Below are 72,089 nucleotides of genomic sequence, written 5' to 3' on the forward strand. Positions count from 1 at the left end.
GAAACAATAAAAACTGTTTCAAAGAAGCTGACTCCACAAAAAGTGCAAATGAAAGCAAATAAAGGAAGAAAGTTTCCAAGCTCAACATCAAATGTTCAAAAAATGCAAGATCAAAAGAAGAACAGGGACAAAGAAGAAGATCGACTGTCTCCTATGATGATCAAATTCAGCATATGCGGAGAAACAGGACTTAAAATCACATGTTCAGCTGTGATAGATCCTCAAGCAACAAAGAATCTAATGACTTATGGAACATAGATAATGATGGAAAAGCCACTAATCAAACAGCTAGAGGAGATAGTATACACAAGTTCTAAAACGTCAATTCCTAGCTTCGGAGTGGCAGCAGCTGTACTCAAGTTGAGTACGGGAGAGTATAAGGATATTTTCCATATAATTGATTCCCATCACATCAAAGAGAGTTTGGTCTTGACAAAAAGCTGGAGGAACATCTTCTTTCAACCACAAGGATAATCTTCAACAACGACACCAGTAAAGGCCCCAAAAGCACCTAGTCAATGCAAAAAAGGAGCAACCAAGAATAACAGAAAAAGGTAAAGCTAAGGTAAAATTTGAAGTAAATCAACCTTGCAAGGCGACTTTACCCTCAACGATCTTCCATCAAACTTCCTGTGAAGCCTCTACATCAAGAGCCAAACCATTGACAATGCAATGGAAATTGAGACAAAAAGTCTATCAACAACCAAGTTTCCATCACATCAAAGCATTAGGAAGAAGCCACAAAGAATGTCAACCAAGTGTTGGTATCCAAGGAGCACATCAAAGTCAAAGACCCAGTTTGGATACATGAAGCACAAGTTCAACATCAACAAAAGGTGATAGGGTGGGTAGCATCAAATGAGTCAATCACTTCTCAGGGCTACTTCCAAGGAAACACTAATGTTTGGACCAAAAAGCCTAAAGTAACAGCCTGGACCTACCCACCTCAACCAATGAGTTCTATAAGGACAAGACGTGCTATCAAAATACTCAGGCAAGCAAAAGAACACCAACAAAAGGCAAATGAAAAGACCTTCCAAGCGGGCAATGCAAAAAGTTTGGGTACCGAAATTAGACTTCAACGAAGATACCCAACACAAACAGATGCAACAACGGATGATTCCAGTCCAGCTACTCGAAGCACAAGGATTTTATGAAGGTAACACACAAACATGGTTACCAAAAATTGTAGCTCAACCTGGCACAACAAAGATCAATCAAGAAGTACAAGGCTCCACCCAAAGGCACTTAATCAACATGAAGAGCCAACAACCAGTCACCACTGATAGTGCTAAGAACTCTAGATGGATACCTCGTCTTCAGCTACAAAATCAAGGCTTCTACAAAGGAAATCATCAAATATGGATACCAAGCCTAGTGTCACTCAAGCCAAAGAAGTAGCAAAAATTTTAAAGACGGTCACACACGGACCAAAGACAATGTGGGTTCCAAAATCGCTAGTAGAAACTCAATCACAAAGAACCCACACCTCTCAACAACCGCTTCTCATGGAAGATAAAGCAAAAGCTCCATCAGTCTCTACAGCAGCTGAAGAACTTGTTTCACAAAGTAGTGACAACAAACGACAAAATATGCCAACCTACTCGACAAAATGGTGGCATCCAAAGACCAACACAATGGAATAGGCCTAAATTTCCAGAACTTATGGAATTGGGTTTCTGGCCTTGAACAGGTAAGTCCAAGGCGCCATTAACAATACATGGCATAAAAATCAGAGTCGGGTAGCTAAGCCACTAAATGAGCAAGGCATTAGTCCCAAATCTTCAAGTAATATTCTCTGTGGTCTAAGCGTCTTAATTATTCGAGGTACTGCTCAAGTTGGAAGAGTTGAGCATAATTACGTTGTGTCACTCGTGCTCGTATAGGTGAGCATAAGAGTCAAAGTCATTGTAGTATAGTGGTAAGTGAAGGAGGAAGTCCAAAAGACACTCACTCACTCAACACAGTGAGGAATGAGTGGACAATCTTCTACATCAAAAACCTTTGGAAACGTGGAAGCTATTGAGACATTCTTTGATGTCACATGTGCTACATTTGTTCCTTGAAGCACCCATCAACTCCATCTCTTACACAGCATGCTTTTGTTCGACAAATTTCTCATAAGCATATAGAGTGTCCCATAATTGACACTTGCATTAGGCACTCTTCCTTTGTTTCTCCCAAGCACTCACCTTGCATGGCATGTACTTCAAGTGGATTTGCTCAACTTCAATAAGAGCGTATACTAAAGGCACTTTTGTCCCACCGGGGTTTTTTCCTTTGGTCATCCAGGTTTTAACACCCTAATCTAAAAACCCTCATCATTGAATTCTTATATATGTTTCTTCTACATCAACAATAAGGAAATGTCTACCCAAATCAATCGACAACGACTTGGAGCAAAACTTACAGGTCTCCATATGATTATCAAGAGAATGGCCTACAACGACAAGCAATGAAAAATTCAGCAATCCACAACAATCAAAAGTAGCTCACACAGTGCTTCAACTTTGGCGACCTATTGAAGACAACTGAAATTGCAGTGGACATGGAAAGAAAATCCATCATAAATTCCACGCCCCAGAGAGGATCAGTTCTACAAGATCAGACACATCAACATCCATCTTTACGGTGGCTAAGATTGGCAACAAAGAGCTGAATGCAAAACAAGAAAAAACGTTGCCTCAAAAATCAAAGATCAAATCACGTATCAACAACATGAAATATATGAATCACTCAATGAAGGGGGAGCATCATCAACGACAAAGCACTTCCCACGTAGAAGACCAACCTTGAAGACAAAGCTTAGGACAACCCTATGACAAGACTACACAAGGTCGTGTCAAGGGACGCCATGAATTAGGAAGGGGGGAATGTTTTGAGGATAAATCAAACCTGCGTCCACCTGGCCGGACACGTAGCCGGACACTACATTTGTACTCTATTGATTGTCCGAGCTAGTGTAGTGATACTTTATGTAAATCCTGATTATAGAGTAGTGGATCAATCCCCTGAGTTGTAATAATGTAATGATATTTGTAAAGGTTCGTGTGAGCCGGTGAATGGCCATTTAGAATACCCTAGGTATAAAGGTCAGTAACTTTAATGTGAAAGAAGACTTATCTTTGGAGAAGAAGAAAGAGCTCAAAAAACGTACGCTCAAGCTACGAGCTGCTCCAACCTTGTAATCGACTTTTCTAATGATTGGGTAATCTGTTTTCAATTCCAAAACCCGCATTGTGTTCCTCTCTCTTTGCTCTTTAGTTCAAGTGTAAGCATTTTCAAATTTTCTATGGTTCGCGATTACGTGTTTGTGAGCTGTAATTGTAGATTTGAGTCACTTTCCCTGAGTATTGACATTATGTTAGTGCCAGAAAGCTATGCTGCAGACGTCCGTCACGGCAACCCGCTAACAAAGACTATGAGTACACGTCGATAGTAATGGAATTGTAACATTTAATGGCCTAGTAGCTTGTGTGTAGCGAAAAATAGCATGAACATAGTGAGCATTTCATTAGAATAGCTTCCTAACGAGAATAACAAGAGTGCTTGGGTGGAGAGAGCAACAAAAAGTATAACACCTAGTTAGATAGCATGAACAATACTTCAAAAGAGAGAGAATTAAGCAATTGATAACAGTTGAGGACTTGATTTGCATGGAGCCGATCCCCCCTCCAAAAGCTTTGTATTATGGTTTCTCCCATCACGAGAGACATTTGACAATACAATTCTTTGTGTTCCTTCAATACTAGCTAGTGCAATGAAGATGGAAACTTCATGCACTAAGCAAAACACTTATCAAACACAACATCAATTCCCTCACGGTCTCAGACCCAAGACCTCGCACACTCTCAAAGATGGTGAGAGCTAGCGGGGTATGAGAGTAGATTGAGAGGAAGGAGTATTCTTACGAGAAAGATGTACATCTCCTCACATAATCACTCATATTAACATAGCTTAGCTTAGTAATTAGCATGGTAGAGGAGATGAGCATGCATTGAAGCTTAGCTCTTGGTTGGATTTGCATCACAAAGCCAAGAGTTGTAGGTGTAGGCCTCCCTTCTCACAAGCTTGGAGTAGGTGGTAAGCTTTCCATTAAAGCTTGAGAAGGAGAGAGAGTCTTCTTTGCTTCACACATGAGATTGTGTGAGTGTGTGTGTCATAATGCATTGCAAAAATCAGCCCCCTCTCTCTCTTGGTTGACCCCCCTTGCTAATTAGTCATTCTACAGCCCTATTGGACCTCCCTAGCCTCAGCCAATGGAAATTAAGAAGCATAAGTGATAGCCTTTTGACGTGTGTCCCCCTTTCCACTTTTGTGAAAGCTTTAGGTAATTATTTAATTTAACGAAACTCTCATTGGACCCCTTTGCCTCCTGGCCAATACGAATCAGGCAAGCCATTGGGTTACTGAATGCTCATTGGTCCCCTTGGGAGACTGTCCAATAGTCTTCTAGGGAGCTTAATTCCTATTGGTTCTTTTATTAAGTGTTTTTAAATTAATTAAACTCTAGCCTAATTCTTATCCAATAGGATTTGAGTATACCTTGTGGGCATCTGGGCTAGGGACCTGACATGTGTCCCTCTTTCCCCTCCAAGGCCATCCAATAGGATTTGAGTATACCTTGTGGGCATCTGGGCTAGGGACCTGACATGTGTCCCTCTTTCCCCTTGTGTACAAATGAAGCTTGTGAGTGTGTGTGTGAGTTTCTCTCTCATCCCCTACTTGCAAGGATCGCCCCCTCCTTTGTAGGGATTATGAAGACTTTTTGTGACACACACAAAGCATCCAATTCCCCTAATGTTTGACCTTTGGACACAACCTTTGAATTTTGGAACCTTAGCATTTTGGAAGTCTTAATAGGCTGAACCTTAGGGTCTTTTAAGCCCATTGTTGCACATTGGTCTTTTGAAGATGCCCCCCCCTTTGGATCCGTATTTTCCCTCCTTTGGATCCCTACTGTGGCCGGTTTTCTAGCTTAACCAATATTCTAGCTTTTTCTCCCCTGTCACTTCCCCATATTAAAAGATCAATTTAACATGAGAAAATCATTTTGGAGAATTAGATATTGATTATTATGACATTACCTCTCTCTTGAAATCACAATCGTCCTCAACTATGGGGTAGAGAAGATAAAGCATATTCATTAGTCCTTTTTGCTAGCGGGTAGAGGATCCCTATGTTACCCTACGACATCATTCCAGAATGGATGACTAGTCTATTTGGCGCTTGAGAGCCTAAGCTCTTGCAAGCATGTCTGCACATTAGTCCTATCAATCTTCCATAGTAGAGTGACAAAGTCTACTTGGTGTTCGGGAGACGGCGTCTCCACAAACTTGATCTAAGCATGCATACTACTTCATTTTTGTGCATAATAAAGAAAAAGAGAGTCTTATAAGACAAAAACTTTTTTCATTTTTAACATTTGTACATTTGCTTACTCTAGGGAAGCATTGTAAGCATTGACAAGGTTTAGGTTATCCTTTAATTATATGCCTTGCATCCATCTAGCATCTTCAAAAGGATAATTTTTAAACTTAATAAGATATTGTCGGATAGTCTTACCGCCTCTTAGTACCTTGTCTTCATGTCGGAGAATGGAATCGGGCTACAATACCTCTTCTTGATCCTCGATCTCCGGTGGGTCTTCAATAGTTGGTTCTTAAGGTGGCTCTCCTTTGTAAGGCTTTAATAGGCTCACATGGAAAGCATTGTGTATGATAGGCCAGACTTTGGAAGGGACCATAGTACCTTTTTGCTATCTTAGCATAGTACTTTTGGTGTCCCGTAGTATTCTTGCCTGTGGTGTGCCTTATTCGAGCCTTGGGAAATTTGAGTAAGACCCAATCATTTTCTTTAAAGGCTTGGGATCTTCTGTGCTTGTCAGCAGCAGTCTTTTGCCTTTGCTGTGAGATAGAGATAGCATCCTTAATCTTTTGGAAAGATTCTTGTAGGTTTCGGCTATACTCATTTGCAGTGAAGATCTTCCCGTGTACCTTAAGTAGCAAGGGACTTTTTGATCTTCCCTCAATTACCTCAAAAGGTGCTTTTCCGTGGAAGTATGTACAGTGTTATTGTAGGCATACTCCACTAAGGGTAAGTACTTCTCCCATTGGGATCTTTGATCTACTTCCATTATATAGGCTTCTGGTAGATCGAGAAGTGTTAGGTTAGCTATTTCACTTTGGCCATCCGTTTGCGTGTGATAGGCCAAAAGGAAGTTTAGCCTTGTTCCTAAATTCTCAAAGACACCCTTCCAGAAATTACTGGTCATTCTAGGATCTCTATCCGACACTATGGACATTGGCAAGCCATGGTACTTGAAGATTTGTGAAATGAAGAGGGTTGCCATTTGATGGGCTTCTTTTTGACAGGTATAAAATGAGCTTGTTTACTGAACATGTCCACTATCGTCCATATCCCCATATTCCCATGGATAGACTTAGGCAATCCAAAGATAAATTACATGGATATGCTGTCCCATGGTGAATTAGGGATTGGCAAAGGTTGAAGAAATCCAGGTTTCTTCCCTCTGTTAACCCTCACGGCACACGGACACCCATCACCTACGATGGACGTGTATTATGTATTTGGTAGAGTCAGGTACCGGGCTTGTCGGACCAATAGGGAAAGGTAGAGTGATCGCCAATGAGAGGCGCACTTTAACTTGGACATTCAAGGGATTAGTTGGTTAAGCATGGGCGCCCAAGTGTGAATGGGGTGAGCTCCTATAAAAGCCAACTAAACCTAATTTTTACTCATTCTCTCATTTGTGCAATTGAAGAGTGCTCTTGCTCCATCTCCATCTTCTTCTTCTTCTTCACCTCCTTGTGTGTGTGTGTGAGAGAGAGAGAGAGGGAGAGTGTGTGTGCGATCGAGCATTACGAAGGCACGACGGCGGCGAAGCGGTTGAGCGCGGCACGACTGTAGCTTCTTCTTCATCGCGGCGAGGAATCCACCACGAAGGCGAGCGTAGAGCGGTGAGTGACACACCCTTTGTTTTCTTGAGCTTGCTAGTTTAGGCTTGTTGTGTGCTTGGAGCCGTTTGTGGCTCGCATACGGTGTATTGGCAAGTCCCTTGCTTCGACAGTGCGGCAAGGAGCGCACATTTTTGGCGCCGCTGCCGGGGATATGCCCTACACTAAGCTCGGTTAGCACTTTACGCTTCTTTGTGGTGCAATCTCTATCATAGGAAAGGCAGGGAAGGAGTGTGTGGAAGATTTCTGTTTTTTGCGTTTTCTGCAATTGCTGTCAAATTTCAATTTCTGCTATTGTCTGTGTTTTTTCAATTTCTGCAATTTCTGCATTTTCAAGTTCGGCGTTTTCAATTTCTGCAATTTTCTGCAATTTCTGCGTTTTTTTGCATTTTCTGTCAATTTCTGCAGTTTTCTGCATTTCTGTCAATTTGCTGCAATTTCTGCGTTTTTTCTGCATTTTCTGTCAATTTCTGCAATCTCTGCGTTTTTTCTGCATTTTCTGGCAATTTCTGCAACTTCTGCGTTTTTTTCAATTTCTGCGTTTTTCTGCATCAGAAAAAAAAAATTAAATTTTTTTTTTTTTTTTGGAAAAAAAAGTTTTTTGAGAAAAAAAATAAAAAATAAAATAAAAAATATTTGAGAAAAAAAAAAAATAATTTAAAAGGAAAAAAATTCGGAAATTAAAAACGCGAGTGAGTGGGTGGCGATATTTTTCGAAAATAAAAAACGTGACTCTTAAAACGTACGGGTTGGTTTGTATAAAAGATAGATCGGGATCATTTTCCCAAGCCCAAGCCCAAGCCCAAGCCCAGGCCCAGGCCTCAGTCCTCAGTCTTATGATATATACTAGACTCACTCTTATATATATACCCTACTCCCTCAAGAGAGAATGAGAGCATGTGGGACAAGTCCTCCACTCTCCTCCTTTTTCTTCCCACTTGCACCCTTAGACTTTCTAGTTTGGGCCTAGTTCCCTACTGGAAATTGACAGTTTTAGGGATTCCGAGGGCATAGAGTGACCAAACGGAGGGCTGTAAAGCACGGCACGACCCTCTGACCGATACGCTCGTTTTGAGCTATCACACGGCCCATTCCACGACACGCTCTAAAAAATCTAGCAAAAAAACAAACAAAAAACACGCAAAAAACTAGTCACAAGGCCTCCTAGAGCAGCTTTTTGACACCTTAGGGTATCAAAAGCACATGCACTTACGCTCTGGGCGGGTGCTAGAACACGAGTATATTGAGGGTGCCTCTGTTCATACGGACACCCATTACCCATCCACGATAAGCTCTAGACCCTCAGCGGGGACACAAGGTAGCACCACCCAAGACCCTAAAATAGCCGCTAGTGATTCCTCCTCCGACTAAGAAATCATGGAAGCATACCCTACCCAAAACACTGAGAGAGAAGGCCATGCACCTCCCGAAGCTCCACAGCCTAGTACTAGTATGTTTAGCCGTTTCATGGAAACATTAGGTAGAGCTACTCGCTCGGAACCTGATGCAGATGAAGCACGCGAAGGGGGTGGGGAAGTGGACTCTCCTTTCACATCGCACGTGGACCCCACACCCCCAAAGAGTGTCCATGTGGATATCCTACCAACTTCTTACCAAGAAGGCCCTGTTGAGCTGCCTCCTTCAGAAGTTCCCTCTAGAGTACCGTTGGTGGCAAGTAAAACCACGGGGAGCAACATTGCTTCTACCTCACAAGAAACCATTAACACGTCGACTCTAGAAGGATTGTTCATTAATGATCATTGGACATACGACCTCCACACTGAGGTGTTGACGGATCTACACTCTGGCCACGCCTACCATGTAGGATGGATAGAGATTGTACAATCCACCTCTAGTGCCACGAGCATCGAAGATCAACAGAAAATGATCTGTAATGTTATCCATGGCATTATTCAATCAGAAAGGCAAAACCGAGGGGTAAATATACTCTCAACTGGCCCCATGAGATTTCTGGATACGAGCAAGGCTCAACAGCCTACTCTATCACAAATGGAGACTCCTCTAATGAGCCCCATGGACCCATCTTACGTCATTTCACCTGGGGTCTCTATGCAATCTGAGCCTCCGAGCGACAACTTTAGCTTCCCTAACTTGGCTCAACCCTCTATTAAGGAAAACACAGTGCTCACTCCAGGGATAAGCCTGACAGAGAATGTACCGATGACATCTACGGTTAGCGCAGTGCCACTACCTAGTGTCGTAGTACCTAATATGGGGCCTCGACCATATGTGCCTCTAGCCCCTTATGCACACATGGCCCCCACAGCTCCAATTGTACCACTTGCTTATGCTCCTCGAGTGCCGCTCCCTAGCTCTTATCCGAGTGGACCTATGCTCGGTTATGTTCCATATCCTGCATCATCCACACATATGCCGAGACCGGTACCCGTTCCTCTCCCACATATGATTCCAAGAGTACCTCCACCGGCCCTGCCTCCTCACATAGGTGACTTGGCAGCGTTTGCTCAAACCATAGGTCGATCTATCGCGGAAAATATGCGTCACGCATCTGATAGAGAGCCTAGAAGTAAGGCAGTACAAATTGCCAAACTCACGCAAAAATTCAATGGGGACGAAGATGCTAGAAAACACATTGAAGTGTTTGAACAAGTATGTGATTCCTTAGGGGAACGCAACGAACTACATAAGTGCAATGCCTTAAGCTTGACATTAAGTGGGAAGGCTGGAGATTGGTATAGGATCCTAAGGGTGGACGAGAAAACAATCTACCCTACCCTTCGAAGGTTGTTTCTAAAGGAGTACATACGAGAAGGTGTGCTTTGGGGTGTAGCATCTCAGCTACAGAAGGCCGAATGTAAGGAAGGAGAGTCAGTAAGGGACTTCATTAGTCGTCTAAAGCACTTAAACTCTCGTTGCCCTGTAAATGAGCGCTTCAACAATAACCAACTGCTTGATCGATTCATTCGAGGGTTGAGGAATGAAGGAATCTATAATGGACTAGTGATTAGAGGTATCACAACCTGGGAAGATGTCACTGCCAATGCAATCCAACTAGAGGACAACTTGATGATAGCAGGCATGAGGGTGTCTACTGACACGAGATCCACTAGCTCACAAGCCATTGAGTATGAACCCATGACTGCAAAGCCCATTGCCAATGAGCCAAAGGTATTTGAGACATTCTTGACAGACCTCACCAAGGCAATCCAAGAGTCTCTTAAGGATAATCGACCCCCTCAAAATAGTCACATGTATCCAAGAAGAGAGCAACAATGGTGTTCCATTTGCTTAGGTCCACATAGCACTAGTGAGTGCCCTACGTTTAGAGTAAAATTTAATGGAACTTGCAACGCATGTGGTAGGTATGGTCACCAAGCTAAGGATTGTTTAATGATCAAACGTATGATGGCAAATAGACCACCTGTAGCCTGGACGGATGCGCCTCGAGCTCCTGTATTGATGCCTACTCCACCTGTTGAGCAACTACCGCAACACATGGTCCCTAGATCTCAAAATGTTGTACAAGCTACACCGTTACCACCTCCTGTGCTAGGACCGCAGCCCCCGCATCCAAGAGTCGCCCCTATGAACCAAGTGGGTTGCGAGCCATCAAACGCTTATGCAGATGGTTGTGAGGAGGAAATAGACACTAGTATTGCCTACGGACTTGATACATTGGAAGAATGTCCTATATACTACATGGAAGATTGTTGGGGACAAGTCAAGCCGGTTTATCAAGCTGCTGCTCTCGCACCCAGAGGTCAAAATATCAACACCCAGGCTAGGAGGCCACCTCTTCAATGCTACGAGTGTGGTGGACCACATCGAGTAGCGGAGTGCCCTATTAGGCTGCAAAAGAATGTTGCACAGATGCAAATGAATCAAGGGAGCACGTCTGCAATGCCAATACTCACATGTAATCGTTGTGGCATAGATCACTTGATTGCCCAATGCCCCTATAACCCAAATGCGCCTAAAATCACACCCCTGAATTTGGTCGAAATTGCTACTGTGACATCACCAATACCACCCGTCGCACCCGCTTATGCGATTACACGGTCCATGCTTCAAGGGCCAAGCCATATCCTCGAAGAGAGAGATACCGCGTCAATTATCCAAGCAAAGAAAAAGAAGACACGAAGGAAGAAGTCGCAGAATACGGAAAATTCAAAGCCAAGTTCCAAAACAAACATAGGAACAGGAGATGACCCCGTGTATATGAATGACCTCGAGGATGATTCAGATTCAGTCGAGACAATGGAGACTAGAACCAATACCACAAAGGGAAAGACCGACAAAGAAAACCGTAACATGGAACCAAATGAAAACCGAATAAGAGAAAATCATAAAGAGCCTCTGAAAACACCACAAGTGTTTCCAAATCCAATCCACGACCCCCAAGATAAATCGCAGGGGCAAAAAGGGAAGAATCGTAAAAAGAAGATTGGGACGTACCCAAACCCTGTAGACGAGATTGAGCAGGTGAAACATCTAAGAGGTTTAGTGAAGGAGACTCAAAGGAAACTAGAACCAGAACCCATGCAGGTCAAAATTCATGACACAGTGTTTCCCACGCAAGTTCATTCACCTCACATGAACCATAGACCGTTAGCCATATCTAGTATCATCCAAGAAGGGAGTGAGGACAGGACATCAGAAAGTGAGCATACACCCTTCTTGTTGGAAAGGATGTTTAACGAAGGAATACCTGATCCCATTGAGGAATATGAGATTCCATCCTCACCAGTTCCTATTCAAGGACCTACACCCTGCAAAACGCCAATGAATGTTGCCAAACTAGTGGACTTCATGTCTTCTGAGGTCCGAACCACGATCATAGCAAAGCTGTATGGAGATCCTGAGTTATTCCTTGCACTTCGAGCATTCCTTAACGGAGAGCTACGAACGGGATTACCGCAGTTTGCGCAACCAAATAGGCCTGACTCGATTATGATTGATGAGAAAAATCATGTGCAATCACTTGACTTAGATGAACACGAGTCTGTGATCGAGGTACCCATTAACGAATTAGGGCAGTATTTTGAAGGCGACGAGTCTAATGCGACCCTACCCATCACTACCAAGGGATTAACTATAAAGGGAATTCTTGATGGTGGTGCGGGAGTTAGCATCGTTACAAAAGATTGTTGGGAATCCATGGGAAAACCCCGCCTCAGTGTTACTAACATTGTGGTAAAGATGGCAAATGGTACAATAGCCAAACCTATGGGGATGCTCAAGGATCTTAAGATCAAAGTTCTAGGACACAAGGTACGACATACGTTCATTGTAATGGATTTCTCTAAACACCTTATGTCATATGAAATGATTTTAGGACGACCATTCATGAGGGAAGCACAAATGGTTCACGATTGGTCTAAAAATCATGTCTATTTGCAATTCCAAGACTCTGTCCTTAGAGTGGATTTGGTGACTGGTAAGGTACACCCCTTAGGGAGTAAAACCATTATTGATCATCGCTCTGACACCACAGTTCACTCGGCCCCACTACAATATTGTTACACTTGTAAGAAGGATACAGACATTGGCCAAGATTCTCCTTACATGGATGTGTTACCGGGTATGACGGAATCAGACAATGTGGATTGGGTCCACCTAGCATCAACCATAGACACTTGGGGAAATAGGGGGACGACCTGGGTAACACCTGAGGGGGATGAAATGCGTATACCCTTAAATATGCTACAAGCAATGCATATCGCTTCCGACAAGACTCATCCTAAGGTAACGAAGAAAACATACAAGTGGGTCCCTAAAGCTTCTTTAGTGACCATAACTAGTGCTAAAAAGCAGAAGCCTTGTAAGAAACGTACCACTCGCTCCAAGAAAAGTAAGAAAATGTTGCGATGGATTCCTAAACGACTATTGGAAGCCCAAGGATACTATGAAGGAAATGATCAAATCTGGGTGCCCAAACGTAGATTGTGCTCTTACCTATCACCTGACCCAAGTGAGCCCAATCCCGTAGCTCCAAAACGAATCAATGATCGTGGAAAGAAAAAAATCACAGAATGCTACACACCTAGTCCAGAGCTAGTTTGGGTACCAAAGAAAGAACGATTTGTTCCACCGAGCTCAGGAAGGGGGGAGTCCCATGAAGCTTCTAGCTCCTCATGTAATACATCCATAGAGGTAAAAGCTTCTACACAGCCTCCATCTATAGTAGTGGACCTCCATGAAGCTAGAAAAGAATCCACACCTCCGAGTGTTCAAGAATCACCTAATGAACCACTTCAAGCTCGATCCTGGGAGAGTACCTTACCACCCTTGCAACTTGACAAGGCACCTAGGGTAATAACAAACTACTGGCAAAAATCCTCACCTATTACCAACTGGAACAATTGGTTTCAAAGGGTGACAAGCTCATTTCAAACGGTATGATCTACCCAAGGAAGGGGGGAGTGTTTGCTGACAGTCATCATTCATTTGTTTCCCTCTCAACCTTTTTCCCTGACCTCTCAATTCCGATCTTAGGGAATGTACATATAAAGCTTTATACTCACAAAAAAAAAAAAAAAAGAGCAAGAGCAATTAGCAAACGAGTATGCACATTAAAGTCAAAACATTGACTCAGACCTACACATGTCACATTTGGTACAGTGAACCAGAAACCTATGCCATGAAACACCTTTGATCCTCATCACTTGAGTGATGGAGGGTAGGTAAGATTAGTACGATAGGAGTGTTTCTGTTTTAGAGTTGAGAGATTAGCAAAGTTCTCTTTTCCCACTGATGTGCCTCCTGGAGGTATTCCTTTTGTTTCATAGTGTGTACAGGAGCGTGTTGCTATTGATAGGGTTTGGACCTCCATGGAACCTTTCTCTCGTTCACACTTCAGATCAAGCGCGACCATCAACACAAACAGGTGTTTCTTGTCCATTAACATTGCCTTTATCTTTTTGCATCCATGTTTGTCTGCTTTGATTGTGATTGGTAGCATACTATTCAGCGCATTGGCTTAGTATCCAACATTTAATTCAATGCAATCTTTTGTCATAATCACTTGTCTAGGTTTAAAAATCAAGCAGTCTGACTAAGCTAGTTTGACCAAGCTAGGTGTTAGAGATCTTCTCTTAATACCATGGGGAATGCCTTCCTAATAAACAATGGTTACTTAGGTTCTTAATCCGATTTAGGCAGCATTGTATGAAATGTACTAGGGCTTTCTAGTGGGCTTAACCCTATTGACCTTTAGCTTAAGTATTATAAAGGGAGTTTACTAATGTGATGAGCCTAGGGAGGGTAACAGTGTTATATGACCCCCCAAAGTTACAAAATTTAAATGCTGAAAATGAACAAACAAAAAATCAAAGTGCCACAATGTAAAATTTTAAGCTGGAAGAGAAATCTCAGCTTGATTTGGTACTTCACTCACATGTATTGCCTATGGTACTAGAGCCCTAGAGGTTCCCAGTGTGGGCGCTTTTCCTTGAGAAGCAAAAAACCCAAGGCATACAAAATAAGCACCCACTTCATAATTGAATCAATGTGAAAAGACTTTGGGGGGTCAAAGAAAAAGTAATCAGTCAGGCGATGATTTCATGAGAAATTCCTTTTATGGTAGCTTAACTACAAGGTTTTCTAGATATAGCCTCTAGTCAGCCCTTGAACATGAATACTTGGCTCTCGCGATTAAACAACTTAATTGACCACAGAAAGTTAAGAAGCTTACCCATGGTATTAATATTCGATCTCTAGTGCTTTTCGACCGTCAAATTAGCGACCCCAGACTTGTTTAATTTTTTGCCTTTACATCTGTTTATGCATTTGATTACATTGCAATTTAATGTTCATTGCTGACAAATTGTTTGAAATTCTTTTTCCAATCAATTTTTCTACCTAAAACTGCATATGCTTTTTAAGAGAATGCCATTACTGTGCCAATGTTGTTTGATTTTGCAGTGACTGAAGAAGGCTAAGGACATTCATCTCAAATGCTCTTCCACCTCGACGAACCAGCTTCAACTCAATAGCTTCCGAGGACGGAATCTACATCAGGAAGGGGGGCATGTTAACCCTCACGGCACACGGACACCCATCACCTACGATGGACGTGTATTATGTATTTGGTAGAGTCAGGTACCGGGCTTGTCGGACCAATAGGGAAAGGTAGAGTGATCGCCAATGAGAGGCGCACTTTAACTTGGACATTCAAGGGATTAGTTGGTTAAGCATGGGCGCCCAAGTGTGAATGGGGTGAGCTCCTATAAAAGCCAACTAAACCTAATTTTTACTCATTCTCTCATTTGTGCAATTGAAGAGTGCTCTTGCTCCATCTCCATCTTCTTCTTCTTCTTCACCTCCTTGTGTGTGTGTGTGAGAGAGAGAGAGAGGGAGAGTGTGTGTGCGATCGAGCATTACGAAGGCACGACGGCGGCGAAGCGGTTGAGCGCGGCACGACTGTAGCTTCTTCTTCATCGCGGCGAGGAATCCACCACGAAGGCGAGCGTAGAGCGGTGAGTGACACACCCTTTGTTTTCTTGAGCTTGCTAGTTTAGGCTTGTTGTGTGCTTGGAGCCGTTTGTGGCTCGCATACGGTGTATTGGCAAGTCCCTTGCTTCGACAGTGCGGCAAGGAGCGCACACCCTCTATCAAACTTCGTCTTTTGGCATACCACACATTTAGAAACATACTCTTGTATGTTTGTTTTCATGGTAGGCCAATAGAAATATGTTTCAATCCCCTTTAGGGTAGACTGAATCCCTCTATGCCCTGCATAAGGAGGAGCATGAGATTCATACATCAATTTCTCACGTAGTGATCTAGTAACACATAGTTTATTGCCGTAGAGAAGATAACCATTTTGTAAAGTTTGCATTTGAAAATATATATACCAATTTGTGCGTAGGGAGAGAGGTACAAGTAGGAGAAAGCTGTAACATCAAACTTACACCAAAGTATAATTAAAAAATTCAAAATGTGTTAATTTGTGTTGATGATTGGCCATGAAATAAAAGAATATTTTGCCTATCTAGAATTTGATTCGATGTAAGTATTTAATTGCACATTTAATACGTACAGTTTTGGCACCTTGACTTGACAATGGCAATGTTAAAAATAAATTAAACTGGAGCACAATATGGACTAATGTAAAGGACACTAACTAGTGTTTAGTCATGATATGACAAGCATCCATCATGTAAAGGCCATACTATAAACAGTAGATCGGTCCAACAAAAAACAACACAAAATTAATTTGATCGTAGCTGCTATTTCCTAGAAGTATCCATTTACGACATGCATTTTTAGTTAGACATAAAATTAGGTAAGATAATCTAGGTTTTATGTGCATCAAGAGAATACCTAGCAAAACCACATACTTACGCTTCTCATTTAAACTTGTAGTTGGTAGTATGGGAGTTTGAAGCTTGTACAAATTACCCAAACTAAGCTAAACAATGCTTGAAAAGTTAGATAATGCAGACCACACAAGATATAGCCATGTCATTCAAAATTAGGGCAAAGTAAATGTCGAATCAGCTTGAGTAAAAGAAGAAGGGTCCATCAAGTAGAGATTCTGGTTTGCGCATTAATGAGACACTCTTGATGTGTGTGTGTGCGCACGTGTGTGTGTGTGTGTGTGTGTGTGTGTGTGTGTGTGTGTGTGTGTGTGTGTGTGTGTGTGTGTGTGTGTGTGTGTGTAGAGCATTCGAATTGAAAAGTGAGTGTGTTTGTGGGTGCCAAAAAGTCATCAACTTGCAAGGTTGTGGATAATTGAATACAAAGGTAGGGCCCGTAGTTTGATTGAGGGGGGAAAGAGAGCGAGAAAATGAAATGAAATGTTATATTAACCGTGTTCAAAATGCTAAAATTATGTATGAAAGCAAACTGATACAATCCTTGTGTATCTATTCCAATGCCTGCGTATAAATAAAATAAAATGAAGTACAATAAAAGACTGAAAGATTAAAACTAAAAGCCTATAATTGCCACATTAAAATTATCATGATCATCGTCGGTGTACATGGATGCTTGGCATCGGGCGTTGTTCGAGAAAGTATTGCATTGGTTACTGAAGAGTTTTGTCGATGTCCGCTTCTGTAAGTTGTCTCGGGGGGGGGGGGGGGGGGGGGATTGCAGCAGACAAGGGGGGAAGAGCAAGAAATGAAATGAAATAAAATGCTACATTAAACGCCTACAAAGGTCAAAATTACATTTGAGTCAAAACTCATACAATCAATGTGAATTTAATCCAATGTTTGGGTACTAAAATAAAATGAAGTAAAGTGAAAGATTAAAACTAAAAGTTTGAAAGCATCGCAAGAAATGCAGCATTATCATGATGAATGCCCTAGGATGCCCGGCATCGAGCATTTTCTGAGAAAGTATCGCAACGATCACTGCAAATCTTCATCACTTGCCCGCCACTATAAGTAGCCATATTGGGAGGGGGGAGAAGTTCCCAAGAGCCAAGGGGAGTGCCCCACTAATGCTTCTGGAAAAGTGCCTGACTCCCTGAACTCCTCCCTAGCCTCCCTCTCTCTGCAAGTCCCACGAAAGGGCCAAGAGAGGGAGATGAGATTGAGCAGAGCCCGACCAAGGTTGATTAGGAGGCAGTAGTGGCAGGCGGTAAGGTAAGGAAACTGAGTAAGGCAAAGAAGCGCAGGCCATCAAATTTGAGAGACAAGGTATATTAAGCATTACATAATTGCTTGGTAAAGTAACAAATAGCACCTTGGTTTAGTTTTCTTTGCATGCAGCTGATGGTTATGATTGCGCACGACTAGAGCATGAGATGTTACAACCTCATATTTGGGTTGGTAGGCATAAGCACAACCAATGGTTGCTTATTAGTTTGCATGCATGAGAGGTATCCTTATCCCTGCGTGCACGTTGGGCCGCCATCTTGGCCGGCATGCACTGAACTTGCGCACGTGTGGTCCTCATTGTTTTGATTGCATGAGTTCGTTTGTTGGAGTTTGAGAAGCGTTCAGTGGAGGACTTAACCAAAATTGTTGGTGGTATTTTGTTGCCTCATGATTGCTCTCTTGCCTCTTACTTTGAGGAGCTCAAGTTTGAAGCACGACCCTATCTTTTTCCTTTGGAAACCTCTCTTGAAGCTAATACAAAAGATGTTGACAAGCAAACTATGAAGAAAGTGGACATAGTACACATGGCATCTCAACGGCTAGCCTATAGGTCAAGCTCATCATACTTTTATTTCAAGCTTTTCATAATTACAAAGTTTGTAGTGATGTTATTTTGTTTGATTGTTTTAGATTTCTATTATCCTTGGTTGGAAAAGGCCTTCTTCCAGGGATTCCATTCTTAGATAAGCAGTGGGCCCAACTATCTGTTGGGGAAGAATGCATGTACTCCCCTTCCATACATAAGCTCACTACTTGGGAGATGGAGACATGTCCATGGTGGATAGACATGGCTTCTAGGCATGTATTGGAGAGAGAGAGAGAGAGAGAGAGAGAGAGAGAGAGAGAGAGAGAGAGCTTCATGATACTAGAGTTGGTTGCACATCCATCGATGTGCCTCTACCTCCTAGAGTGGACGAGGTGATATCGGGTAAATGGTTACTCAAAACAGTCTTAAACATAATTTGTTGCAGAGTCTTAAACTCTCTTTTTCCTTAAATTATTTGTTTTACATACTGGTAATATTTTGTTTTTCTGCTTTTTCTAAGCTACAAATACTTCTCACAAGAGAAAGGAGGTGATTGTTGAGACTAGGGTGGATGAAAACATGGAGCGAGAGCATGGTAAGCTATTACTTATGATGCAGTCATTTGTTTTGTTCATTTATTGGAGTTAAGTCTCTTTGTTTAGCCTCTTGTATCGCAATACCTCCTCCTGAGATTGTTGCAAAGAAAACCATTTATTTTGTCTACATCATTGATATTCCCTTGTCTTCTTTGTCCTCATTGTTTGACTTACGATGCATGGCCATTTCTAGGGACTACATAGCCATTGTTGCTAATCTTAGGGCCATTTTTCGACATCCGACATGGATTCGTGTTCATGAGCACATGGGATGTGCATGCTTTGATGGGATCTTGTGCGTGCGTGGTGGGAGAACAGTTGCATGGGCTACTGATTTTTTTTTTTTGGATCTTTCCTTTGATGGTTCCCACTTAGCCTCCCCTATTGTGCCCCTTTGGGATATTTGTAGTGAGGATCATGTTCGTGCAAGCATGCAACTTGCATATTCGACTTTGTCAGAGTGTGGGTGGTTGTTGATTATGGTCTCTATGGCAGGTTTGTGCTTCAATCATAATTTTATACAATACTTGTCTATATTTTTGTTGTGTGGTTTCTATTGTGACTTTTGAAACCTCTTGCAGGAGATACCATTGGCTAGGTTGAGAGATTTTGTCGTGCATTAGAGATGTCTATTCATCGTCGCATTGTAGTCGTTCATCATGGAGCTTATGTTTATGGTAATAGCTTTGGTGGTTGGATTGTAGTAATGCTCTTCTACATAATTAACTTGTTTGTTTCTCATTTTGGTGTGTTAGTATCATTGCTATTGTTCTAATTGTCCATGTGGTGGTGTAGTGTCATTGTTCTCTCTTACTTATGGTGCATAGGGTTCCACCTTGCTTTGTGGTTGAGAGTACCCCACTATTCAATCGACTTGGCATGCAACCTTTGAATTCTTACATGATGCACCATCTTTGCCAGTCTTCTCTAACAAGAGCCATGGCGTGGTGGCTTGCAACGAAGTCATTCTTTTATTGCATGTTTTGTGGAGTTTCTTTGTAGGCCTGGAGGTCTTTGTTTGGAGTTGGGATGTAGTACAACGCCTATATTGGCATCATGCTTAGGCACAGGGCATGTGTGTACAGCAATTGACAGTGATGACACTTTGATTTTAGATTATGTGCAACCATTATTTCGCCCTAAAAAGCGGAGGAGAGAGGGGGTCTCCACTTCTCTTGATGTTGATGATGTGGGTGACATGCCTTCGCGTGTCAACCCCTTTGATGACTAGTGAGAGTCCACCTTACACTTCATTCCCCCCCCCTATTTTATGTTTCCATCATACTTTTATGCTATTTTGTCACTTTTTGGTATTATTGTTCAGTATTTGGAATTATGGATAATGATTCAAACAACAATTCGAGATTTCTTGTGTTTCTATGATGTAGGTTCTGTATTGCTTACATGTGGTTTGTGAGACTTACCTTTTCCTTTTTGTATGGAAATGTGTTGCCAGTTTATGCTGAGGGGATTGCAAAAACCATGGTTGCTGATATACGATACGATTTTGACAGCCACAAGAAGTGTTAGAGGCACAACGTCTTCACTGATGACGAGTGTGACTCTTCATAGTCACGAGATAGAACCATAGCATTTCTTGTTGTTGTTAGAGTGTAGAGGCACGAAATGCTATTGTCTATATTCCACTAGATATTCTACTTGTTATCTTACAATTCTAAAGAAACCTCTCTTTTTTGGGTATAAGATATGACAATTGTCTCTTAATATAGTTTATAAACTTTGTAGATGTATGAGCATTGTTGACTAAATTTCAAGCTAAAAATAAAATTATGGTGTTGAATGTATTTGTGGATCATTGCATGGTTTGTAATAGCTTTGCTACTAGCTTGGGTTTCTCATTGCTTGACATCAAGCCTCAACTACACTAAAGAATCTAGAGTCTAATTTTGAAAAATGCTATTGCTACAATTACTTAGGGATTCAAGAAAAGATTCTCATTTTGGACAGTGTTATTGCTATCACTTAGGGCTTTAAGTAGGATCTTCATTCATCATTCTTAACAAAGCTCATTTGGTTTCTTTATTCATTTGCTCGGATTTTCCTTCGCTTGAGAAATCTCGCTCGCCACACGGTAAGACTCATTTCCATGGTGATTAGAAGTGGTGCATATTGATCATTTGCTATTGAGATGGTTATTCGTTTATAGATTTGTTTCAATGATGCCATGATATTTTTTCATGATTTTTTATTACTGATATGGTTATTATTTCATGGAGTTGTTCCATAAGACATGATAAGTTTTCATAATGATTGTAAGTCTTTCATACCGATTGTTTGTTAGTGAGATTGGTTATTATTCCATGGAGTTGTTCCATGATACCATGATGCATTTCCACGATGATTACAGATTGTTTATACTGATTATTTCTTATTGAGATGGTTATTTTTCTACAACATTTTTTCATGGATGATTTAGTATAATTGAGATGGTTTTTTATTAGATAGAGTCAAATAATACGATGGTATTATTCCATGATGATTCATTATGATCAAAAGAATTATTGTTCCATGCAGTCAATTCATTATACCATGTTGTTATTTATGTTCATTTGTAATGATTGAGATGGCCGTTTTACAATTCATGATATCATTTCATGATCTTTTCTAACGTTTATTATTCTAAGGATTTAGTCCGCTCATTACGTTTTAATCATTAATTGAGGCATTGGTTTCTCTTATCTATTTAGTTGTCTTCTTCTTTGTTTTGCTCGATATCATTGTCGTCTTCTTGATTTTTGATCTGGAAAATCATAGAAGAGTACCCCGTGATGTTTTGGTTTGTCCTCATTTTTTGAGCTACTCGTCACTTTTGTCACTAAAATCATAAATGGAAATCTCGTCCACTATTCATTTGCAATCAATCGTATGTGGAGTTCCTGCCGTCTCAGTTTCTATATCCGGTTTCAAGATGGCATTCACCATCTAGAAGAGCATTATGTCAAAGACTTCCTTGTTGCAAAATTTTGTGGGTTTTAGATCGTTCACACACACATCTAGGGTTGCTTGTTGAGCCTATATGTGAAGCTACTCTGAATATAGCCCTGGGTTCCCTCTATATATATACCATCTTGTGTGCGTATTCAACACATTTTGGGGTGTTGGACCTATATATGGCTCACTCTACTCAACTTGGTCTCACCTATATATTTATATCTTTTCTTCAATATGAATAAATTTTTGAGAGCGTACATGGTGTGTCTCTTGTCTCGTCTCTCTCTCTCTCTACATCTCAACAGAATTTTTATGAAGTTTATTTTTGAGGATTGATTCTTGTTAATTGTGGTTGTTTTGTGTTAAGAAGAATATGATTAGTATTTTATGTGGCGTTTATTGTTAATCAATATGGTGAATTGTTGATTACGTTTTCTTGTTGATTTGTCTTTTGACACCCTGAACTTCCTCTCAATTTTTGGGGGTCTTCTGCTCAAGATTTGGAAAAACAAAAAAGTGCCATGAAGCATAGTGCAACCTTTCATCCAAAACTTGTTCGTCTCCTCAAGCTCTTTGATTTGAGTTCTAGCTTTGCAGCAAATGGAGTTCGCAGCAGAAAGTTATGCTATTTTTACTGCAATCGAACTTGATGTAGGTTTTATCCTCGCGCGTCTTCGTGAAGCGTCCGCTATCGTTTTTCTAATTTTGGTGTCAACTTTTGGAGCAAATTTAGCTTTCTGCTATTCATATTGCGGCCATCAATCTTGAGTCTCACCCCACGTCTGACGTCACTCTATTTTGAGGACTCTTTTATTATTAGCGTCTCCTTTTTCCTTTTTTTTGGGTGACGTCCCTCACATCTTTGGACTTTTATTGAGCATCCTTCTTGCGTTTATCATTGGTAGAACACTGTCATCATATTTCTCTCATTCTCAATTGTAGCCTTCACCTTTGTTAGCTGAAGACGGGCGGCCACACTCAACTGAAGACTGACAAAATGATAAAAGAAGGAAATCCTATGTAGTCATTCCTTGATTAAGAAAACCCGTAATTTCACTTGTAAATACTTGGGGCTTGCAGAAGTGTCCATTTTTGTATATTATTTTTGCCATTAGACTAAGTAGGATTTCACTTTGGAACATGAGGTTTTGTATTTGGAAGGTATATATACCAAATTCTAACCTTAATTAAAAAACGATCCCCCCCTTTGTTCATTCTATGAAGTGGTTGTGAGAAGCGTATTTTGTGTACGAGAGAGTGAGAGCTTATCTTGACGCTACGTGCACAATGGTGGTCAGAATTGAGTACGGAGAAGTGCAGCGTGTTGCCCCTGGAGAGAGCTATGCGCCAGTACCCACACTGCATGTGTACGGCCCTGCTTCGCAAGATTGACCCGCGAGCTATTTCTAGGGATTCGGTAAGCAAACGGTGTCTGTTTTTGCATTTTCAGCATATCCACGCGTTTGTATTGAGTAGAGCTACACATTAGGCACCTTAGTTTTCAGAAACGTCGACCTGCAAAAACCTGTCAGACATCCTACGTGATTCTATACTGGGTGTTTATGGGTAGGGTTTTGGGTCACGGACCTTAGGGAGAGTGGCCTATTGGTGTTAATAGGATATCTCTCAAGTTTCGTAGCATTTCAAGAACGTCTAATGGGTATTTGGCTCATGGAAGCGTTGTAGGAAATCTCCTCCTGTGCACAATAGTAGGCTGTAACTTAGACATTGGGTACAGACCTCTGTAGGATGTAGTCAATAGTCGGTTGAGTGTAGGTTGACACCCTATGCTTGCTTCCACGTGCCTGAGGGTCGATCTTCGTCCTTAGCTAACAATTCTTGTTAGGTGAGTTCTCACTGTGTTGACGTCCGTCGCGGCGTATCCGCCAACATTGGCGCCGCTGTCGGGGACGAAAACCCTAGGTAGGTGACCGAGACTAGTTCTTGAGGATAGGGATTCTCTGGCTTGCAAGAGTCTTATTTTACATTTAGATAGGATCAGAGGGTGGTGGACTCTCTAGGTCTTAGGAGGAGTCTAGGGAGCGTATGGCTAGCCTGGATCGTCCGTCTTAGGTAGTGTTAGATAGGAGTTAGGTTGTGGTGTGGAGGGTAGGAGTTGGAGTGGTAGATGCGGTGAGAAGATAGCTTGAGAGTCCGTGCGAGGCCAGGAAGCAACCTAGGCGCCAAAGTCACCATCTCACATGATGAGTAGGAGTAGGGTAAGTAGGACATCATGATTTATGATCTGGAGCACTTCATGCATGTTATATTTTCTGTTAGGCTCATTGAAGAAATATAAAAGTGGGTAAATTGTGTTTAGAAGCTGAATTGAAGTCCAAAAGTTTTTGTGATTATTGCTGAGAGGTCTACCGAGCATAGGAAAGTCCACTGGCAAAAAATAAAATAAAATCTAAGACAGTAGACATCCTACGCCTAGGATGTCTACAGGGCTGGCAGGAATTTTGAGAATTTGAGTTGACCAGAGTGTTTAGAAGGTAAGTTTTACCCTATTTTCACATGGAAAGTGGAAGATTGACCATATCTTGACAGATTGTGGCCAAAAGATAGAAATTGCCAGACATCCTACCCAAATTGTGCCAAGGCATAATTTTGAGACCAAAACCATAGGATGTCTTCATGTGTATGATCTACATGATTTATTGAGTGCATGTGAAAGGTTTCATCTCAATTGGGTGAGAAAATTGGGGTTTAAGCAGACTTTAGCATGACGGAAAAAAGGCCAGAATAGCTAAGTTTGGGGTCTTTTGACATTCAAACACAAATCTAAACACACCAAGGTGATCAGCACATCAAGGAAAAGCTGTGGGCCAAGTTGGGTTAAATTTTGATGCAAAAGACATCCTACATGTAGGATGTCTAATGCATGATTAAAAGGCCAAAATTATATTTAAGACATACCAAGATCTCATATAGCCTTATACAAACCTCCTAGTCAAGTTTGGTCCAATTTGGAGTTGATTTGACTGGTGAATTCATCAGAACGGACATTAGGCTTTTGGAACAGATTTCTGATCAGTTGACTAGCTTATAGGTGTCCAAACCAAAAAGTGAGAACAGCTATGAGCTCAACACATCAAGGGAAAGCTACAGTGCAAATTTTATCTGAAACAGAGCAACGAGACATCCTACGTGTAGGATGTCTAGAGGATCATTTTTAGGACAATATTATACTGTGGACATACAAGGAGGTTCTAGTTCACTTAAGGGTTCCATAACTTCTTTCAGAAGTGAAATTGGACTTTGTTTGACCTACTTATAGAGCAAAGACGGAATTAAGATGTTACCTTTAGACTGACAAACACGTAGGTGGTGTATAGTTCAAGATTAGTGGACCTAATCAAGAACATCATAAGTGTATAGAGTACATTAGTGGTTGGGATTAACCCTCCAGTTATACCAATCATTACTAAGACCACCTCTAGCGATTAAATTCTTTGATTTGATTGCCGAAATTAAATGCTTGTGTACATGTATATTCAACAGCAAAGCAAGAAGTTGTGCAGAAACTGATCCCTTGCCAGGTGAGTGGTTGGATTTGTGATAAATTGCATTGCTAAGTTTGATGAATTTAAGATCAGGAAGACACATTCCAAGAGACCAAAAAGTGGCATGTAATCAAGATAGCTTAGTATCCACTGAGGAGAGTGTAACTTAGGCAAGGCTAGATCCATTAGCCCCAATCATTGAGCAAGGTAGTGATACTGACACTTCATCAGACAAGTCCTTCTTCATGATTTCTAGTCAATAGCCGGGAGGCTTCTTCGGTGAAGGACCAATGCTAGGAGGAAGTACCTCCCAAAACCCTTTGAACAAGGCCAAGTTCACGTACTATAATCTTCTTAGAAGGAACAAACTCTCGGGGAGCCCTAGTTTATTCTGACTATCGGGGACGCAAGTGTATTTGTATAGAGGAACGGCCTTCTCAGAGACTGGAGATAATTCAAGTCTATGATGATGGAGATAGATTTCAAGATGAAAGGGGGAACCACTATCTGATAGTTAGGAACCCTGAGCATTACAACAGGTATGGAGATAATGTGGCAAAAGAAAATGGTCTCAGAAACTCAAGAGCCTCCTCCTAAAATTGATTGACCTGGAGCTCTTTTTATGTATGATAAAAAAACAACCAGAGTCTCTACCTATAATGAGAATGTGGGAATTTACAAGCATGAGAGCCAGGGAGTAGTCTCTTATTTTTGATGCAAAGAACCCTACCCAAATGAATTAAGAAATGACAAGGTTCTTTACTTGTTCTCTTATGAAATTGCTATTGGGAAGGATATCATTTTTGTTGACAGGTACGGGCGAGAATACAAACAAATTCTACCAGAGGAGGTAGATAAGGCAACAGTTCTAGAAACATCAACATATGGCCCCCAAGAAGTACCAAGGTCCACCTATACCCCTATCAACTCTACAAATCCATTTTCAGAAGAGTACGATGCAACATCACATTCTAACCGGAAATAGACTTTCAACTATCAGAACCAGCAGGCAACCCAACCATCATTGCAGGCATGGCTTCAACAAAATGCAACATCCGAACCCGGGGCGGTCACTTTTTAGAATGTGTATGATATCACGTGAGTTAACCGGAGAGGATTATTAAAAGACCAAAATGTATACATACAGAGGGGGGTGGGGGTTTTTTAAATAGGCTCACAGTGTAAAAATAGTATGTATATTGGGGTATTATTAATTACCTCTTGAACGCACGTGATATAGGGGTCTTTTGATAAGTGACTGCCCCGGGCATCCAAACAAGACCTAAACAAAGGTGGTTATCCAGCCGCATGAGGGCTAAGAGATTTACAAGAACCACCACTCCATTTACATTACCAAGGCGAGAGTAAGTCGAAAACTCAAGAGTCGGCAGATCCCGGAAGACAACCCATAGAACGAGAACAAAGAGAACGAGTTCGGAGAGATGAACCACCTCTTGCAAGAACCGTCGGAAACTATGGCTTAGGAGCACCTCTGGGAGAGGAACCCTCCCACTACTGAAGGCCAGAAGAGGCATATTGAGGAGGACGAGGAGAACCAATGATGAGTTTTGTAGACCATCGTAGAATTAGACCTTCTTAGGTGCAAAAATGGGTAAACAAGAAATACTTGGGAAACAGAGATCCTAGGGATCATGTAGCAGCCTTCGTGCGTGTAATTAAAGCTGAAGAAGTTTTGGATTTTCCTACTCAATTTGCAGGGTTTGGACTTACCCTAGAAGAGGATGCAACCACTTGGTTTGATTCTATGGAGCGTAGAGATTTTGAGTCTATGGAGGAGGTTTTGGACGAGTTTATTGAGGAATTCTCACAAAGGGGGATAGCTCATACTACAGTCTCACAAATCCATAAATTCAACCAAAAGGAAGGGGAATCTGTGCGAAAGGTAGCCCTACGACTAAAGAGATATGTGAAGTTATACCCTATGGAAGAACTACCAACCCAGTCCAGACTTATGCTTATATTTATTCAAGGACTGAGAAACGCAGATCTCCAAAAGGACTTACATATGAGAGGAGAACAATGTTAAATGAGTTAACTAAGGAAGCTCTTTACCTTGTAGACATTTGTGAGGTCTACAAGGAGGGTGAATTCAAGGATCTTGATGATGATTCATCCTCACAAAAAAGTGGAAGCAAGTCCACTAAGTCAGCACAGAAAGGAGAAGTAGCTGTAAGCCAGGAGCAGCTGGTGGAAGAAGTGCTAAAAAAAATTAATATGTATTCCAAGCCTCAGGCTAAGCAACTGAAGTGGTGTGAAATTGAACAAAAATGGACAAACCATGTGACGGAGGAATGTTATTATAACAAGGGATATGTGAGAGAGAGACCTTATGCTCCCCAAGATCAAGTAGCATCTCCTCAAATCCCACCGATGCCTAGGTATCAAGCGGGTAACCTACCAGGACCTGTAGGAGTTGAAAGACCACAACCAGTATTGGGGCAACAACCACCCCTACCAGGAGTAAGACCGGTCGGAATAAGGTATGCACCGACGATAAAGGAACTAGAAGAGAAGGATTTGGTACCCATGCATGCATATTACGAAGATCCCAATGGATATGCAGAAAATCCTGTCTATTATCCACCTGAAGAACCTAAGAAGCAAGAACCTAGAGCATGATTGGAAGTACGGGACCGCCAACAGCTTCCCATGCTGGAGGAGAAGGAAGATACAACTTGGATGAACGAACACTGTTGTTCATAGCCAACGGAGGCATGGGCGGGCAGAGGAATTCTTACCAATAGAGAGGAGCTCAAGGAGCACCTCAACAACCTAAGGGACCCGGCTACAAGTGTGGCGGAGATCACTGGCTAAGGGATTGTCCTCACGATGAAATCATTAGAGTCAATGCGTATTGCACCGAATGTGGAATTACTCACTTGATTCCTGAATGTCCTAAGAACCCGAGAAAAGGAGCAAAAACTACTTTAAACATGCTGGAAGCAGTGCCATCCAGTGGGGGGTCAGAAAATGAAACAGTAATACCTATTCAGGTAGTCACACGGGCACAAGTTCAAAGAAGGACAAACGAACCCATAATTGAAGAGCCAAAGGCCGATGCCCCTAGTGAAGAAATGAAAAATCAATGAAGCACTTGGAAAGCTAGAAAGGCTCGTATGAAAGCCAAGAAGGAACAAGAGCAAACGACTCTATCCGAGGAGCTAAAACACACAAAGGATAGATTGGAGCGATTAGAGGATCTAGCTAGTTTAAGTTCACACACTGCTGCAACCATAGGGCCCAAGGAAATAGTGGAACCCAAAAGTGCAGGATCAGGAGGACCAGTACTAGTAGAAAAAGTAAATGAGAAGCTTGACGCACTTTTGAAAGCATACGAAGCTAGACTAAAAAACAACCAAAACCAAGAGCAAAGATGGATGACTTATCCATATGCGGGACTAGAAAAATAGAGGTTGGAAATGTGTTAGAAGATGATTGAAACAGCCCAATCCTTGATAGAAAACCCACCTAGTAAACCTGCAAGTTGGCACGAGGTGCCAGCTCCAACCCCTATCACACCAACTCTAGAGAAACAAGCAGACACAAAGGAGGGACTCACGACTGTCTCACAGTCTAAGAAGGAACCTATCATAGTGTCAAATACAACATATGAGACATTTGATGGTTTCCAACCCAAAACATCGGCGGGGATGGGTAAAGAGTGTGACAGTCTAGATGACCTGTGCAAGCAAATCCGGGAAGCAAATGAAGCTAATGGGGTAAATTACCAACTAAATCGCGTTGAGAAGGAGAAAAATGAGATCTTACCTTCCATTGAAGAATTTGAGGCAAGATCACAAATGAACTTTGATATGCATTCACAAGGGAGGACTAGGGGTCAATTAGCTCGGGGCACAGCCAACCTGACTCGCTAAAAACTCTACCCTCTTACCTAGGGGAGTATGAAGCTAAGTCTGAAGTGAGATCAATACCATCTCAAAGACTTTCTCCCAACAGAGTAATGGATTCACAAGGGTTGATTGAGTTATTGTCCACCACTGTGGCATGCACAATCACGTTAGCCGAACTCCTAAGGTTACGACCAAACACGTGGACCACCGTAGGCAAATGCTTAGAAACATTTGGAGTAAAAGACCCTATATCGAGGATTCAAGAAGGGATCAAAGAATTGGACAAGCCTCAACTGAACACTAGGCCTGTACCTTTAAACAAGGTTGGAGAATATTGTGAGGAAGAAGATGGAAATACCACACTACCAATAGAATTCCAGGGAGAAGTATCCAAGGCTATTCTCGATAGTGGAGCGGGAGTCGCTATCGCCACCAAAGAAATCTGAAAAAATGGGGAAAACCGGCTTTGAGAGCAACCAGAATGAAATTGCAACTGGCACATGGGTTCATGGAAAATCCTCTAGGAATTTTAGAAAAAGTAATTGTCACCTCTTGGGGAATTGAGGATGAGCATACATTTGCAATAGTGATTTGGCAAAAAGAACAATTACGAGATCATCTTGGGAAGACCGTTCATGAGACAATTAAAGATGGTACAAGATTGGGGTTATGACCACATATACCTCAGGCGTGGGGAGACTACAACCAAAATATACCTAAAAGACCATAGTTACAAAGATGTGAACCAGACACCAGTGGAAGAGTTTGATTTGGCTACATTGGCAGGGTCCGAACTCCCAGCATGGTTAGGGCAGAAAAAAGAGCTATGGATTTGTGGAGCTTCACATTGTGGGAGGTTGAAAAGAGAGGAATGAATCTTATAAAGAGCTATTGAAGACAAGGATTATATTTCGGAACCTTTTCCCGAAGATGCATTAGAACCTATGGATGGGAACACATACTAGCAACGTTGGACGTCTGTACCATTACAGATAGTCCAACGACAAAAAATTGTGATAAGGACGGCTATGATGTGCTACCCTATTACATGGTAAACCTTGTACCAGTAGGAGATGACAATGTAGACTCACCAGAACAATAAGAGTTTTATGACTCCTCTGAGCATCTAGAATTAAATCATGATGCAGATAACGAGTGTTCAGACAGGTCAAGCGAGAGCAGGGAAACAACTGCAGATATCAAGTTTTATGATTTTGCAAATCAACACCCTAGACGCCAGGAATGCTATAAAAAAAAAAGAGCAGAAAACAAGATTAGAGAAAACTAGATGCCCAGGATAAAAGACAAAACGCACTATCTAATGCTAGTCAAGGTAGAGGATTGTGTAAAAGATGAAATATCAGGGAGATTCTCAAGAGTTCAAGGGATAAGGACACATGACGACATAAAACAAGCAAGGAAAACTAAAACGAAAACAAATTCAAGAAAAGCTCAACAATCGAAACGTGGAAAGACAAAAGATCTAGAGTGGACCAAAATGGAGTGTAAAAAGAAATACCAAGAACTTAAACGAACGTTACGAGAGGTATGGACTACTGAGGTAGAAAGTGAAGGTAAGGAGGATTCAGAAAAAGAAAACATGGATGTACCGTCCCACTATCGAAAATTCACCATCCAAGACATAAAAATTATAATGACACCACCAATAAGGGAAAGAATAAACCAAGAATCTTACAATGGGCCGGAAAATGCAAAACGAATTGACCTCGCTGCACCAGGCGAAGAGCCTCAACCTGTCTATATAGCGACTAATTTAGGGCCTGAAGAAGAAGAAATGCTAACACAGCTCTTCTCAAGAAGTATAAAGATGTGTTTGCATGGTCTTACAAAGACCTCAAGGGAGCTGATCCATCGATATGCCAACATACAATTTCGTTTAAAGCATATGCCAAACCAAGCAAACATTGTACTTACACATATAATGACACATTTGCTAAACAAATCAAAGAAGAGATTGACAAGCTGAAGGATGCCGAATTCATCTATGAAATCGAGCATACAGATTGGGTGTCACCCATTGTGGTTGTCCCCAAAAAGAATGAAAAGTTGCGCGTGTGTGTGTGAACCTCAAAAGGTAAGCGCAGCAACAATAAGGGATAATTATTCCTTGCCAATCACAAAACATGTGCTTGAGAGGGTGGCGAGAAAAGAGGCCTATTCATTTTTGGATGGGTTTTCGGGGGACAACCAATTGGCAATAGCAATAGAGGATCAACACAAAACTGCATTTGCTACATAATGGAGAATATATACGTATAGTTATGCCTTTTGGCCTAACCAATGCCCCAGCCACCTTCCAAAGGTTAATGACTCATGCATGCAAAGAATACCTAAGAATATTCGTAGAAATATATATGGATGATCTCTGTGTCCACTCTCTTATTCGGGAAGAACACATTGACCATTTACAAAAGGTATTTGAGAAGTGTAGAACATATCGAATCTGTCTCAACCTAGAAAAGTGCATTTTTATGGTAAGACAAGGCCACATAGGAAATATTGTCTCAAGAAATGGCATAACCACTGACCTAGACAAAGTTAGAGTCATAGCAGACTTGCCCAGGCCTACTAATGCCAAACAAGTACAATCTTTCATGGGACACTGCGGATATTATTGAAGATTCATATATATGTATGCGATCATTGCACGACCACTATATCGCTTAATAGTCAGTTTTGACTGGACTGAGGAGTGTCAAACTTCATTTAAAAAGCTTAAGGAAACCCTTGTATCAGCACCTGAACTTAAAGCACCAGATTGGGAAAAGATATTCCATGTTCACATTGATGCCTTTGCATACGCAATTGGGAGTATTCTGGCTCAACCTGGAGACGAAACAATGGATTTCCCAGTTTGTTATGCGAGCCGACAGCTAAATAGTGCAGAAAAGAACTATACCACCACTAAAAGAGAGGGTTTAGGAATGATATATGCTGTAAAGAAATTTCGGCATTATCTCCTTGCAAACAAATTTGTGTTCTTCACAGATCACCAAGCTCTTCTGCATCTAGTAAATAAACCATGCAATACTGGGAGAATTGTACGCTGGTTTATTATATTGCTAGATTTTGACTTCATAGTGGTAGTAAAAAAAGGTAAAACACATCTACGAGGGGATCATCTTTCAAGGTTACAAAACGGGGAAGCTCCTGAAGGAGTCTATGTGACATACCTGATGCTTATCTTTTCAATATTGAAATGATACCCAAATGGTCTCAGAAAATTGTTAGAACTCTTTTCTTTGGAGGTAGATTTGATAAAAAGGAAGAGGGATCCAAACAACAAACATTTTGACAAAAAAAAAACTTTCAATTGATTGTGGGACGACTATACCATCTAGGCTCGGACAAAATTCTACGATTATGCATAAATCCAAAGGAATTCGAGTGTTATCCTAAGGAAGCACACATCCAAGACTGTGCATTTCATTGTTCAACAATGAAAACACACCAAAGATTGAAATACTTAGGAGTATATTGGCCAACTATGTATGCTGACACACATTCTTATGTTAACAAATGTATTATATGTAGTGCCAAACGGCCGGTGGATCACGCGACATTGTTTCAGGTAACCATTTCACCTGCATGGAGTCAATATATCATTGATTTTTTAACAACAAGGACATTTCCTGAAAACATAACAAAAGCACGACAAAGGGCTATAGATTTGGTGGCTTGAGACTTTAATTTAATGGAAATAAACTCTACAAGTGAGGAAAGGACAATCAACTTAGAATCTGTGCAAGTGAAAGTGAATACTTGCTGATTCTAGAACATGCACATGGAGGAATAAGTGGAGGCCATTTTTCAGGCGATAAGATGGCAAAAATTGTCTTAACCGCGGGCATATGGTGGCCTACATTGCACATGGATGCTGAGGAATTTGTAAAGCGTTGTGACACATGTTAGCGCACTAAAGTGCCGATAAAAAGAGATGAGATGCCACTACGGCCAAAGATGGGAGCACAGGCATTTGCAAAATGGGGAATTGATTTTGTGGAGCCTATTTCACCCCCTGCGTATCGCACCCATACCCAATATATCATCGTGGCTACGAACTATCTCACAAAAGGAGCTGAAGCCAAAGTGACACAAAAAGCAGATGCAAGGACCACTGAGCAATTTTTGTATGGGAATGTCTTTGTAAGATACGGATTATGAATAGAAATCGTCAGTGATCAAGGAACACATTTTCTTAATGAAGTCATTGAATACCTGCTAGAGGAATTCATGGTCATACATAAAAAATCTGCTCCATATCATCCACAAGCAAATGGACAAGCTAAGGCCACAAATAAAACCCTATGCACTGTTTTGACTAAAATTGTATTAGAATCAAGGGCAGACTGGGATCAACAATTACAGTCAACACTATGGGCATACAAGGTATCTTATAAAACATCGATTGGAACAACACCGTTTAACATGGTGTTTGGTCTAAACGCTATATTACCCATAGAGTTTTTGATTCCAACTCTACGAGTGGCCAAAACCCTTAGAATGGACAGGCCATGAACTCTCTTCAAGAATAGGTGATCTTGAAAAGCTAAATGAACTTCGACTGAGAGCTGTAGCTTCGATCTATACTCAGAAGAGAAGACAAAAGAAGTTTTTTGACAAGAATGTGCGCATGAAAGATTTTAAAACAGGTGATTATGTACTTGTTTACACTTTGAAGCAACATGCCAAAAAACTTAAAAAGTGAGGGATGGGACCCTTTGTGATTAGTGACTTATCACAAAGAGGAGCCGTCAAACTTGCGACATTAGAAGGTGAAGAAATGCCAAATTGAATTAGTGGGTGTCAGTTAAAAAAGTATCATTTACCACTAACACAGGATATGCTTCAACAAATCCATCATGAAAAACAACAGACAAAGGAGAAAGAGAGGGTAAGAGATCGAAGAAGCACAAGCAGAGGCAAAAGAACGCATTGCAAAAAGAAGGCTTCTACGACAACAACAACAAATTGGATCATCATTGCGAATAAATGCTATTCGATTAACGAATTTTAATGAAGACACAGTGGATCCAATTATTGCAGTCAAAGTGGGTAGCAACCAAGTTGACACGATGGCAAGCAAATCTGATTTCTTGCAAATTATATAAAAGGCTCAAGCCTGAAGAACAACTCCATTCTACTCAACAAGCGCTGGAAAGTAGTACATCATATTCATTAAGCATGTTGGGTTGGACGATATTGCATGTACAAATACATCAATATGTTTATCTCCACAAGTTTTATGTGGTTGAGGATGCGAGCACACTACATCCAATGTTATTGGGACAACCATGGCAGAAAGAGTATAATGTGTAGATAAATTGGAGTTCAAATATGATCAAAATTCAACAAGCACAAGAACACTAGGTGATAGCATTTGCTCAGACAACTCGGAAGAACCAGGTAATGGTGCCACAATCACTTGATAAAGAGCAAAAAAGATGGGTGCCACTTAACCAACAAAAGATACCTATGAAGGATAACTAGGAAACCACCCACCGTATTCAATCAAAAAATGAGACACCATAAGCAACAATGAATAGATCAAGGTTAGCAATACGCAAACAACAGGTATGGGTACGGAAGGATGGAAGTGAACGATGTTACCATATACATGTGGTAGTGATGTGTGTGAACACACTAGGACCGCCGGGGCACTTTTTCCCTCTTTAGGAGGTTTTTTCCCCCGTGCATTGTATATACGGCCATCACTCTAGGGCTATCTATCTTTCCATTGCACACTAAGTAACACACTCTCTATTGTGTGCCTTGAGCTTCCTTCGTCTTCTCCAACTTGTGTGTGTTTCTCTGCAACCCTAATTCCAACAATTGGTATCAGAGTAGGTCACGTCCTCCCGAGCTTAGTCGCCAGTTGCTCCAGCACACGCCTGCTCTTGCACACGTCTGCTCAGAATTTTGATTTAGACTCATTTCGGCCTCCATTTCCACTATAGGCAGTACTGCACAGGCTATTTTGTCATTTTGTGCAAAATTTTTGTCAGTGCAGTTTTCTGCATAACAGGTGCCTTATAGTCTTCTACGGTTTGTGCTATATAGCACAGGTTGTTCCTGCTCCATTTCTCCTATTTTCGGGTAGTTTTCACATCAGGTGCAACATTTACCATGGCTGACAACAACAACACAAATGCGTTCAAGATGTTTGCTGCTGAGGGTAGGTTGGATGGGGACAACTACCCTATGTGGGCTTATATGATGCAACATGTTCTTGTGTCAAAGGGTGTCTGGAACATTGTGCAGGGCATTGATGTACGTCCTGGTTCTGAGGATGTAGGCAATGTTGAGGATGATGCAGGTCTTGCTGCAAGGATTGCATCTATTAGAGTTGTTTTGCCTACGGTAGAAAAAGCTCGTTGGGATGTTAAGGATGTGCAGGCTCATGCATTGATTGCGTTGTCTGTGAAGCGCACCATTGTTCCTCACATCTGTTCAGCAAAATCTGCAAAACAGGCTTGGGATATTCTAGCAGGTCTTTATGCAAGCCGCAATGAGGCTAAAATTGCTTTGCTGCTTAAAGAGCTGGAGTCGAAGATTATGCATGAGGAAGATGATATGGACACTTTCCTGGCTAGTGTCAAGGATATCAATGAGCAACTTATTTCTACAAGTGAAGTTATTTCAGACAGTTCCCTTGTGCAGACTATTCTTGATGCCTTACCAGATTCTTACCAGACTTTTGCTAGTACTTGGAGACTTATGACCCAAGGAAATCCAGAAGTTGTCAAGTTTGATGCATTATGTACATTGCTGTTGCAAGAGTCACTTTCCAGAAAAAACAGGACTAGACAGCGTGCAGTTGAACAAGCTTTTATTGCTTCTCAAAGAAAGGGTGGTAACAACAATGCAGCCACTTCTTATGGTTCTGCTGCGAGTGGAAAAAATTCTGTTCCTAATGATTCTACTGGCAGCAGTTTGTCTGGAAATTCTGGTGATAAGGGAAAAAAGAAGATGTGTTTCCATTATTGTAAAGCCAATGATCACTTGATCAAGTCGTGTCCTAAGTTGAAGGCCAAAGAGGCTAAGAAGAAAGAGGGTAGTTCCACTGCAAATGCTGGTTCCACTACAAATGCAGCTATTGTTGAGTCTTATGTGAAACGAGACTGTGTTGCTGATGTTGATGCAGAATGGGATTTTAGCGCAGAGTGCACTTACAATCATGCTGTCCATGATGCATGCTTGTCAGTTGCTGCAGATTCACATGTGTGATATTTTGACAGTGGTGCTACAAAGCACATTACCTCACATCGTGAATTGTTTACCTCTCTCGAGTCTGTCCCTCATGGTAATTCAGTCACTTATGCCAACAACGCCTCTTATCCAGTTCATGGAGTTGGAAAGATTGTGCTCACTGTTGCTAATGGCAGTTCCTTCACACTTGTTGATGCACTTTATGTACCTGGGATCAAGAAGAATCTCTTGTCGGTATCCGCACTTGCTAGACTTGGACTTGTAGTCAAATTTGTGGATGACAGATGTACAGTTCATGATCTCAGTTTTGGTGATGAAATTGTTGCATCTGGGCTTTTGTGCCGTGGGCTGTATAAGCTCACTTTGTATGACAAGTGTGGACAAAATTTTGCAAATGCTGTTGCAGATTCAAGGGCTATTTCAGATGCAAAACTTTGGCATGCATGTTTTGGTCATCTGAATTTTGCCAGTTTGCGTTTGCAAAAATTTGATATGGTTGCTTCTTTGCCGCCTCTTGAAGCACCTGTCAAACATGTTTGTGAAGGCTGTATTATGGGTAAAATGCAGCGTTCTATGTTTCCAAAGGATGGTTCAGTTAGGGCCACATGCAGGTTGCAGCTTGTGCATAGTGATGTTTGTGGGCCCATGCAAACTCCTTCCTTGGGCAATTACCTGTACTTCATGACTTTCATTAATGATTACTCCAGGCATGCATGGGTATTTCCGCTTAAAGCGAAGTCCGAAGTTTTTATGTGCTTCAAACAATTTCTGGCTATGGCTGAAAATGTCTCGAAATGTACTATGGGCACCCTCCGTTCCGATCGAGGGGGGGGAGTATATGTCTCATGAATTTAATGCATTTCTGGCTAGTCGTGGGAGAAAACACCTATGTACAATGCCTTACACACCTCAGCAAAATGGTGTTGTTGAGAGGAAAAACAGGTCACTGACGAAAATGGCACGATGTATGGTCAAAAGTCAAGCTTTGCCGCATTCTTTTTGGCTTGAGGCCATCATGTGTGCCACTTATGTACTTAACAGGTGTCCTACGAAAGCTTTGCAGTCTATTACTCCATACGAAGCATGGCATGATAGAAAGCCTTCTATTGAGCGCATGTGTGTTTTTGGCTGTTTGGCATATGCTTTGGTGCCACAAGTGTAGCGCAAAAAATTGGATGATAAGGTTGTCAAATGTATTTTTGTTGGTTATAGTGCTGAAAGCAAAGGTTACAGGCTATATCATCCGCAAACAAAATGTATTCTGGTTTCTCGGGATGTAGTGTTTGTGGAAGATTCTGTTCAGCCCTTGCTGTCATGTACTAGAGACAGTAATGTAAGCTCACAGGACATTTATGACACTTTGTTTCCTCTTTTCAGTGGTGGAAATACGAATGTAAGTTCCAATGAGGCAAATGTACAGCCTATGGGGTTTCTGAAAATGTTTTAGATCAGCCTATTAATGATGCAGATGTACATGATGTACTTGATGAGGAAAGGGCTGAAAATGAGCAGGCTAGAGGTATGCCAAAATGGCTGGTGCACACTTTGCGTGACAGTAAATTGGATGCACCTTTGTCTAGTCGTACTCATTCAGGCTCTCGCCATGCATCTTATGCATCAGATTGTTATGCTTTGGCTGTGTTTAGCTTACATGATGTTGAGGAGCCTCTGTCTTCTGATGAAGCACAAAATTCAAAAAATTGGATGGCTGCCATGCAATCAGAATATGATGCACTTATAGAAAATGACACATGGACTTTATGTGATTTGCCTCCTGGCAAAAAGGCCATTGGTATGAAGTGGGTTTACAAGCTGAAATGCAAGCCGGATGGTGAGATCGATCGCCATAAGGCTTGACTTGTTGCAAAAGGTTATGCACAGCTAAAAGGCATAGATTATGAAGAGACTTTTTCTCCCACTTGTCGTATGACTACTGTATGTTTTCTATGTGCATTGGCAGCTCATTTTGGTTGGGATGTACATCAATCAGACATTGTTACTGCTTTCTTGAATGGTGACATATTTGAGGAAGTTTATGTAACGCAGCCTCGCGGTTTTGTTATAAAAGGACAAGAGGACAAAGTGTGCAAATGTAACAAGGCTTTGTATGGGTTAAGGCAAACTCCTCGTGCTTGGTATGAGAAAGCTAACACTCATTTGGTCAAACAAGGCTTTCATAAGAGTCCAACAGAAAGCACATTGTATGTAAAGCGTGAGGGTGATTCACTTCTCATTGTGGTTCTTTATGTTGATGATTTGCTGATCATTGGACCAAATGAGAGACATATTGCTGAATTTAAGGATGATTTGAATGCTACTTTCAAGATGAATGATTTGGGGCTATTGCATCATTACTTGGGTATACCGTTTAAGCAGTGTGATGGTGGTATTGCTTTGTGTCAAAAAAGCTACATAGAGACATTGTTATGTAAGTTTGGACTTGAGGACTGCAAACCTATTGACACTCCCATGGAAACAGGTTTGAAGTTGAGCCTACATGATGCTGGCGATCTTGCTGATGTCACTCTTTATCAAACTGCTGTTGGCTGCCTCATTTATGTATGCAACACGAGGCCGGATATTCAGTTTGCAGTCTCACAGGTCAGCAGATTTATGCATAGCCCAAGGTCTAAGCATTGGCAGGCTATCAAGAGGATTTTCCACTACCTGAGTGGCACTTTACATCTTGGCTTGTTTTATCCCAAGGGGGGATCATTACCGCCAGACTTACATGCTTTTTCGGGGCTGGTTGTTTTGACACGAGAGTGTCCACAAGTGGTTTTTGTTTCATGCTTGGCAGTTCATGTATATCATGGTTGAGCAAGAAGCAACCTACTGTGGACACTTCGAGTTGTGAGGATGAGTATAGGGCAGTCTTCAGAGCTACGGTTGAGTGTGTATGGCTCAGATGACTTATGGCTGATTTGGGTGTTGGACAGGACACAGCCGACACTATCTACACTGACAGTCAGAGCGCATTGGCAGTTGCGAGGAAACCAATTTTTCATGCTCGCACAAAGCACATTGAGGTGCATTACCACTATGTTAGGGAGAGGCTCTCAGCAGGAGAGATCAGCTTGGCTTATGTGCCAACACAGGACAACCTTGCAGATCTTTTCACAAAGGCATTGTCTCATGAGAAGCTTGAATCTTTCTGCAAAGCTTTGGGCTTACTCCCCTTTATGGACTGATCATGTCCTTAGGGCATGACACTTCCCTTTACTCATGTGCTAGCTCTCGTTCACCGCATCACTCCAGGGGGGATTTGTTACCATATACATGTGGCAGTGATGTGTGTGAACACACTAGGACCGCCGGGGCATTTTTTCCCTCTTTAGGAGGTTTTTCCCCCTGTGCATTGTATATACAGCCATCACTCTAGGGCTATCTATCTTTCCATTGCACACTAAGTAACACACTCTCTATTGTGTGCCTTGAGCTTCCTTCGTCTTCTCCAAGCTGTGTGTGTTTCTGTGCAACCCTAATTCCAACAAATGAGCCTACAAACCACAATGCAATAGCAACGGCCTCCGAAAAACAATGTTAAACAAACACCGAACAGGGTCATAAAACAGATATGGATACCGAAAATCATGCTCAATTGCCAACTACATGAGACACACATTTGGATCCCCAAAGCGACGCTACAGGAACTCCCTTCAGTACAAGCAACACTACCAGCTAGACAATCACTAAATCCGACATCGGCAAACCAATCTATGTGGGTGCCGATCAAAAGAAGAGCAATAACGACCAAAAAAGAGGCCATAAACCTACAAAAGCCTCCAAATCAAAGCTAAAAATGGCAATCAAAATAGAAAAAGATTATGGCCACATCGGACACGACACTCCCATCCACGGAGACCACAACGGCCATATCTACAGTAGCGGCAAACCAAGCCACTTTCGCAAAGAAGACGATCAAACAACAAGCGAAAGCATTACAACTTTCAATTGCAAAGAAAATCTGCCAACCAAATCAGGAACAAACAGGAAACCTCGACGTCGAATGCCAATAAGCATCTTGCTTATTCCCTCCTCTCGCACCGCATTAATTTTACCATGCATTGACTGAGTATGCATCAGGTAGGGCCACGTTACAAGGCCGCACATTAGCACGATTTTAACCCATGCACAGCACATACCCCAAGGCGATACCTTGTCGTCCAGGAGGACTCCGATTAGGAGGGGGGAGGCATTCTCAATGCGAACCCGATGACCATAAAAAGCAGCAAAAAGGGCATATTTTGACTATTTTTGAGGGGTTTACGTTTGATTGTGAAATTTTTTGGACTAACCTAAGTAAAATTGCCCTTATACAACATTAATCTACAGATACATGAGGCCAAACGCCAAATTGAGGCCTATAGCTATGTGTATATATGTAAAAATAGTCAATTTTCGGGCAAAATATTGGTAAAACACAGAAATAAGGACATAAAAATTACATGTGAGTGTACATAGTGTGTCAAGGTGAAGTTTTTGATTTATTTGGATTTTTGGGGTTTTTTCGGGTTGACTTTGCTATTTTCTTTTTAATTTTACTAATTATTGGTAGAAAAACTTCAAATGCAAAAAGCAAGTGAAACGCAAACGTAATGAGAAACAAAAAACATGGGGATGATCAGTGACTATAAGACAACCCAGGGTACAGTGTGGGTGCAATTATGAGAATGAAGCGGGAGGCGTGTTGTGGCCAGATTTTGACCGAATCGTCAAAATTCTCAGAAAACTGGGCAAATGGAGTCCAAATGGGAAAATTTTCGAGCCTAAACCGTGGTTCGTGAAAATTTAGGAGCACATGTCAAATTTCATGAAAAATGGTTCAGGGACCCCCATTATAAGATTTTTTCTCTCTACTTAGAGCTCATTTCTACTATTTCACTTGTGAGAGAGAGCTCTAGCCACCTAGAGCACACAGGACTTCCAGCAACTGCCTGATACACCGCGCATAGGCACCTGACGGCCACTAGATATGAGAGGTAGGCTTAACACCTTATGTTCTTCGTGTATATTTGATGTTTTGTCGCCAAGACTAGCATAGAACTCCAACGGGGTTTGCAGGGTAGAGGCCTGTGATCATATGTAGGCAGAATTATAAATTTGTTTTACCGGATTTGGAGAGCGTGCGGCTAACTCCTGTACTGGAGGTTGGACGGCTTCGACTTCTTCTTCAGTTGATGCTTCCGCATGATATACGTTTGGAGTTGACACCTTTCTTCCCACCTTCCTTGGCGGTGCAACGGCAGGGGCGTCCTTAGAACTTCGCGTTACACGCTTCGGAGCCATAGCTTCGGAATGGAGAAAAGAAAAGCGCGTTGTTGGAGAGAGAGGGTGTTCACAAATCGGGTGATGGCACGTCGACGATTGGAGATGGAGATGGCTTGAAGGTGAGAGGTTAAGGGAGAGAGGCTTCTTCCAACAGGTCGTTGCGAGAGAGCTTCCGCTTTTGTAGATGTGTGTGTTCAAAGTGAGAGGAGAAGGGTCCTTTATATAGGCCCTACGGGGGTGCTAAGAATACAGGGAGGTTTCAAGAATAGAAGAGGGAAAAAGCGCGCGCGTCGTCGCGGCTCAAAAAAAATTATTATTATTTTTTGGGTACGCAAATCCTATGCGCGATTTTAAAAATCTCTATACTTACAAGTTCCCATTCTATTTTGAAAGAGAGAAAGAAAAAAGTATCTTAATTTTGACTCACCTCTCTTTCTTTCCTAAAAATACTATCTCTAAGCTTTTTCTTCACACATAGATTAGGTTCCCACATAAACCTATTGTTCCACATAAAGAAAGATCATAAATAATTAGATTTTGAACTCGATTTTCATTCCAATTTCTCTGATAAACTCATGATGACTCACAAAATCGAGAATCTCAATTACTTTGAAAAATATCTGAAATGATTTAATTGGATAATTGTTGGGTACATTACATTTCAACAACGCTTCCACAAAGATTCCATGAAGATTCCTCAAAGATTCTCTAAAGATTCCAAATAAAGACGCTGATGAAGTGATGAAGATGAATAAGGATGCTGTAATGTGAAGATACAAGCTCATGGACATCATCAAATATCCCGTTATTATCATTTTGAGCCATTACGGCCACTTTTGTAATGTTTACGGGAACTTCATATTTTAAGTCGGCAATTGTATTTTGGCCACAGATGTTTGTTGGATGAGCAAAGCCAACTCACAGTGTTGTAATTAAGCTCTATAGAAGCCTAGGGACAAATCAGGTCATTTTGGTCGGACATTAGGTTTTCTAAGGCTTAGTATATAATCAAAAACCTAAAGCTTTGTAAGGGGACTTCTAATAATCTGATCTTCTGTGTCATTGGGAGACTGCGAGAGAGTGAGAGAGAGTGTGTGTGTGTGCTACAGGAGCTATGGTGGTCGGAATCGCAAACGGAGAGCAGCAGTGTGTTGCCCACGAGGAGAGCTACGCGTTGATGCTTACATCACGCGCGTTCGTCTGTGTTTTGGCAGATTCACCCGCGAGCTACTTTTGGAGTTTCGGTGAGTAGCTGTTGTCCGTTTTTGCATTTCAGCATATCCACGTGATTAGAGCGAGTAGATCTACACATTAGGCAATTTAGTTTTTGGAAACTTCAACCTGCAAAAACCGGCTAGACATCCTACGCATTTTTTGCACAGAGGATATTGGGTAGGTTTTTTTGGTCATGGACCTTAGGGAGAGTGGCCTATTGGTGTTGATAGGATATCCCTCAAGTTTCGTAATGTTTCGAGAACGTCTAATGGGATTTTGGCTTGCGGTAGCATCATAGGAGACTCTCACATTCACAGAACTGATGGCGTGTAGATTTGATATCTCTGTAGGAAGTAGTCATTGGTCGGTCGAGTAGAGGTTGACACTCTTTGCTTGCTTCCACGCGCCTGCGGGTTGAGCTCCGTCCTCAGTTGACATTAAATGTTAGGTGAGTTCTCGCTATGCTGACGTCCGTCGCGGCGTATCCGTCCAACACAAGGCTAGATCCACTAGCACCTATTATTGAGGAGGGTAGTGATACTGACACTTCATCAGCCAAATCCTTCTTCATGATGGGTAGTCAACAGCTAGGAGGATTCACCTATGACGGACCAATGCCAGGAGGAAGCACCTCCCGAAATCCTTTGAATGATTCCAAGTTCACTGTGATCTTCTTAGAAGGAACAAACTCGATGGGAGCCCTAGTTTATTCTGACTATTGACGACGCAAGTGTATTTGTATTGAAGAAAGACCGACATAGAGACTGGAGATAATTCGAGTCTATGATGATGGAGATAGATTTCGAGACGAAAAGTGGAACCACTATCTGATAGTTAGTAACCCTGAAGATTACAATAGATATGGAGATAACGTGGCAAAGGGGAAAATGGTTTCAAAAACTCAAGAACCTCCTCCAAACATTGATGAACCTGGAGCAGTTTTTATGTATGATAAGAAAACAACCAGGGTCTCAACTTATAATGAGAATGTGGGAATCTACAAGCATGAGAGTGAGGGAATAGTCTCTTACTTTTGCTGCAAAGAACCATACCAAACCGAGTTAAGAAAAGACAAGGTTCTGTACTTATTCTCTTATGAAACTGCTATGGGGAAGGATATTGTTTTTGTTGATAGGTACTTGCGAGAATACCAATGTATTCTCCCAGAGGAGGTAGAAAAGACAACAGTTCCAGGAGAATCAACATATGCCCCCGATGAAGTGCCAGGAGCCACCTACACCCCTAGCAAGTCAACAAATCCCTTCTTAGAAGAGTATGACGCGACCTCACATTCCACCCGACCGCCGCAGACATTCAATAACCAAAACCAACCAGCAACTCAACCATCATTGCAGGCATGGCTTCGACAGAGTGCAAAATTAGAACAAGACCAAAACTAAGAAGGTTATCAAGCCGCACGAGGGCTAAGGTATTTGCAAGAACCACCACTCTATTCAAGGTATCAAGGAGAGAGTAAGCCAAAAACTCAAGGGTCAACAGAGCCTAGAAGACCACCCATCGAACGAGTTTGAAGAGATGAACCATCTCTTGCAAGAACTGTTAGAAATCATGGCTTAGGAGCACCACTGGGAGAGGAACCAGCCTACTACAGAAGACCAGAGGAGGTATATCGATTGGGACGTGGAGATCCAATGATGAGATTTGTAGACCATCGTAGAATTAGACCTTCTCAAGTGCAAAAATGGATAAACAAGAAATACACGGGAAATAGAGATCCGAGAGATCATGTAGCAGCCTTTGTGCGTGTGATTAGAGCAAAAGAGGTGTTAGACTTCCCAACCCAATTTTTAGGGTTTGGACTAACCCTAGAGGATGACGCTGCTACTTGGTTTGACTCTGTGGAGCGTAGAGACTTTGAGTCTATGGAGGAAGTGTTTGACGAGTTTATCGAGGAATTATCACAAAGGGGAATAGCTCATAATACCATTTCACAAATCCATAAATTCAAACAGAAAGACAGGCTGTGCGAAAGGCAGCCCTACGACTAAAAAGATATGTTAAGTTCTGCCCTGTGGAAGAGCTGCCAACTCAATACAGACTTATGCTTATATTTATCCAAGGGCTAAGGAATGCAGATCTCTAGAAGGACTTACATATGAAGAGGAGCACGACGTTGAATGAGTTAACCAAGGAGGCTCTTTACCTTGTGGACAATTGTGCGGTCTACAAAGAGGGTGAGTTCAAGGATCTTGATGACGATTCATCCTCACAACAAAGTGGAAGCAAGTCTTCTAAGACAACACCGAAAGGAGAAGTAGCTGTAAACCAAGAGCAATGTGAGGTCCCCACCCCACTGTATCTAACGACGGATCTGATGGTGAACTTGGTGGCCACTAGATCTATAGCGCAAGAAAACAAAGTGGTTTAGGGTTCAACTAGCGGACGATCTCTCATCACAAAGTGAGTCGAGCTCGAACCTACTAGCAATGAGATCTAACTCCACCTCGCAGGGGAAGCGTACTTAAACTATCTAGCGATCCTAAGTTCCACCTTCCAAGAGGAGAGAAACCTCGAGTGTCTTTTTCCCCATGTTTCAGAGTCACGTACACTTGAGACTTCGCAGCTCTAGGGGCAATGAGTATTACTAGTATCGATTTAAACACTATGGGGGGAGAGAGTTCCCGACCAATCGGGACCACCCTTCTCATAGGCATTGGCAACCTGAGCCAAGCCACCACTTTCCACCCCCACACTCACACTACCTTGTGTGTCCTAATTACTACCACAATAATTGTTCAACATAAATATTCCTTGATTAGATTCCGAATCACAATGTTCGTTAAGACAACCCTTCAACCAGTATTGCAAACGGCACCAAGACAGTATTCTAGTAAAAATTCTACTCAAACTTATTCATTAAAATTCCAATGTCCTGGAGGTACAACATCCCCCCTCCAGCGAGAGTTTACTCCTCCCGTTGTCGCCTAGTTGCCCATACAACTAGGTATGTCCACCGCATAGAAAGCACGACATGGACACTCCCATCGCATAGAAAGCAAGACGTGGGTTCCCACCGCATAGAAAGAAAGTTGTGGGTATCCACCGCATAGAAAGCAAGTCGTGGATTCAAGATCCCTTAACGAGGAACTCTGCTCCCTGTGATCAGTAGGGGGATCAGGACTGATTCAACATTGGAAATAGAATGAACATGTCGAGCTAAATTTTTCCTAGCAAACATTCTTTCCTATTGCAAACAACATACCCATCAATCATTTCTTTCCTACTTTAGACTTTAATGTACAAATGAATTCAATGCCGAGGTTTCCGTCGGATTTCTCCAACATGTTTGGGGATATGTTCTTTCCTAGCTAAACGTGTGCAATGTTAAATTAAACAACTTGAATGGAATTATGACCTACCTCTTCCATTTCTTCGTCAATGACCCGTGAGATGGCCGGTGCTTGTTCGTCCATGGGAGCTTTTCCCTTTCCGTTCACATTGCTCGTTCTCGCCTCGCGGTCATGGGCACCACCAAAGCGAGTTCTCTTAACCGGGGCCATTTTACTCACTACTTTAAATGATAAACTTGAAGAAAAGAGATAAAATCTGAGAGTATCATAACAAACCAATTGACAGACTAGAATCATTAATGAATCCTCCTTATGCAACAGATTAGATTTTTCCTTCGAGACCTAGCAATTTTATGGGTAATTCTTTACTTGCCCTATGGGGACTGTCTCTAAAGTTAATCACTTGGCTTAGATGATTAAGAATTTCAGAATTTTACTAATTGATTTACAAGAGAGATGAACTAAGCAAGCTCGATCACTTTCCTAGTGCAATTTGAAGATGCAGAATTACCACAGGCATGTGTGATAGAAAGATCTCTTCTTATTGGCCTAATGAAGGTTTAATTTTAGCATTAATCACATCTTAATGTGAGAGAAGTTTTTGAATCTAATTAATTACATTACTATTGAATGGTAAAAGAATGAATTTCATCAAATCTACATTATTACCGTCTGACAATTTATTAACTATGCTGTCTAGAGAGAGAATGTTTCCTAATCATGTATTAATCATTGATTAAGAATGATGAATGGCTGCATAAATTAGCTAATTGAATGATGATTATGTAATGGGGTATAGCTATGTAAACTTAGAGAGCAGCTATTAGGAATTATAGCTAAAAGTAGGCATAGTAGACGAAGAATTTGGGAGAATAATGATGAGAATTAAGCAGAGCCGGAATTAAACCATAATTATCGTGATTAGGGGCTGAGAATCCTCTGATTTTTCTGATCCAATGTATCCTCAAGATGAGAATTTCGGCAGCACCTCCCTCCTTGCTTCTCCTTCAAAAACTGTGTGTGTATTGGCAGCACCTCCCCAAGGTGTGTGTGTGAGCATGTGTGTGTGTGTGTGTGTGTGTGTGTGTGTGTGTGTGTGATCACACCTTTAAATAGGCCTCCTCAAGCTGAAAATCGACCCTGCTTGCTATTTGCATCTGGGAGCTACTCCAGTTAAGCATGTCAAGTCTAGTCTCCTACCCACCAAGTGTCCAGTTGGCTTGGTTAACTGGCTCTCACACTTAGTTGCAAGCTTGGAAACTCTCACAAGACTCCCACAATGACAAAAGGCATCCCCTAGCTTCTAAAGCTAACCCGGAGTGGCCTAGAGCCCGCTCCGACACAGCCTTGAGCCCCGGTGTCTCCACGGGCAATTTTGGGAAATTTTGGTTTTAGGCTAAAACGGATCATACGAGTCAGAATTTGATGCCAAAAATTGCTATAGCAAGCCCTAACTAAGGCGTACTGGTCCGAGTACCTGCCATATTTAGCAGCCCCCGGGGTCCGAAAATTCATTTTTTCAAATTTGGGATACGGGTGCAGTTTTTCAAGACGATCAAAACTGGACGGATCGGTTGACCAAAAACTTACTATTTTTGGAATTTTGTTACAAAAATGATTTTAATTCACATTTCGAAGCTTTAAAACATTCTAAACATCATGGCACTGACAGAATTCGGCAAACTGCTAAAAATAGTAACTTTTTCCATTATGTTTATTTCATGGTACAATGGTGCTCTTTTTGATCGGGTCAAAGACCTTACAAACTCCCCAACGTGAAAAGTTTGAGATTTCCTCATCTCAGGAATGTGTTTGGGTAATCCTTTATGAGCGTTGGTTCGTCCTCGCAAGTTGCATCTTCTTCAGGGTAATCCTTCCACTTTACTAGATGCTTCGTGATTGTTCTGTTGCGTAACTTCCTTTCCCTCGTTTCAAGTACAGAGTCAGGTTGGAGCTCGAGAACTCCTTGTGCTGGCATGATTATCTGATCTGAGTCCAAGAATTGATTAGGGTTAGGAATATAGGGTTTGAGTAAGCTGACGTGGAACACATCATGAACCTTCAAGTTTGCAGCATGTAACTTTAGCTTGTAGGCTTGGTCACTTACAACTTTAACAATCTCAAATGGTCCACAATACCTTGGGCTTAGCTTCTTATATCTGCCTAGTGATAAGTTGATTTTCTTTGGTCGGACTCGTAGAAAAACCTTATCCCCTTCTTTGAAAGTTCTTTCCAAACGGTGCTTATCTGAATAGTGATTTTGCCTATCCTGAGCTGCTTGAATGTCCTAGCGAATAGCTCTAGTTTGAGCTTCCATATCTTCTAACATCTTCCTAGAGGCTTCTACCCTGATGGTTGGATCTGAGAAGTTCAGTGGTGCTAAATAGTCCTGTCCATAAAGAGCTTTGAAAGGTGACATTCCAATGCTTCTGTGTTCGGAAGAATTATAAGCATACTCCACCAAAGGTAGATATTGTAACCACTTCTTTGGCTCTTGCGAACAATAGGCTCTGAGAATGTCCTCGATGACTTGATTAACTCTTTCAGTTTGCCCATCTTTCTGCGGATGGTACGTTGTACTGAAGGCTAATTGTGACCCAATAGATTGGAAAAGAGAAGTCCAAAATTTTGATGTAAACTTGGCATCTCTATCACTGATGATACGCTTGGGTAGACCATGTAGCCTAAAAATCTCCTTGATGAATACCCGGCTAGCATCTGAAGCAGTAAAGGTTGTCTTTACGGGTATTAGATGAGCCACCTTTGTGAGCATATCAACAACCACGAAAACAAAATCATAACCTCATGTAGAAGGTAATCCTGTAACAAAATCCATACTGATGCATTCCCATTTCATATGGGGTATGTCAAGAGGTTGAAGTTGTCCTGGTAACTTGATTCTTTCGGCCTTTAACTGGCTGACAAGAAAGACATTGCCTCACATAGCGAAGTATGTCTCCTTTCATTCCAGACCAAAAATAACTCCTCCTGACAGCGTGAAGAGTTTTAGCATAGCCTGGATGTCCAGATGTAGGGCTATCATGTGCTTCATATAGAATAGCCTTCTTTAGAGCTGGGTCTCTGGGTACACAGAGTCTATGTCTGTAGTAAAGACATCCTCCCATAAGAGAGTAATCTTTAGCTTCAGGCATCTTATCCTGCTGAACTAATGATACTATAGGTTGGTACTCTGGATCTACCAAGGATGCTTCTTTGATTCTATCCCAGATAGGGTTATTTGGAATAGAGATAGCTCCGAGAAAATATTTTCGGCTAAGTCCATCTGCAACTGCATTTTCCTTCCCTGGTCTATACTTTATGTTAAGGTCATATTCCTGTAATAGCTCTATCCATCGCCGTTGTCGCATGTTGATAATAGGTTGAGTAAAAATCCATTTTAAGCTCTTGTGGTCTGTAACCAGCTGAAACTTGCGTCCGAGAAGATAATGTCTCCATAACTTCAACGCATGTATAACTGCTAAAAGTTCCAAATCATGAGTAGGGTAATTCTTCTCATGATCCCTTAGCTTTCGCGAACTATAGGCCACCGGTCTCCCTTCTTGAGTAAGAACTCCGCCTAGAGAAAATTTGCTAGCATCTGTCGCTACTTCAAATTCTTTACTGAAGTCTCAAAGCTTTAAAATAGGAGCTGAGACCAAGAAATTTTTAGCTTAGCAAAGCTAGACTCGTGCTCGGTCTTCCATTTGATCCTCATTCCTTTCTTCAAGAGTTCCGTCAAAGGTGCAGCAATACATGCATAATCCTTGACAAAAATCCTGTACCATCCCGTTATTCCAAGAAATCCTCTTACTTCGCTGACGGTGGATGGTTGAGGCCAATCAACGATATCTTGTATGGGTCCACTGAAATCCCTTCAGCCGATATGACAAATCCAAGATAATTGACCTTAGGTGAGCAAAAGGTGCACTTGCTCTCTTTAGCGTAAAGTTGGTGTTCCCGAAGAAGATCAAGTACTTTGCGAACATGTTCTTCGTGATCTGCCTCCTTCTTAGAATAGATCAGAATGTCATCAAAGAAAAGCAAGACAAAATCATCCAGGTAAGGTCTGAAAATATCCTGCATAAATCAATTGAAGCTTGCAGGAGCATTTGTTAGATCAAAAGACATTACTGTGAATTCGTAGTGCCCATACCTAGTATTGAAAGCTGTCTTTGGAATATCTGATTCCTTGATCCTGATTTGGTAATATCCTAACCTTAGATCTATCTTTGTAAACATTTTGGCACCGTGGAGCCTGTCTAAGAGTTCGTCCATCCTTGGAATTGGATACTTTTTCTTGACAGTTACCTGGTTTAGTCCACGGTAATCTATGCATAACCTTAAGGTTCCATCCTTCTTCTTCTGAAAAAGAACCGGAGCACCTCAAGGAGAAGTACTGTGTCGAATGAATCCTTGCTCAATGAGTTGCCTAAGTTGTTCCTTGAGTTCGATGGCCTCTGGAAGTGACATTTTATAAGGTCTTTTTGATATAGGTTTACATCCAGGGATAGTCTCAATCTCATGATCTACCTCTCTATGTGGTGGAAGATTCGTAAGGTCTTCTGGGAATACATCATCATACTCCCTCAACCAGTTTGGTCGAAGTGAAGTATCTGATTGGTCCACCTTGTTGGGCTTTACAACATAAATTTGTTGTCCTTTTCTTAGTCCCTTCAAGGGTCTGCTGGCCTTAACTAGAGTAGCCCTAAATCTCCCATTTTCCCCCTGGATTAAGGCTTCATTACCCAAGTTATCTGTAAAGGTAAAATTCCCTTGTGCACAATGGATGTGGGCCCTTTTGCTTTAGCTAGTCCATCCCTAGTATCCCATCAAAGAATCCTAAGGGTAGGGTCCAAAATTGGGCAGAAGTTGGGTGTCCCCCTAGATCGAAGTCGATTTTTCCTGCAGAGTGCTGAGATACTACTTCCTTGCCGTTCGCTAATTCTACAACTAGCTTGCTTGTTGGATACTTATCTAGCTTGAGCTTCCTCATGCATCTGGGTGAAAGAAATGAAAGAGTACTACCACAATCTATAAGGAAGTTAACTTTTTCACCTCTGAGAGATCCTGGCGTATGAATGACTGCATATTTCTCACAACCATTGGGGTTGTCAATTGCAGCATGTAGGGTTGCTCTCTCCACTGCTTCGTCACCCACAGTTGGTTGTACCACTGCGGCATTCACTCTAGCGGTAGCTCCACGCCCTCTCCCTCTGTTCATCCTTCCACGTCCTCCTCTTCCATTAGCTTGGCCACGCCCATGGGTATTCAAGGGTATGGAATTGGCGTTGGTTGCCTGAGTGTTCTTGGGGCACTTGGATCTGTAATGTCCATATTCGCCGCAACCATAGCATCGAACATCTGGGAACTCCATGGTTGTGGTGGTAGCCACAATAGGGTGCTGGTCATATGCTTGGTTGGCTGGTCTGTTATTCCAAGCTGTTGTCCTTGCCCTCTTTGCCCAATGATTCCTCCTATTCTGATTAACCTTTTGTACTTCAAGAGCTAGAGGTTTGGCCCTCAACAAGGCATCCTGTAGTGTCGTTGGCCTGAGAGCTTCCAACCGAGTATTTAAAGGGTCGATTAGCCCTTGGAAGAACCTCGCCACCTGTTGTTCCAAGGTCATCTTAGGAGCATATCTCCGAAGAGTGACAAACTTTGCATAATATTCTTCGACAAATGAAGTCAGTTGCCGAAGTGAAAAGAATTCATTCATCTTCAAAGTTTTATAGGCAGGTGGTAAATAACGCCCCATTATCGCAGCTTTGATGTCTTCCCAGGATTGGAAAGATCCCTTAATATTCAGGTCCCTGCAAAGTTGCTTCCACCATATCTTGGCATCGCCAGTCAAGCGAAACATCGCAAGCATGGTCTGATCTACGGGTTGGGTTCCCGCAGATTCAAAGTAATCGTCCATGGCTTCCATCCACACTTCCGCATCTCTCTCCACATTTGCCCCCTCGCCCTTAAAGATCGGAGGTTGGGCTTGCTTAAGGAGGGGCTTCTTCTCTTGCACTGCTGAGTATAGAGCAACAGGCGGTGCCTACATGGGTTATACGAGATTCTTGATACCATTACTTGGATTTCAAAATAGACACAAGACTTTAAATAAAATTCACGATTCCACTTTATCAAGAGACAGAGATTCAAAGACAAAAAGCACTTTATTGATGAAAATTTATTACAATCGAACCCCTCAAGGTTTATGATAACTGATGATCAAATTATTACATGGCTTTTTGGATTGCGTATAAGATACGCCTAGGAGATTGTGTTCACATGATGCACTACTTTGTTCGTGAAGCAGTTCATGTACTCATCCTTGAGTGGATAATAAACTAAGATATCAAGCCAGGATTCCTCTTTTGGTACTCCAAAAGTTCTGACTCTGTTGGCTCGGATCACCTCGGTGACCTTTTCCAAGGTCCAGTCGTTGATGGTTTGATTGGAGTCGCCTGAAGCAGTCACGTCCAATCGGGTAGGCAGCAAGTAGAATAACTCTACCAAGTGTGAGGTACCCACCCCGCCGTATCAAACGACTGATCTGATGGTGAACCTGGTGGCCACTAGATCTATAGCGGAAGCAAACAAAGTGGTTCAGGGTTCAACTAGCGGACTATCTTTCATCACAAAGTGAGTCGAGCTCGAGCCTACTAGCAATGAGATCTAGCTCCACCTCGTAGGGGAAGCGTACTTAAACTATCTAGCGATCCTAAGACCCACCTTCCAAGAGGAGAGAAACCTCGAGTGCCTTTTTTCCCATGTTTCAGAGGCACGTACACTTGAAACTTCGCTGCTCTAGGGGCAATGAGTATTACTAGGATCGATTTAAACACTATGGGGACAGAGAGTTCCCGACCAATCAGGACCACCCTTCTCATAGGCATTGGCAACCTGAGCCAAGCCACCACTTTCCACCCCCACACTCACACTTCCTTGTGTGTCCTAATTACTACCACAATGTTCAACATAAACATTCCTTGATTAGATTTCGAATCACAATGTTTGTTAAGACAACCCTTCAACCAGTATTGCAAACGGCACCAAGACAGTATTCTAGTAAAAATTCTACTCAAACTTATTCATTAAAATTTTAATGTCCTAGAGGTACAACATCCCCCTCCAGCGAGAGTTTACTCCTCCCGTTGTTGCCTAGCTGCCCATACAACTAGGTATATCCACCGCATAGAAAGCACGACATGGACACTCCCACCGCATAGAAAGCAAGACGTGGGTTCCCACCGCATAGAAAGCAACTTGTGGGTATCCACCGCATAGAAAGCAAGTCATGGATTCAAGAGCCCTTAACGAGGAACTCTACCCCCTGTTGTGATCAGTAGGGGAATCAGGACTGATTCAACATTGGAAATAGAATGAACATGTCGAGCTAAATTTTTCCTAGTAGACATTCTTTCCTATTGCAAACAACATACCCATCAATCATTTCTTTCCTACTTTAGACTTTAATGTACAAATGAATTCAATGCCGAGGTTTCCATCGGATTTCTCCAACATGTTTGGGGATATGTTCTTTGCTAGCTAAATGTGTGCAATGTTAAATTAAACAACTTGAATGGAATTATGACCTACCTCTTCCATTTCTTCGTCAACGACCCGTGAGATGGCCGGTGCTTGTTCGTCCATGGGAGATTTTTCTTTTCCGTTCACATTGCTTGTTCCAGCCTCGCGGTCGTGGGCACCACCGAAGCGAGTTCTCTTAACCGGGGCTATTTTACTCACCACTTTAAATGATAAACTTGAAGAAAAGAGATAAAATCCGAGAGTATCATAACAAACCACTTGGTGGATTAGAATCATTAATGAATCCTCCTTATGCAAGAGATTAGATTTTTTCTTCGAGACCTAGCAATTTTATGGGTAATTCTTTACTTGCCCTATGGGGACTGTCTCTAAAGTTAATCACTTGGCTTAGATGATTAAGAATTTCAGAATTTTACTAATTGATTTACAAGAGAGATGAAGTAAGCAAGCTCGATCACTTTCCTAGTGCAATTTGAAGATGCAGAATTACCGCAGGCATGTGTGATAGAAAATTCTCTTCTTATTGGCCTAATGACGGTTTAATTTTAGCCTTAATCACATCTTAATGTGAGAGAAGTTTTTGAATCTATCTAATTACATTACTGTTGAATGGTAAAAGAATGAATTTCATCAAATCTACATTATTACCGCGGTTGACAATTTATTAACTATGCTGTCAGTATTGGAGTATAGATATGTAAACTTAGAGAGCAGCTATTGGGAATTATAGCTAAAAGTAGGCATAGTAGACGAAGAATTTGGGACAATAATGATGAGAATTAAGAAGAGCCGGAATTAAACCATAATTATCGTGATTAGGGGCTGAGAATCCTCTGATTTTTCTGATCCAATGAATCCTCAAGATGAGAATTTCGGCAGCACCTCCCTCCTTGCTTCTCCTTCAAAAACTGTGTGTGTACCGGCAACACCTCCCCAAGGTGTGTGTGTGTTTACTGGGTGTGTGTGTGAGCATGTGTGTGTGTGTGTGTGTGTGTGTGTGTGTGTGTGTGTGTGTGTGTGTGTGTGTGTGTGTGTGAGCACACCTTTAAATAGGACTACTCAAGCTGAAAATCGACCCTGCTTGCTATTTGCATCTGGGAGCTACTCCAGTTAAGCATGGCAAGTCTAGTCTCCTACCCACCAAGTGTCCAGTTCGCTTGGTTAACTTGCTCTCATACTTAGTTGCATGCTTGGAAACTTTCCCAAGACTCCCACAATGACAAAAGGCGCCCCCTCGCTACTAAAGCTGACCCGGAGTGGCCTGGAGCCTACTCCGACACAGCCTCGAGTCCCGGTGTCTCTCCGGGCAATTTTGGGAAAATTTGGTTTTAGGCTAAAATGGGTCATACGAGTCGGAATTTGATGCCGAAAATTGCTATAGCAAGCCCTAACTAAGGCGTATTGGTCCGAGTACCTGCCATATTTAGCAGCCCTCGGGGTCCGAAAATGCATTTTTTCAAATTCGGGGTACGGGTGCATTTTTTCGAGACGGTCAACACTGGACGGGTCGGTTGACCAAAAACTTACTATTTTTGGAAATTTTTTACAAAAATTATTTTAATTCACATTTCGAAGCTTTAAAAAATTCTAAACATCATGGCACTGACAGAATTCGGAAAACTGCTAAAAATATTAACTTTTTCCATTATGTTTATTTCATGGTACAATGGTGCTCTTTTTGATCGAGTTAGAGACCTTACAAGCAGCTTGTAGAGGAAGTGCTAAAAAAGATTAACTTGTACGCCAAACCCCAGGCTAAACAGCCCAAGTGGTGTGCTATTGAACAAAAATGGACAAACCATGGGACGGAGGAATGTTATTATAACAAAGGATATGTGTGAGAGAGACCTTACGCTCCCTAAGCTCAGGTAGCTTCTCCTCAAGTTCCACTGATGCCTAGGTATCAAACAGGCAACCTACCAGGACCTGTAGGTGTAGAAAGACCACAACCAATGTTGGGGCAACAACCACCCCTACCAGGATTACGACCAATCGGAGTAAGATACACACCAATAGTAACCGAATCAGAAGAGAAGGCTTTGGTGCCTATGCATGCATATTATGAAGATCCCATTGGATATGCGGCAAATCCTATCTACTATCCACCGAAAGAACCCTCGACACAAGAACCATGGAGCATGATAGGAAATATAGGACCACCTACAACTCCACAGGCAGCAGGAGAAGGAAGATATAGCTTAGATGAACGAACATTGTTGTTCATAGCCAATGGAGGCATGGACAGACAGAGACATACATACCAGCAACAAGTCAAGGAGCACCTCAATAGCCTAAAGGACCCTGCTACAAGTGTGGTGGAGACCATTGGCTAAGAGACTGTCCTCATGATGAAATCATTAGAGTCAACGCATATTGCACAGAGTGTGGAGTTACTCATTCGATTCCTAATTGCCCTAAGAACCCGAGCAAAGGAGCAAAAAATACCTTGAACATGCTGGAAACAGTGCCGTCTAGTGGAGGGTCAGAAAACGAGACAATCATACCTATTCAGGCAGTAACATGAGCCCAAGCTCAAAGAATGACGAAAGAACCCATAATTGAAGAGCCAAAAACCGATGCCCCAAGTTCAGAAACGAAAAATCAGAGAAGCACTTGGAAAGCTAGAAAGGCGCGTATGAAAGCCAGGAAAGAACGAGAGCAAACAGCTCTATCCGAGGAGTTAAAACACACAAAGGATAGATTAGAGCGGTTAGAGGATCTAGCTAGCCTAAGCTCACACACTACGACAACCATAGACCCCAAGGAAATAGCAAAACCCAAAAGTGCAGGATCAGGAGGATCAGTACTGGCAGACAAGGTAAATGAGCAGTTAGATGCACTTCTAAAAGCTTATGAAGCCAGACTAAAAAAAAACCAAACCCAAGAGCAAAGATGGATGACTTATCCATATGCTGAAATAGAAAAATAGAGGCTAGAAATATGTAGAAAGATGATTGAAACAACTCAATCTTTGATAGAAAACCCGCTAAATAAACCTGCAAATGGGCATGAAGTACCAGCTCCAACCCCTATCAAACCAACTTTAGAGGAACAAGTGTAAATGAAGGAAAGACTCACAAATGCCTATGAGTCCAGGGGAGAGCCTATCATTGTGCCAAATACAACAGATGAGGCAAGTGACGGGTTCCATCCTAAAACATTGGCAGAAATGGGTAAGGATTGTAACAGTCTAGATGATCTGTGGAAGCAAATCCGTGAGGCCAACGAAGCTAACAGGGAAAGTTCCCACATGAATAGCACGAGAAAAGAGAAAAATGAGATCTTACCTCCTACTGAGGAATTTGAGGCAAGATCACAAATGAACTTTGATATACATTCACAAGGGGGAGACCAGGGATCAATTAGTTTGGGGCACAACCAACCAGACTCGCTAAAAACTCTACCCTCTTACCTAGGAGAGTATGAAGACAAGTCGGAGGTGAGACCAATTCCATCTCAAAGACTTTCTTCTAACAAAGTGATGGATTCACAAGGGTTAATTGAGTTATTTTCCACCCCGGTGGCATTCACAATCACATTAGCCGAACTCCTAAGGTTACGACCAAACATGTGGACCACAATAGGCAAATGCCAAGAAAAATTTGGAGTAAAAGACCCCACCTTGAAGCTTCAGGAAGGGATCAGAGAATTGGACAGGCCTCAACTAAATACTAGGCCAGTACCTTTAAACAAGGTTGGAGAGTATTGCGAGGGAGAAGATGGAAACACCACGCTACCAGTAGAATTCCAAGGAGTAGTTTCCAAAGCTATTCTTGACAATGGAGCACGAGTTGCTATCGCCACCAAGGAAATCTAGAAAAAATGGGAAAAACCAGTTTGAGAGCTACTAGAATGAAATTGCAATTGGTAGATGGGTTCATGAAGAAGCCTCTAGGACTCTTAGAAAAAGTGATTTTCACTTCATGCGGAATGGAGTATGAGCATACATTTGCAATAGTCGATTTTGACAAAAAGAACAATTACAAGATCATCTTAGGAAGACCGTTCATGCGACAATTGAAGATGGTCCAGGATTGGGGTTACGATCACATATATCTTAGACATGGTGAGACAACAACCAAAATACACCTGAAAGACCATAGTTACAAGGATGTGAACCAGACACCAGTGGAAGAGTTTGATTCAGCTACACTGGCAGGATCGGAACTTTGAGCATGGTTAGGGAAACAAAAAGAGCTATGGATGTGCGGAGCTTCACATTGTGGGAGCTTAAAAAGAGAGGAATGCGTCTTAGAAAGAGCGATTAAGGACAAGGAGCATATTCTGGAACCTTTTCCTGAAGATGCCTTAGAACCTCTGGAATGGGAACACATACTAGCAACATTGGATGCCTGTACCATTACAGATAGCCCAACAACAAAATTTTTCGATAAGGATGACTATGATGTGCTACCCTATTACATGGTAAGCATTATACCAGGAGGAGATGAGATGGTAGAACCACCAGAACAAGAAGAGTTTTATAACTCCTCTGAGCATATGGAAGTAAATAATGATGCAGATAATGAGTGTTCAGACAACTCAAGTGAGCGTGGGGGAAAAACAGAGAATATCAAGTTTTATGATTTTGCTAATCAGCACCCTAGATGCCAGGAACGCTATAGGAGAAAACGAGCAGGAAACAAAGCGAGAGAGAACCTGATGCCCAGGATAAAAGGTAAAACTCACTATCTGATGCTTGTAAAAGCAGGGGATTGTGTAAAAGATCAAATATCAGGAAGATTCTCAAAAGCTCGAGGGGAAGGAACGTGAGAGGAAATAAGACAAGTACAGAAAGCTAAAACAAAAACAAAATCACAAAAATCTTAAAAATAAAAAAAAGAAACAACGAAAGACCAAGAGTGGACCAAACTGGAGCGTAAACAGAAATACCAAGAATTGAAATGGTCTTTACGAGAGGAATGGACTACTGAGGAAGATAGTGATGATAAGAGGGAGTCAGAAAAGGGAAACATGAATGTACCATCACACTATCGAAAATTTACCATCGAGGATAGAAAAATCATAATGAAGACACCAGTCAGGGAAAGAACAAACCAGGAATCTTATGATGGGCTGGAAAATGCAAAAAGGATAGACCTCGCTGAACCAGGTGAAAAGCCTCAGCCGGTCTATATCGCAACCGATTTAGAGCCTGAAGAAGAAGAATGGCTAACACAACTTCTCAAGAAGTATAAAGATGTGTTTGCATGGTCCTATAAAGACCTTAAAGGAGTTGATCCATCAATATGCCAACATACAATTCCTTTAAAATCACATGCAGAACCTAGCAAACAACATCCTTATACATATAATGACACATTTGCTAAACGAATCAAAGAGGAGATTGACAAGCTGATGGATGTTGAATTCATTGATGAAATCAAACACACAGATTGGGTGTCACCCATTGTGGTAGTCCCCAAAAAGAACGGAAAACTGTGAGTGTGTGTAAACCTCAAAAAGGTAAATGCAGCCACCATAAAGGATAATTATTCCTTTCCGATCACAGAACATGTACTTGAGAGGGTGGCCGGGAAACGAGCTTATTCCTTTCTAGATGGGTTTTCAGGATACAACCAACTGGCAATTGCAATAGAGGATCAACACAAAACAGCGTTTGCCATAGAATGGGGAATTTGTGTGGATCGTGTTATGCCTTTTGGCTTAACTAATGCCCCAGTGACCTTTCAAAGGTTAATGACGCACGCGTTCAAAGAATACTTGAGAATATTCTTAGAAATATACATTGATGATCTTTGTGTACACTTTCTTCTACGAGAGGAACATATTGACCATTTGCAAAAGGTATTTGAAAAATGCAGGACATATCAATTCTGTCTTAACCCGGAAAAGTGCATTTTTATGGTTAGGCAAGGCCGCATCTTAGGACACATTGTCTCAAAAAATGGCATAACCACTGACCTAGACAAAGTCAAGGTCATAGTAGACCTTCCTAGAACTACTAATGCGAAACAAGTGCAATCCTTCATGGGACACTACGGGTATTATCGAAGATTCATATATATGTATGCAGTCATCGCACAACCTTTGTATCGTTTACTAGTCAATTTGGATTGGACCGAGGAGTGTGAAACTTCATTCCAAAAGCTGAAGGAAAACCTTGTATCAACACCTGTACTTAAAGCACCGGATTGGGAAAAGATATTCCATGTTCACATTGATGCTTCTACATATGCAATCAAGAGTATTCTGGCTCAACCTGGAGATGAAACAATGGACTTTCTAGTTTGTTACGCAAGCCGACAGTTAAATAGTGCGGAAAAGAACTACACAACCATTGAAAGAGAGGGGTTAAAGAAATTTCGGCATTATTTGCTTGCAAACAAATTTGTGTTCTTCACAGATCATCAAGCTCTTTTGTATCTGGTGAATAAACCATGAAATACTGGAAGGATTGTACGCTGGTTTATTATATTTCTAGAGTTTGATTTCACCGTGATGGTAAAAAAGGAAAAAACTCATCTACGAGAAGATCATCTTTCAAGCATACACAACGGGGAAGCTCCTGAAGGAGTAGATGATGACATACCAGATGCTTATCTTTTCAATATTGAAATGATACCCAAATGGTCTCAGGAAATTGTTAGCATTATTTCCTTTGGAGGTAGGTTTGATAACACGGAAGACAGATCCAAACAACAAACAATTCGACAAACAAAAAACTTCCAGTTGATAGCAGGACGGCTGTATCATCTAGGATCAGACCGAATTCTATGATTATGTATAAATCCAGAGGAATTCGAGTGTTGTCTTGAAGAAGCGCATGCCTAGGATTGTACATTTCATTGTTCAACAGTGAAAACACACCAGAGACTGAAACAGTTAGGGGTTTATTGGCCAACTATGTATGCGGACAGACATGCTTATATTACCAATTGTACTATATGTAGTAACAAACGACCAGTAGATCACGCGACATTGTTTCAGGTAAACATTACACCTGCATGGAGTCGATATATCATTGATTTCTTAACCACAAGGACGTTTGTTGAAAACATAACAAGAGCACGAAAAAGGGCTATAGAGCTGGAGGCTCATGACTTTCAGTTGATTGGGAACCAACTCTATAAGCAAGGAAAGGACAATCAACTTAGAATATGTGCAAGTGAAAATGAATACCTGCTGATTCTAGAACATGCACATAGCGGAATAAGTGGAGACCATTTTTCAGGCGATAAGAAGGCAAAAATTGTCTTAACCACAGGAATATGGTGGCCTACATTGCATATGGACGCTGAAGAGTTTGTAAAGCGTTGTGACGCATGTCAGCACACCAAGGTGCCGATGAAGAGAGATGAGATGCCACTATGGACAATGATGGGAGCAAGGGCATTTGCAAAATGGGGCATTGATTTTGTGGGACCTATTTCACCCCCTGCATATCGCACCCATACCCAATATATCATTGTGGCTATGGACTATCTCACAAAATGGGCGGAAGCCAAGGCAACACAAAAAGCAGATGCACGAACCACTGCACAATTTTTGTATGAGAATGTTTTTGTACGATACGGTTTACCAATAGAAATTGGCAGTGATTGTGGAACGCATTTTCTTAATGAAGTCATTGAATATTTGCTAGAGGAATTCATGGTCATACATAGGAAATATGATCCATACCATCCACAGGCAAATGGACAAGCTGAGGCCACAAATAAAACACTATGCACAGTTCTCACTAAAATTGTATCAAAGACAAGAATAGATTGGGACCAGCAGCTACACTCAACACTATGGGCATACAGGGTAGCTTACAAAACATTGATAGGAACGACACCGTACAACATGGTGTTTGGCCTAAATGCTATATTACCCATAGAGTTTAATTCCAACTCTATGAGTAGCGAAACGCTTAGAATGGACAGGGCATGAGCTCTCTTCAAGAATAGATGATCTTGAAAAGCTAGATGAACTCCGCTTGAGAGCTGTAGCTTCGATCTATGCCAAAAAGAGAAGGCAAAAGGAGTTTTTTGACAAGCATGTGCGCACGAAAGAGTTTAAAACTGATGATTCTGTACTTGTTTATACCTTGAAGCAACATGCCAAGAAAATTAAAAAGCAAGGGATGGGACCCTTTGTGATTAGTGATCTATCACAAAGCGGAGCTGTCAAGCTTGCTACATTAGCAGGTGAAGAAATGCCGAATTGGATTAGTGGGTGTCGATTGAAGAAATATCATTTACCACTAACATAGGATATGCTTCAACAAATCCATCAAGGAAAACAACGAATGAAGGAGAAGCAGAGGGTACGAGAAGAAGCTCAAGCAGAAGCACAAGAACGCATTGCAAAAAGAAGACTTCTGAGGCAACAACAACAATGTGGAGCACCATTGCGAATCAATGCCATTCGCCTAACGAGGTTTGATGAAGACACAGTGGAGCCAATAATTGCAGTCAAAGTGGGTAGCAATCAAGTTGAATCGACGGCATTTCTTGATTCTGGAGCTCAAGCAAATTTAATCTCTTGCGGATTATACAAACAACTCAAGTCCACAGGTCAACTTTATCCTACTCCACAAGTGCTGGAATGTAGTACATCACATTTGTTGAAAACATTGGGCTAGACGATATTGCATGTATGAGTACATCAATATATTTACCCACACAAATTTTATGTGGTCAAGCATGAAAGCACACAACACCCCATGTTGTTGGGACAACCTTGGCAAAAAGAGTACAATGTGCAGATAGATTGGAATGTGAATGCAGTCAAAATTCAGCATGCACAAGAACAACAGGTAATATCCTTTGCTCAACAACCCCGAAATAATCCACTGCCAGCAATGCAATCACTGGATAAAAAGCCAAAAGGAAGGGTGCCACTAAAGAACAAACAAGGAACTACCAACCATGTTCAGTACATGTATGAAAAGTCACCGACCGCAGTGAAAAGATCAGAGTTACCAACAAGAGAAAAACAAATATGGCTGCGGAAGGATAGAAATGACATGGCAGACAAAAAACAATACAACGAAAGAATTCAACCGAAGCATATAGTTCAACCAAAAACCAAGGGAATAACACAAATATGTATCCCAAAGAAAATGCTCAGCAATAACTCAAATGCAACTCGCATTTGGATTCTGAAACCGAAGCAAAAGGAACTCCCTTCAGTACAAGCAGCATCGGAAGGCAGACAACTGCATAAGAAATTGGCAAACCAATTGATGTGGGTGCCAATCAACAACAAAACAATGGCAACCAAAGAAGTAGCAAGAAACCTACAAAAATCAGAAAAACAAAGCTACACATGGAAAGCAAAAGAGACAAGGTCTACGGCCATTCCGGCCAAGCCAATTCTCTCCAAGGAGATGATTACGGCCATATCAACAGTAGCAACAAAGCAAGAGACTTTTGCAAGAAAGACAATCAAAAAAAGAGTAGAAGAGTTACAAATTTTACTTGCAAAGAAAACAGGAAACCTCGACAGCGAATGCCAATAAGCATCTTTCTTATACCCTTCTCTTGCACATCATTAATTTTTCCATGCATTGACCGAGTATGCATAAAATAGGGCCACATTACAAGGCCAAGCATTAGCACAATTTTATCACCCATGCACGGCCAATACTCCGAGGCGATACCTTGTCGTCCGGGAGGACTCCGGCTAGGAGGGGGGGATGCATTCTCAAATGCGGACCCAATGGCAGAAAGAGCAAAAAAGGGCATGATTTTCGACTATTTTTAAGGGTTGTTGTTTGATTGCAAAATTTTCTGGACTAACCCAAGTACATATGCCCTTATACAGCATGAATCTACAGGTATATGGGGCCAAACGCCAAATCAAGCCCCTAGGTGTGTGTATATAAGTAGAAATAGCCATTTTTCGGGCAAAATAATGGTAAAACGGAGAAATCCGGCCATAAAAATTGCATGTGAGTGTATATAATGTTTTGCGGTGATGTTTATGATTTATTATGATTTTTGGGGATTTTTTGGGTTTGATTTGCTATTTTCTTTTTAATTTTGCTAATTTTTAGTAGAAAAACTTTAAAAATACAAAAAACAGGTGAAAAACGGTCGTAATGAAAAACAAAAAATATGGGGATGATGAGTGACTATAGGACAACCTATGGTACAGTGGGGTGCAATTATGAGACTGGAGTGAAAAGCGTGTTTTGGCTAGATTTTGACCGAAATGCCAAAATTCTGGTAAACAAGGCAAATGAAGTCCAAATCAAGAAATTTTTGAGCCTAAACTGCATCTCGCAAGAAGTTGGGAGTATATGTCAAATTTCATGAAAAGTGGTTTGGGGACCTCCATTATAAGAAATTTTAACTTCATTTTTAGCTCATTTCCACTATTGACCTTTGAGAGAGAGCTTCTGCCACCTAGAGCGAACGGAACTTCCAACAGCTTCTACGACACGCACGACTACCTGACGGGCTTCAGACATGAGAGGTAGGCTCACCACCTTGAGTTTTTCGCGCATGTTTGTCGTTTTGTCGCGAAAACTAGCGTAGGGTTCACACAGAAAGCGGGCAGTAGAGACCTACAACTAGAAGTGGCCACCTAATGGCTAACCCAAAAGCAACGAGGCTTCATCTGCAGCTTACCCTAGCATAGGAGACCAGTCTTGGATGTCCAAAGGCAGTAGAAAAACATCGGGAAAAACACTAATTCCTAGAATCCCGCAAGAGGCCACCAAATGGGAAATCGGCGGAGAGGCGCCCAAATGCTACCAAAATTCATGGGTAGGAGCATCTCAACATGCTCGACAAGTCTATGTAGTCCACATGACCAAAAGGTGACCCGAAGCGGCACTAAACTCCAGAAATGGCATCAGACACACAAAGCGTCAGATAGCTCTTGCGACCAAACCGCATGTCCGTTTGCCACCAAACTTCACGAGCGTCTTTCCTAGACCATCAACAACCCAGTCCTATGGTGGTAGACCACCAGAAGTCATCGAAGACATGTAAATGCAACCACGGGTGCTTCTAGAGGGACAAATTGCCAAATGGAGCTCCGATGAGGCCAAAGTCAACAAAAACCATACGGCAAGGATCCCCAAGGGATCGGGAAGCTATGGAGACCAACATCAAGAAATTTCATCGCCGAAAAGCACTCCAAAAGTCAAAAAACGGCTCGGAAGCTCTGAAATCCACACAGGGAGTTACTTTCTATCCATTTGACTTTTTTGTTGAAATTAGGCTTAAAAGGGACTCAGGGGGACTAAGGGCAGGCACTAGTAGCAGTTTCCATAAAAAAATCATTAGGAGACATCCTACGCATAGGATGTCTCAAGGACATTTCTCGGCATTGAACCCAACAACTCTCATCACACACATTTTCTGAATAGCCTTTACATGCTAGCCACCAAGTTTCATCACATTTGGACCAAAATTGACCTCATATGCAGGAAAAAATGCAAAGTCATAGGATAGAGGCAATAATGGTCTATAGACCTACCAAAACTTGTCCAAATCACATGAAACTTGCAGAGCACATTCATGAGCACATAGCCAACCAATCTGTGTGGTCACTTGTAAAAATTGATGAAGTAGACATCCGTAGACATCCTACGCGTAGGATGTCTATTTGACATTTTTGGCCTACAAGGGGTATTTTTACATTCTAGATCTTTTCATATCATCTTCAAGAGCTCATATATGAATTTTGAGGCTATTCTAATCATTTTTGACCCCCAACACCTCCAAGATACACATTTTGAGCCCAAAAACACTACACATGGTCTTACCAACATCAATTCTTGTCCAAATCAAAATCCAAGAGCATGGCCATGTTCCACATGCCAAGGACTACCCACAGAACAAATCCCCAGCCATTTTGATGAAATAGACATCCTACGCGTAGGATGTCTCCAGCATGTTTTTGACCTTCTGTGCAAAGAATGACATCATGGTGCAAGGAGCCCATATATCAATTTTCAACCCATTTGGAGATCATTTGTCACCTGTTGTGGACTTTCTATCCAATTTGTGAGCCTAAAAGCCTGAATCTGCCCAAAATTCCATCTTTTGATGTCCAAACCCAATTCCAACCACATAGCCATGTTATACAGGCCAAGAACCACCAGCATGCCGAGTATCACCAAAATCTGATGAAAAAGACATGCTACATGTAGGATGTCTGAATGATAAAATTTTGCCATAATTGTACTGTGAGCACATGCACAGTTTCACAAGTTCCTTTTAAGTTTTATTTTCAATTTTCAAGTCATTTGGATAGTTAAAACTCAGTTTCTCAGCTGATATGGAAAAAACGCTAACTTCCGACTACTGAGTGCAACAGGATCTATGGTAGCCGCAAAGTCACCGGCAAAGAAGAAGAGGATGACCATAAAGGATTATTTGGAATAAGTAGAGCCCTTCGTCATACCAAAAGGAACGCTAAATCCAACCAGCACGTGGATCCAAGAGGACTTGCTAGAGTCAAATGATCTAAAGATCTACCAAGGCGTGTTCAAAGACAACGAAGGAAATGTGATAGAGCTACCAATGCTACCGCGGGAGCTCAATGAGCTCGTCAGAAGCAAGATGGCAGAGTATCTGGAGAAGATTGATCTCCACAATTATTTTGAAGCTGTGCAAGAAGAGCAGACAGAGCTGAAGAAGGGAAAGAAGGAATCTGTCAAAGTGCCAGTAAAAGAGACGAAATCACAGAAAGCGGCATGGCTAGAGCGGCTGATGAAAAGTTTCAGAGCCGAAAGATCCCTCAAAGGAGATTTGAATGAGCTATGGAAGCCGTCTCTAAAAGCAATGTTAGGATCATCCTGAAGGGTGCACAGAGACACATTTCACGACTATATTAAGAATTTTGAGATTCTAGAAGCCACGGCAGAAAATATCCCACATGTACCATTTACGGAAGCAGAAGTGGAGCAAGTCTGATGGCAACTGCTAGAGGATCAGGAAGGCCAAGAGAGAGAGAGAAAGACAAAGGCGGACAAGGATTTCAAGAAAAAGCCAACAACTCCACCGTCCAGCCCTGAGTCAAGCCCACCGCCCTCACCACCTCCTCGTAGCCCTCCACAAACTCAACAGAAAGAGGAGCAAGACAAACTTGAAGATCAAGAGGAGTCAAGGCAAGAACAGAGCCAAGAGCAAGAACCAAAAGAAGAAGCTAAGCCTAAAAGTGATCAGCCAGAGCCAAATGAAGCAAGGTATAACACATTTCTAGACCTACTGGCTACCGGATATTCAAAAGAAGAGGCTGCCACAGTCGCATTTGACTTGGCAAGCACTGGGCCTAAAGAGAAAATGTAGAGCCTGCGGTTAGTGGAGCTAAAGGAGATGGCCACTGATACAATGGACCTGCACCCACCCACCAATGATTGGGATGTGGTGATGACCAAGCTAACCGGGCTAAGAGCACAATCAATGGCCACAGAAAGTGAAATGGACACTCTCAAATCCACTGAAGTGCAAATCAATCTGAAGTCCACACTTTACAAAAACAAAGCCAAAGGCAGATAGAGAGAGAAGCAGAGCTGCAAGCCAGTCTGGCAAAGGCATTGCAAAGATGCCAGGAGATGGAAAGAGAAAATCAGGAAGCAACTCAAAGACTGCAAGGAGCCGAAGAGGAATATAGACAACTCAGCAAGTCAATGACAGATGCAGAGAGGGAAAGGAATAACCTAACCCTACAACTTGCTGAGGAGTCCAAGGAAGTTGAAGCAATGCGGAATACCAAAGAGAAGGCAAAAATAGAGCAGGAGGCTAGCCAGAATGAGGTCCTTGAGCTCAAGGACCAGCTTAAAGTTAAAGATCAAACCATCCAACGACTACGGGCATCTGCTGCCAGAGTCAGAGCTACTAGCTCGACTCACACCACTTCAGAGAGCTAGATTTATAAAGAACAAATGAAAGAGCTCCAGAAAGAGTTGACTTTAGAGAAGAAGCAAAGGCTGATGATGGAAGAAGGATTAGTAGTCATGCAAACCCGCATGGAAGAAGAGCAGAAGGCAATGCAAGATGAGCTAGAAAATATCAAGAGAAAGCTCGAGGAGGCGGAGAAGATAAACGCCAATTTGAACGACCTCCTCGTGAATATGGCAGTACAACAAAACAAGTTGTCATCGACGCATATATCGACGCACCGCGTCGATATCTGCGTCGATATAGACGTCCCTGTGAACCTGTCGCTATTTTTGTCGATATTTGCGTGGAAAGGCTTCATTTGCGACAGATATCAACGTATATAGCGACGCAGATATCGACGACCATAACATAAAAAAAAATTCTTGGGCAGAGGGTAGGTAACGTGGCCTGTGCCCAGTGAAAAGACGGACACAGCCACCACAGCCAGACTTCCTGCCCTCTGCCCAAGAAAGCGAGTAGCACCAAAATCAACCGTGCTCCCGCAAAACTTTCGGCAGAGTTCCCTTCATTTTTACATAAACTTTTCAAAAAAAATATATCATGTATACGCCTCCTACATGCTATCCATGTAGGATCTCACATGAGATTTAAGGCCAATGACCATAACGAACCATAACCATAACTTAAAACCATAACCGACCAATATAACCATTTTGATTACAACCAGAAACAAAATTAACAATAACCATAAGCATAACCAGAAAGTTAAACATAACCATAAACAAAACCTGAACCATAACTATATATGTCTATACAAGAATAGGAGAAATAACCATGTCTATACAATGACAATGAAAATAACCATGAGGGTCAGGAAAAAAATAACTGTCTAAACAATAATCATAACCACATATATATGTCTATACAAAAGGAGACACGGAAGCGTGTCTATGTCTCACAAAGCATATATATGAAATCCGGTCCGCTGATGACTAGGCGTCACAACCTGCACATAGGACAACTCACAAAATTAGTATTGATATTACTTCACATATACTTACTAATTAAATCAACTCACACATATTAATGTCTCACCTCAAGCGATTAGCGAGACTGTAAGACCGCTCAGTCTATGGGCTCTCCTGAAGCATCAAGATCATTCAATACTTCGTAGATACCTCTGCGATATCCATCTAACTCCTCCTGACGTGTCGGGGCTCGATGCATCGCAAGATTCTGCGTTTATACAAAAATCAGAGTAATAAGAATACATGATTCATCGCGTTTTAAAAAACGCCATAGTTAAGATTGGATTAGAAACTCACAAACTCATAGCGAAAGGTGTCGAAACCTCCGTTGCCAAGATGAGATGTCTCCTTGGTCGTCTGTCATATCTGCGTGGACTCACGCTGCTGTCTGAACCGCGTGGCCACTGTCCGCTCATCCTCCTTGATCTACAGCAGCCACGTCTCGTGTGGGATGCCCGAAGGGTTCGGCGAGCCGATCCTGAAAGCCTTCCGAGCTGCATCTCGTCGATGTTTCACTGTGTCCCGTGCAACACCCTTGATCCACCTCCTCGGAACAACGTTAGAACCCGGAGCAGGCTGGTACTCTCTCTGGATGGTCTCCACTATGTAAGTGACTTTGTCCTTTTCCTGCTGATCCCAAGACGTCAGAATGCTGGTCGAAAATTGTAGCTCCGCGAGCTGGCGAATCCGCTGTCTCATCTCAGTCCCGACTCTATCCATGTCAACAGAACCATCTGGTCGTATAGTATAGAGCTTGGAGGCACTAGGATCGTGTGCCCCCCAAGGTGTCCGAGGTGTGCCAAGAGGTGTGTCGAGAGGTGTGCCTGGGTAGGACGGGGGTCGTGAGCGAGGAGGGGTCGAAGCATCTGTGGACCCTCCTCCACAGCAACCACCACCTCCACCTGACGATCGCCGTGATCGGCGAGTGCGCCTGTGCTGCGGAGATGAGGACGTACCCGCCTCTGCCCTACCCCTAGGTGTCAAAGCGGCCATGATGGGAGAATCAGGCATCGTACCCATAGGTGTCCCCCCCTAGGCGTCGGACCCTCGGGTGTGAAGCTTGGAGGCATAGTACCCGTGCCTCTGGCTACCTAGTACTGAGAAGCCTCTGCCATCTGAGCAGGCGTCATCCGTGTAACGAAGCGCATGAATGCACTCATAGAAGCGGGATCTGGAAACTGGTCTGCCATACTAAAGTCCTGCACAAAGAAAGTAAAATAAAGCGTCAGAACACAGTTTTTTAAATTAACTTTAATCTTAATTTTAAATCAACGTCTTCACACAAACACTTACAGGCCTAGGCCTTGACGAGTGAGGCATCATCGATAAGATCTTGCACCGTTTCATCGTCTATCTCTAATTGAAAACATAACTCTGTCCCAACTCATTCTAGCAGATTGTCTTCATCCATTGCATCTTCATCTACAAGTGTCAATTTTGGCTCGTCTGTGTCATCCCTCGTATATCTGTCAGCTTCCTCTACCATACCTTCGTCCATATCATCTAATGTCACAGTAGTATGGACGTCGTCTGACTGACTTCCTTCCAAGAGATCTTGCCCTTCAAATACTTGTTTATTTCTTGGAGCAACCTGAACCACAAACCACCACTGTCGCTCTCGAGGGTCCGGTACAAAGACCACTTGCTCGCAATGTTCAGGGAGAGCAAATGTGTCACTCGCAACTGTCCAAACCTTTGTAGAATCTATTTGCACAAGTTTGTTTCCATCTGTGCGTACCGTTGCATTGCGACCAGAAGTAATCACCTTGAACCACTTCACATCCAAAAAAAACATCTCAAACCGCTTGAAGCTTACTTTCAAGATATCCGACACCAGACCACACTAATCTAGGTTGCTAGTGCTCTCATTTGTGTCTCTGGCACTAATAGCCGTTTTTCGGCTCTCCGTAATTGCCATAGTGAGTTAACCCACCCTACGAAAATCATCCAAACACTGTGGCTATCCCTACCATTTCACTGTATATAGGTGTGTGTGAGTTAGGGGACTTTTCCCATATCTTCTAAAAAACCCTCAGCTAGCTAGTCATTGGGCTAGTTGAGCCAAAAAAATAAAAAAATAAAAAAATATAAGTATATTATGGCCCATTTGTGTGTAAATATTTCATTGTATATAGGGCCTAAATAAAAGGATTTTTCATAATTATTTTGGTATTTATTTAATTATTTCTATCTATGGTGTGTTATTTATGCTATGTACATTGACTCACCATTACCATATTTTTCCTTACCATTTTGCATACTCTTTATTCCATATAAAAATAATTTCATGCAAGCTTCTCTTATTTTTGGTGTAACTCCATCCCAACAAAAAAAAAAAAAAAAAACTAGTTTTATTTAGGTGTATATTTTTTCACTATTGTGATTTTTCCTTCCTACATCTATTCTCTTTTACTCTCATAAATTAGAACACCAAAAATATTCATCTTTTTATGGTATACTTATAATGAGATATTTATTTTGACCCCTTTATATTTTTTCCACCTATATTATTTATATTTGACATGTACATATTTTTTTAGACCCCTCAATATTTGATTTTCTTAGTTGTCCTATTCACTTATATCATGATCTCAACAATATCTTCAATTATAGACCTACCAAATAAGGTCAAGGGTATGTGGAATGCATGCACCATGGGGAGCTCACTCTTGGAGGTATTCAAAAGAATCATCCAAAGAAGGACCTCACAAGGACCTTGTGTAGTGGAAAAAATAGTCGGTTTTGCTGCATTTTTAAAGATCACATGCTCCCCGAATTTGAAAAGGTAATACAAACAAAAGTTGTAGCTCGTAAGCTGAACTTTCACCTCAAATTTTTTCATATTTTTTTGAGCTAGGATTTTATTTGTGGGCCCCAGTTTGCGTATGCTATGCAGCCACACTCCCTCTTCCACTTTATCATTTTCCTCTTTCACACACACCTCTCCACTCATCATCTCCACCTCTCTCACCACTCCTCTCTGCACCCTACTCACCTTCTTCTAAACCTTGAAGAATAAGAGAAACCATGGTGAACTCATGTTTCCTACACACACTTCCATTCCAAAATTGACCACCTAGTCTCATTTTTACCCATATCTATCAAAAAACCATAAAATTCAGCCTCTTCTCTTGAAAGACAACATCATGGTGATTGATTACTCATATTCAATTACCTTGGCTCCCAAAGGAAGGTCAAGAGTGAAAAAAAATGTACCGTCAAAGCTAGTGGACCGTCAACAAGCGTCAAAATTGACCCTACTCAAGACACTTGGAGCATCAACATTATAAGAAATCCATGTTTTCTTACCTATTAAGAGTTTTTTCTTCCTTATTTGTATCCTACTTGGATACTCCCATTGTAAATATCCAATTCCATTTGTAAATCAATAAAATAACTAACTCTACTAATTTACTAACACTAACCTACTATGAAAACCCAACATTTGCTGAATCAAGGAGGGTGGATTTGGACTAAGCTTGGATACTTTGTCTCTCTTCAAACGTGAAGTAATGGAAAACAATGATGTGTAAGTGTCTTGGTGATATTTTTAGTTCTTGATAGCTTGTGTCTGGGTGTTGTCATCAATTTAGCCATAAATCCCACATATTGTAAGAGGGCGACAGGGTGGAGAGGACTCCCCTGGCCTTAAGAGAGTGA

The sequence above is a fragment of the Adiantum capillus-veneris genome, chromosome 22 (genome assembly GCF_014529385.1).
Source record: "Adiantum capillus-veneris isolate H3 chromosome 22, ASM1452938v2, whole genome shotgun sequence".
Classification (NCBI taxonomy): domain Eukaryota; kingdom Viridiplantae; phylum Streptophyta; class Polypodiopsida; order Polypodiales; family Pteridaceae; genus Adiantum; species Adiantum capillus-veneris.